At 36.5% G+C, this 72089-nt stretch overlaps 3 protein-coding genes across 5 annotated transcripts; 2 read left to right on the top strand and 1 right to left on the bottom strand.

Annotated features, from left to right (window-relative positions):
- The first annotated feature begins 26704 nt into the window (after nt 1–26704).
- LOC105229768 (bile salt-activated lipase) lies at nt 26705–28960 on the top strand. The gene is made up of 5 exons (XM_011210208.3): nt 26705–27568; nt 27716–27926; nt 27989–28306; nt 28379–28511; nt 28704–28960. The coding sequence occupies exons 1-5, from the start codon at nt 26756–26758 to the stop codon at nt 28876–28878; spliced, it is 1650 nt and encodes a 549-aa protein (XP_011208510.2). The 5' UTR covers nt 26705–26755; the 3' UTR covers nt 28879–28960.
- A 12357-nt stretch (nt 28961–41317) lies between these two features.
- On the bottom strand, nt 41318–65418 carry LOC105229777 (phosphatidylinositide phosphatase SAC2). 3 transcript variants are annotated; one of them, XM_049447232.1, is made up of 15 exons: nt 65140–65416; nt 63326–63554; nt 62841–63264; nt 62652–62773; nt 62410–62582; nt 62160–62352; nt 61769–62096; nt 61630–61700; nt 61130–61345; nt 60585–60821; nt 60203–60519; nt 60013–60143; nt 59051–59715; nt 42724–42901; nt 41318–42659 (listed from the first exon to the last, which is right to left on the bottom strand). In XM_049447232.1, the coding sequence occupies exons 1-15, from the start codon at nt 65234–65236 to the stop codon at nt 42537–42539; spliced, it is 3504 nt and encodes a 1167-aa protein (XP_049303189.1). In that variant the 5' UTR covers nt 65237–65416; the 3' UTR covers nt 41318–42536. The 3 variants fall into 3 exon arrangements, with proteins under 3 accessions (XP_049303189.1, XP_011208523.2, XP_011208532.2); XM_011210221.4 differs by lacking the exon at nt 61130–61345 and having other exon boundaries at nt 65140–65415; XM_011210230.4 differs by lacking the exons at nt 41318–42659; nt 42724–42901; nt 59051–59715; nt 60013–60143; nt 60203–60519 and having other exon boundaries at nt 60665–60821; nt 61027–61345; nt 65140–65418.
- A 2850-nt stretch (nt 65419–68268) lies between these two features.
- On the top strand, nt 68269–69839 carry LOC105229787 (serine protease HTRA2, mitochondrial). Its single transcript, XM_011210242.4, has 2 exons — nt 68269–69408; nt 69465–69839. The coding sequence occupies exons 1-2, from the start codon at nt 68327–68329 to the stop codon at nt 69628–69630; spliced, it is 1248 nt and encodes a 415-aa protein (XP_011208544.2). The 5' UTR covers nt 68269–68326; the 3' UTR covers nt 69631–69839.
- The last annotated feature ends 2250 nt before the right edge of the window (nt 69840–72089 follow it).

Raw genomic sequence — 72089 nt, 5'->3', positions numbered from 1 at the left:
TCCTAATGCATCACCACCTGGACACCTGGATGTCAATCTACTGGTTGGCCTTGCTTTCTGCGTAATTATTCGACGATGTATTCCATGTACAATATCAAGGTATTTTCGAATAGAGCAATGTTATCACAAACACATCACTGACGAAAGTTAAGAAAAAAGTCGTCAATGTTAATTTTGTTGCTGGCGATGTTTCCACTGGCTATACTGTATTCTCTGGGATGAAATACTCGTACACTCTTTGGTCATTCTCCAAATTAACTGCGAGACGCACAACAGTCGGAAAACGTTCATGAATTGCAAAACTAAATATCCTACAAAGCGCTTTATTACGGTACACGTATCGGCCATTTGATACTTGCTGATCTTATCTCGTTCAAGACCAATAACGCCATGTTGCTTTGGTGATGTAATTACGTATTTTATCGATTACACCAAACTGCAATACTCAACATTGGCATGACTTTTGAATGTGAATTAGACAACAGTGGCGAACATGGTACGATCCTTGTGTTGTCGACTTCAATATTCACCCCTTTAACTTGAATGCTAAATGTTCTGCCATTGTCGTCTGGTGAGCGACGCCGATAGAGTGGATATCCATCATTTCTAGTTTGTGTTTCCGAAAGAAAAGCACGTGGATAGTGTTTCGTGCATTTATTGACAGACATACAAACCGAAGTGGGATTGTGGTGTCCACAAAGTCCATGAACCTTATTGGTTTTCATCACTTCGTATAATACTGGATCTTTCTTTGCATCATCAATTTGATCTGGTGTAACCACCTTCCACCACCCAAAGAAGAACCTCTCTTTTGCCACTCAACAGAGTACATCTAGCATCTAACAGCACCATATATGCGTTACTTCAAGATAATGTTCATCGAAGCTGTTGAAAAGTCTTGCTATGACATCGTGACGATCGCTTTCTGATTGATCGCGACCCATAATACCGCACGTATATCATCGCATCCTGGGAGTACTCGTTCATGTGTCTTGGGCTGCTAATGTATGTTGATGCCAAAAAGAACGCCCACCGAAATAAGCGCGACCTCTTCATGGCATCGTGACAAATTTCAAGCTGTAATTGATCACTTTGTGTGAAAAACATATAACATTTTCACGGAATAATTTTCAAAAATTTTTGAGGCAAACGCCAAGTTTGAAAGATTTAAATAATTGAAAAACAAAACAAAAAAATTGAATAAAAAAATTTGTATGGAAAAAATTAACTTTTTGGAATTGTTCAATTTTCCGAAAGTCATACAGGTTTTTTATTTCTAAACCTTTCCCGATCCACAACGAACAACCTCTTAAAATTTCATCAATATTGGTTCAGCCGTTCTCTTAGGGTTACTAACGAACAAACATTCATTCGTTTGTATGAGAAAAAGAAAAGGGCTGTTTTTAGGGGTTTTCCGGCAATTATTCGATACATTTTGGCGATTCATTTTTATTTATATAGATATGTACATATATGTAGATTTAAAACAGCATCAATCTTGTTTTCATTTCAATCTTTTACTTTACTTTATTTTAAAAGCGATTCGCTAACATAGACGTTTCATGTTAAAACCAACGGCCGTATGCCCCGGCACAGCCCCACCCGATTTTTTTTTTAGTACAAAAAATCTCGAGTTTCTTCATTTAAATTATGTACATAGAAAATAATCGTAGTGATTAATTGAAAAATATCAGTTGTTGATTCTGTTTCTCCGGCATCTTCTGATGAAAGCCAATGTGACAGCGTTACGTTCAAATCTGTAACTTGCAATAAAAAAGGTTATCATTTCGTTTTCATCAATAGAGTCATAACGCAAATAACTCGATTTATAAGTTTAGTGTGCGCAATTTCATATTCATAAAGTGTAAAAATTGCATTGTGATGCGCAAAAAAAAACTAAACTCGAGATAAGAATGTGACGTTGTTCGACTCTTATGTCACATTATCTTTGAACCACAATAACGACACATCTCTATTGTGGGTACTCTTTATGACTTTTTTACTAATGTAACGACACATTTATATAGGCAAAATGGCTTTTTATTTCTCACAAATAACCATAGTTCAAAATGCAAAAGATTATGGCCTAGAAAAAACTTGGGTACACTTTTAATCCACGTATGCTCAGCATTTTGTTTAATACATATATTACATTCCACTAATTTATTCAACAAACTTATTGTGTTTTTCTTTATTTTCTAAATAAGAAACAATTGAAAACCTTAAACCGCTCTCCTTAAAAATCGAATTTTTAGAATAATAACACTGTTCAAGTAAATAAGCGCTATGATTGGATTTCTTCGGTATCTTGTCCTGAAGAATTGTCCAATACCGGCTAGAAAAAATTATTAACTTTCAATAATTTGTTCTTAATTAAAACTTAAACATAATACTCAAAGAGAAAATTACGGTAGATGTTCCTGATGCCTGTGAAACGTTATCATTAGTGATCAATTTGTCATAAAATTTGGTATTTTTAGGATTTTTATACTCTTGCAATCTGTTGCTGCAGAGTATAATAGTTTTGTTCCGTCTGTGCATGTTGTAACTTCAGTAAAAATTAAGATTTCTTGACACATGTTCCTTGGTAAAAAAATAAAAGTGAAGCTCGCAGTTGGGCGGATTCGATCCATTGCCAAGCTCACAAAACACCGTTAATAAAAAATGGAGGTCATAACTAAGCACTGCATTAAGATATAAAACTCTAATTTGGCACAGAGGATCGAAGAAGCAAAGGACACTTGTGGGCTAAAAATTTTGGCGTGGCAAGGTCCTCTATTTGGTTTAATATACATATCTCCTAAACCACTTAAGCTACAGTAACCCATGTGATAAATCCCTTTAGAACTCCTATCGACAGTGTGAAAATGGGTAAAATCGGATGATATCCCCGCCCACTCTCCATATCACGGTAACTCATTGTTAAGAGAAAAACAAGTAAGGAAGGGCTAAGTTCGGGTGTCACCGAACATTTTATACTCTCGCATGATAAAGTGATAATCGAGATTTCATTATCCGTCATTTACATATTTTTTATTTTGCTGTAAAATTAACTAGAATTAAATGAGAGATTTACCGATATTTTCGGTGAAAAATTAGGTTAGGTTAGGTTAGGCACTGAGTTCTTCCTGTTCGATATCAGGGACCTCGAAGTCCGATCACCATAACTTTTCCACAAGGGATACCTCAGCTCAAATACCGTATTTGTGTAAAGTTTTATTCCGCTATCATCAGATCGAATTCAAAATAGCGTTATATTGGAAGAAGGTGAACCGATTTCACCCATATTTCGTGCATGTCATCAGGGTGTTAAGAAAATATTATATACCGAATTTCATTGAAATCGGTCTAGTAGTTCCTGAGATATGGTTTTTGGTCCATAAGTGGGCGACGCCACGCCCATTTTAAAAAAAGCCTGGGTGCAGCTTCCTTCTGCCATTAACCCTAACCCTATATCTGACTCTTTTAGTTTTAGGACTATAATACTCTCCTTAGCAACTTTAATATTAGACCCTCGACAAATTATTGCAAAAAATATGTACTTCAAAATAATAATAAACTTTTTCTTTAAAAATTTTTAGGTCCTGAAAATTTTGTCGCCCTAGGCCGGGGCTCACGGATTTCGGCACTAAATTTCGGTTGTTGTTCGATTTCGCGATTTGCAGTTGGTACTCATGATTCCGTAAAAAATGTGTACAAAATTTCTTCAATACATCTTAATTTTCCAACAAGTTTGTGCGTCTGTCTGTGCAACAGACTCTTCTTCTTCTCGTCCCGTGAACATTTATAAATACATATGTATACATACATATATGTACGTAACTTTATATCTATCTCGATTAGTTTAACTGCCGTCCCTAAATAAATGCGACGGCGGCAAATTACTACCGAAAATTCTCAAGTCCATAGATTTTGTATGACGTACCCAAAAAAAAGGCGACAGTAACGCTGAGCATTGAAAAATTCGATTTTTATACCGCGTTAAGTTAGCTGCGTTCCATTGCCCGACTATGAAGAAATTCGAATAGCAATTACTCATCTGAAGAACAACAAAGCAGCGGGGGCCGATGGATTGCAGACGATTGGAATTTGAGTGTGCTCTGCCTAAACCACAAAAAAGGGAGACCCCACAATCTGCGCCAACTACCGTGTGATATGCCTACTCGACATCGCATATAAGGTTCTATCGTGAAAGATTAAAGCCCACCGTCAGCAAACTAATTGGACCTTATCAGTGTGGCTTTAGACCTGGAAAATCAACAAATCTTGGAAAAGACCCGTGAGAAAAGGATCGACACACAGCGTCGTTTTCGTCGATTTCAAAGCTGCTTTCGACAGCACGAAAAGGAGCTGCCTTTATGCCGCGATGTCTGATGCTCAGCAACACCAGAAGCTCCATCAGGATGAGGAAGGACATCTCCGAGCCGTTCGATACCAAACGGGGTTTCAGACAAGGCGACTCTCTTTCGTGTAACTTCCTCAACCTACTTCTGGAGAAAATAATTCGAGTTGCAGAACTAAACCGAGAAGGTACAATCTTCTATAAGAGTGTACAGCAGCTAGCTTATGCTGATATTATTGATGTCATTGGCTATATGGTGAAGAGGCATGGAGAAAAAGGTTCTGCGAAAGATTTATTGTCCCTTGGGCGTTGGCCACGGCGAATATCGCATTCGATGGAACGATGAGATATACATACGACGACATTAACATAGTCCAGTGAATCAAGAGACAGCGGCTGCGCTGACTAGGTCATGTCGTACGATTGCACGAAAACACTCCAGCTCTGAAAGTTATCGACGCAATACCCGCCGGAAGAAGCAGAGGAAGAGGAAGACCTCCACTCCGATGAAAAGACCAGGTGGAGAAGGGTCTGGCTTCGCTTGGTATTTTCAATTAACGACACGTTGCGAAAAGAAGAAACGACTGGCGCGCAGTTGTTAACTCGGCTATAATCGCGTAAGCGGAGTCTACGCCATTAAAAAAGAAGAAGTTAGCTGCAAAAACTTAGAAATTGTAATTTTTTTGAAAAAATATGATGATGTTTAATATTTTTAAAATGAATATTTGAATTATTAAAAAATAAAATTTGTATCATTACTTTTGTACTAGTTTTAGAATTTATCTGAGAATTTGACGTGAAGTCGCCACTTTATTTAGGACAGTTAGGTGATACAGATAACAGATAGGTGAGAAAAACTTTGCAGGTGCTTTCCAAAGTAAATAGGACTTTTGGAATCTAGCGTCCCCTGGTGGCGCCATCTATATGTCGACTGGTGCGTTAGAATCTACTATCTTTATCGATGTTCCAGTGAGTTTAATGACATTTCATTAATTGGAAGTGAAGTTATTCCGTTTTAAGTGTCAGTATGTTTGTGTTATCGGTGCGAAAATGAGCTTCGAACAAAGAGTTGGCATTAAATTTTGTTTTAAAATTTGTAAAACTTTTACCGAAACGTTTCAATTGATGAAGTTTATGGCGATGATTGCCTATCCCGTAGCAAAGTGCACGAGTGGTTTCAACGTTTTCAAAGTGATCGTGAGGACATAAATGACGATCAACATGTGGACCAATCAAAATCCGTGATCACCGGAAATTCAATCGAGACATCAAAAATCAGCCGAAATCATCATTGAAATTCATGGAAATAGAATTGAACATCTCCAAAACATCGATTTATCGCAGTTTGACCGAACATTTGCATTTTTCCGAAAAGGAAGAAGTCGCACGGTGCCATATCAGTGGTTAATGGTTAAAACGTGATTTTTGGTCAAATAATCAGTCTCAAGCGTCGATTCGAATGTTGGATTGTGAGCAATTTTTGGTCGTCAGTCAATTTGTGCGGAACAAACCGTTCACACACCTTTCGTAATGCCGCTTCATGGAGCCTGGATCAGAATTTTAAATTTTTCTCGGTATGTCGTGATTACCAACCAGTAACGAACTAAATGATGACCATCATCCACCCTTTCAGTTTGTTAGGGTTTGTTAAGATGTTATTATTAGCTTGAGACGAACCTGTACACGATATAGAACGCTCGGCATGGTGCTTCAATGCCTTCAAGACACTAGTTCCTCCGTTAAAGCCGCTGTCGGTGTCGAGGCTTGAACTGATGGCAGCCATTTTAGGACTTCGGCTAGCTAAGTTTTGAGGAATGGAACTCTCCATACAAATTAATCGTCGGATCTTCTGGTACGATTTGAAGAACGTACTTTATTGGATTAGGTCCGACGCCAGAAAATTCAACCAGTGCTTAGCATTGACGAAAATCTAGAAGAACGTAGATGACGACGGTATGAAATATCACAACAATATCGAATGTAACAGCTCTGGGAAATGGTTTACGAGAACTGAATTCCTACGTCTATCAGAAACTTTATAACCAACATTCGAACCCACCACTCCAAAAGATATTGTAATAATTGTTGATGAAAACACGAAGAGGAAGACCTGGACGAAGGGAATGGTTTTGGATGTCATAAAGGACAGCGATGGACAAATAAGAAGAGTTGTATTCAAAACTTCTAACGACTTAATTACCGGGCCAGGAAAACTTGCGCGCCTAGATCTGAAAGTGAATTCCACTTCAAAGCATGGAGTTTACGGAGAGGTGTATGTTAGTGCGCAAAAACACGAATTTACAATAAAATAGCACACTACTGATTTATTAAATTATTATTAAAATGTAACCATATCCCCCTATTTGTCTGTGCTAGCTCACCTTCGGCTTAGACTTTGAATTGGCTCTTTCTCTTTTGATTCGCTGGCGGAGTGGTAAATACACTTACAAGGAACACAATTATTTTAGTGAACGATCGAACGTATTGTCTAGTAAACTACTGAAGTGAAATAAAGTTCGAATCGGCTAAAATAAGTGTTTTACATTACCACCCGCCAACACCATCCAACCGCACACCATTTCTATTATATTGATGTCAGATGAATAGCCGTGTCGTGCAAATTTTCTAATAAATTTTTTAAGTGGAAAAAAATAGTTTTCAGTTTATTCAAAACCGCTCCCCCCAAACCGTCAAACCGCAAACACGACTATGTAGTAGTTCCAACTGACGTTAATTTATTGTATTAGTCAGGTCTTTCTAAATTATAATTGCTTAGCGTCATTCAGCATACCAGGTCATGTATTCCGGAGCAAAAGTGTTTTTTTAACGGAACCGTACGTGCTGGTTTTTTGTTTAGGGTTTAGGACCGACTTATTACGAAAGAAATTATATAAGTTTTCGAGTTTTGAGGACATAATTAAATGATAACTGTTGAAATAATAAGCTCAATGCGTAAGAAAGCGATGAAGACCACACGTACACAAGAGTTTCGATTAGTATTGTCATAGAAACTTTAACAGAAATCTGGGATAGCGCTGTTAGGTAATTAATCGATGATACCTTAAAGGGATGGTAGTCTCAAAATCATCTTCTTGACTTGACTTATTTGCGCATATGTGGTATCAAATTCGTAAGTACATACAGTTTTAAAATAATATACCAATTTAACTATGTTTTTCACTTTAATAAGGTGTGGAATGCATTAGAAGGAATGTTTTTAATCAAAAACTCGTCCATTTAATTTCATTAAAATATTAAATTTTGACCTGAGCGGTTTAAAGTCAGGTGGAAAGACGGAAATCATAATATTACTATATATATACATATCTCATTGTTATGTACATACTCTGTTGTAAAGTCATCCGGAAGCTTGAAAAACTTTATATGAAGTACATATATGAGAGCTATAGGAAGTATTGACCTCATTCAACTCATTTGTTACAAACATATATACTATTATCAAGAAAGGATTCACACATTGATCTTTATTTTCGATAAAAAAAAAGTCCACTATAGGCACTGTGGTGAACAGTTTTGGTTCGATTTGGATTCGATTTTGAATTTTTGGTCGTAAGATGGCACACTTTAAAGCGAGGTTTGACAATTAAGTAATGAGACTGATTTTATTGCCGCGCTTGAAATGTCCTTTCTCTCTTTCCGGCATCCCTCCACTCTGCATTGATATATGTACCATCGCTCTAGCTTGTTTAGGTCGCCTGCTGCGTCAAGACGTGTGTGCGTAGACGTGTGTTTGTGTTGCTCGTCACGAAAATGGAAAAACGAAATCAAGAGCAAGGCGCCGCGATAAATTTTGCGCCAGATTGGGCGAGTGGGAAAACACATCACGCTGCTTGATCGAGAGATGAGAGCTGGTTTTTCCAATACGACCCGGAAAAAAAACACCAAAGCCCACAATGGTTGTCTCCGCGCGCCCCCCGCCCGAAAAAAGCTCGCATGAGCGAAAACGAAGGTGAAAACGTTGATTATTGCCTTTTTTGATAGCCGTGGAATCGTCCACAAAGAATTCGTTCCACCGGGGAAAACTGTAAATCAAGTCTACTATTGCCAAATACTCGAAAGATTGTCAACAGGGTGCGCCCAGACACCGCTCGTGATTGGATCTTTCATCACTACAATGCGCCGTGCCACACCGCCCTCAGCGTGTCCCAGTATTTGGCCTCTAAAAAGATCGCCGTGTTGCAACAGCCGCCTTATTCGCCCGACATGTCACCCTGTGACTTTTTTTTGTTTCCATAAACAAAATCGGTGGTCAAAGGAACCCATTTTAAGTCGATTACGGACATCCAGGCGGCCGTGACGAGGGTACTCGCGGACATCCCAGTCGAAGCGTTCCAGAAGTGTTACGAAGCATGGAAAACGCGCTGGAATCGCTGTATAGCTGCCCAAGGGGACTACTTTGAAGAGGATGGCAGAGTTGTAGAATAATTTTCAAATATGCTTTCATACCTCGTATTTGTGAAAAGTTTCAGCCCGCCATATTTAAATTCGTCTTATCACCCTGATCATTTCTATATATATATGTACATATACATTCTATATCTGTCCTTAGTAAATGTGTATTTTTATAACTAGACAACTCCCAAAGCAGTTTATACTACTGTGAAGGTGAATTTTTAATTTATACTTTGCGTGTTTTTCGAATAGGTAAATTTCTTTTCTGTAACTTAGTAGTACTGTTAGTGACATCTATTTCGCGTCGTTTTGTGAGGGTCTACAAGTGAATATTCGATTTTTACTATGCCTGAATTTAGTGAACAAAGAAGTGCGATAATGAGCCATCTCATACTGCATTGATTATTCGTAATCATTTCGCCACATTTTCAACTAATATCGTACCGCATTCGCTTGATTTACCTTCATCTAACTTCTGGCTATTCAGCAAATTCAGATGGGGACACCGTATTGACTCAATTGAGGATATAAAAGCTGAATCGAAGAAGGCTCTGATGGCCATCACGACAGAGGACTTTTCCAAGTGCTATTATGACTGGAAAATTCGTTGGCATACGTGCATTGCAAAGGGAGGGGATTACTTTAAAGGAGATGAAATGGACAAAATTCACCTTTCAATTTGATAACAGTAGTACAGTCACATGAAAAATTGTATATGTAAATTTTTATTTTATTTAAAATCTTACAACCAAATATTTCTATCAGATGTTCTCTTTACAAGTAACCGTCTATACAAAGATGAGGTAATCAAAAAACAATAACAAAGTTGCGTATCTTTTAACAAAAACATCGGAAGCAAATACATTGTACCGGTGAAGGTATTCCAGCCTGATTAGTTTTATGTGATACAATTAACCATTATTATACTCCAAAAATTCTAAAAGTTGTCGCTTTTGTTTACTATATCTAGCTTTATCAGACATTAACATGTAAGATCAATCGTATATAACACTCATTCGATTATATTCAATTGCTTCTGCAATCACGTTTTGTATTATATGGTATTCAGGTCATGTACTTGTCAAAACACATTAAAAAAGTGTTGATAAAACAGATTGAGAGAATTTATAACAATGCTGAGATTACTGCAAAACACATTCTTGCGGAATCAATTACAAACCAATTAGATATTGGTCACATTGAGTTGCAATCGCACACGTATATTGATATCAACAATGTCCACTCGCAATACAAGAATATAAAAGATCACACATTCACATGTATGCATAATTGCATAATTGTGCATTGGTGTAAAATGTGGCATCTGTTGTGATGACCTTTGAGCGTGTTAAACTGATTGTGAAGTGACTGTGATAATTGGTAATTACAATATACACAAACACCTTTAAACATATAAATTTCCGCATATTGTGAGTTCATATGTGTGCAGGTATGTATGTATGTGATATGAGCATGCGAAAGTAAGTATTGCACATTGAATAAATCACTTGCAAAAGCCATAAACGTAAATGACCCATAAAATGTAGTGTTTTAAATTTAAATGCGCAAGTAATGTAACGTGATAACCTTGAGGTCAAAGAATAAACCTCCACACACACACCAATATATACATCCGTGTAAGTATAGTATTTGAAACTGTTGTAATATACAATGAATGTTGTTGGCCACACGAACAAATCACTTGAATAAATTCAATAGGAAATTGTGTGTTCGAATAAATCGAATTTGAAATATTATACATAATTGAATTTTGGTCTCACGTACACACACATCCATGTGTGACATGATTCAGTGTCATCACTTACGAGCCAATGGGCGCTCGATGTCAAGTCTACAAAGCAGGCGAACTTTCGAAGAGTCCAACGGCCAAACGGCGATCGAGTGAGTCGACTGTCGCCTGTCATCTTCAATTTCAAATTCAATTATAAAACAAATTGGGAAATCAACCCAAATAAACCGCGGCATGTGGGCAAAGTGTGCAGTGTCCAAATGCAACAAGGGGATTTAAAAATGCGTAGGTTGGGTATGGCCTCCATATGAAATTGAATTCAAATGAAATGTTAACATGCAACACCGCAAGGCGAAAACAACACAAACTGACGAGCGCATTACAAATGGGAAGTCAGAACCGGTGATAACAGTGAGCCGAACAACAGGTCAAGCAAAACCACAGTAAAACGCGACCGCAGCATGTATCCCATGCCCCCAACGAGTTGCTGGCTGCCGATCACGCTGCTCGGCTTGTCACCTTCATTGGTAATCCTTGTGGTAATACGACCACTTGTAGGTAAGTTACACTGTGTATGTCAGTGTTGCCAATTGCTCTTACCTCCCACCGCCACTTAGTTTCCCCAATTGCGCCATCGAATTAGTTTAATGCGATTCATTGCGGTACTTCCTTCCTTACCAACGCTGCAATAATCGACCCTCATAGATATCTGCAAAAGAGATCATTGTATATGAGTACCATTTGTTGGCTCATGCATGGAACACATAGACGGCGACAAGCAACAAGCAGTATCTGCCAAAAATGAAAGTACACACGTTCTTATGGCTGCATTTATTTAGACGTCAGCACGACTCCACGGCAGCAGACTTACAGTTGTCGCTGTCGCTAATTTAACCCCACTTCTACTGTTACCGACGGCAATGGGCAGCTGTAGCGTTGTCAAAGTTTGAACAAGTCTAACCAGAGGGAGCATAAAGCAGCTCTGAAGTATCATTTGTAATAACAATTGATAACTTAAAGCAAACGAATCAACCTATATTTAATTACATGTATGTATATTTAAAATTTATTCAAGTGAACAGTACGGCAATAACGAAGTTGGGTACATAAGCTGCTTGATATGTCGCTGGCGTCTTCAAAATGTTCAAGAAGCTGCCTTCAAGACGACATTTGCAGACAAAAAATGTCGCTATCGTGCAGTCGTCCTTGTGTTCAAAGCATCATCAAACAGAGTTTCCGTTGCTGATTATGTATTGCGGCGGAGGGTTGTTAAAATGTATTGTATTGGCTCTACGCAGAAAAGATTGAATGTTCATCAGTTTGTGAGAAGCGGTTATTTTCCGCTCGTATACGGTAGACAGGAGTAGAATTGACAACGTTGCAAAGCATTGACTGCTAGTTCGAACGCCGTTAGAGATTACTCTTCCATAAGTCTCATTGCCACATATGGTGGTTCCTTCAACTTACCAAGAATTTTTTAAATTCAGTATTTCTCTTCATACAATCCCACCCGGCCTTACTGTATAAAAAATGGCAACTGGCATTGATTTCACAGAGTGCGAACAGTTTCGATTTATTTTCTATGAATTCACCCTCAATCGAATGTCACTAACTGACCTTAGGGGATTTGGCAGAAAATCAGCACAACGTTAAGGTGCCAATTAAGGGCTTTTTAGTATCAATTACAAAACAACATTTTGACACACCTCAGGGCACATAAACGGTATATTCATGGAGCTGATGAGGCAGCGAAGCTGGTAGAGAAATGCGGAAGGAAAATGTGACAGATTCCATTCCCAGTACACACAAGCGCGATAATGTAATATACCGTTGTGATATGTACGAGTGAGTATAGTGTGGTCAGTAAGCGAGCAAGGGATCAGAAAATCGTTATTGTTTTAGCTGTTAGCATTTAGCGGTGATTCATTAACAACGAAAAGTGTTGGTGAGATAATGTACAAGGTGTGTTCAAAAGGTATCGCGAATTTTGAATTTTCGCGGGTTACGTATATACGAATCTCGAATTTTTTGTGGCGTTATGTTGGCACTCATGTCTCTCACTTATGCCGACAAGCTCGGCCATTTTGAATGTTCATTTAATTGTTGACAGCTGCTTTGCTTGCATGTGTTTTGGATCGTCTTCGATTTTTACCTATCAAAAAAATTGCACCACGATAACGCCCCTGCTCACACATCGTTGCTTGTGCGCGACTTTTTGGCCAAAAACAACACACTAATGATGCCGCAGCCACCGTATTCCCCAGATCTGGCCCCCTGTGACTTTTTCTTGTTCCCTAAACTGAAGAGGCCCATGAAGAAATGACGTTACGCTTCTCTTGACGAGATAAAGACGGCATCGAAGGAGGACCTGAAGAAGATAAAAAAAACTATTTTTTGAAGTGCTTCGAAGATTGGAAAAACCGTTGGCACAATATCTCATGGGGATTACTTTCAAGGGGACAAAATAGATATTCATGACTAAATAAATAATTTTTGAAAAAACACAAAATTTGCGATACTTCGTATCTAAGGATATATGTAAAAACAAATGGATGGCGAATGTTCACAAAAGTATGTATGTGTATACAGTAAGTTTGGTGCTGCTATTTATAGAAAAATCGAAAGTAATTGGAAATTTTGAAAACTAATACTTTGCAGTGCAGAAATCCACAACTACTAACTTAGAAATCAATTATTTTCAGTTTCAAAATCAACCAAACACATAATATGTACATATGTATATTATAGTGTATCACCATAGCCTGTGAGTCAACAACTTCAACTTACTTGGAGCTAATTTGCCCATTAAGGCTAATATTACATAATGACAGTTTAGACAGTACACCGAGATGCTTATGTATCTATGTACATACCCTTGTGTATTTACGTAATAAGAAACACATGTGATACTTCACTTCCAAAAGTTATCATTAGCATTACAAATAGATTTCCACAGGCTGTCAAAATCACACACACACACATACGACCGCTAAGTCACATTTCTTGCCACACTCACATACGTCTGCAACTCAAACCGCGTTCACACCACACCGTAGCCAAAATGCCACCCAATTTGGTGTCCAATTACAAATTAAAATTCCCCATCACCACACAAGGACAACGGGGGAGGAGTACAATGGAAGCATGCAAGAATCAGAAGAGCGAACAGAATAAATTGTCGCTGGGCGTAGTGTTTGGTTGCAAGTATACTGTTACGCATATTATACCAATAGGTCGGGGACGCGAGTGTGTGTCTCTAAGTGCGTCTAAAAGTGGCTTCATCGATGAATCTGCGAAGGATATCAACCATTCACTTTCACTGCTACTCTAACGCAACCAGGGTGTGTGTGTGTGTGTCAATAATGGTGAGTTAGGCTACACGAAGGCATGCACCTTTTTATGGGTCACTGCTTCGCCCCTTAAGGGAGTCGGTGTTGATTGTTGACAGTTCAGGCGCAAGGTTTCCAGATAAATTTAATTTAATGCGCCCTTTGCCGATAGAGAGTGAAAGGATTTGGCAGCATCTTGCTACTGACACAGTGATGATGGATTTTTGTTTTAATTCGAGTACAAGGCGGACGACAACTAACGCCTCAGAACAAATGTGAACCATTTTCAGCGTTTTACAATTCCTGCAATTTGTAAAAATATCGACGATCTTATGATTTATTTGCCACATTAACAGGAATTTAAAATTAAGTATGTACACAGAGTTGTGCATTTGTATGTACATATGTATGTACACATAAATATACACAATACTCGCTCATGAGATCTGCTGTTTAAGGCATTTGTCTTTGAGAAGTGTCAGCATTAGTACCGTTAGGCTCTGCTTTTGTGGTGATGTTGCCGCTACCGGTGGTAGACGCGGCATTTAGTGATTAATTGCTGGTAATTATTGTGATTAATTGCCTTATTAGTGCCAAGTAGTTCCGCTGATGAGAATGCTTTATTGCCATCAAAATGTGTTTGGAATTATCGCTGGCTTTGGTTGGGATAATAAATAATGTTATGTTGTTATGAGGCGCGTGATAGGTGTATGATTTGAATCTAATTTTGAAATATGTGAAGACATTATTGATTTTTTTTTTTAAATTGGAACGAACGTGTATATACATACATACAAAGTTCTTGTATGAGCTACAGATCGAAAAACAGGTAATTTATACATCAGTGAAAGTAGCCCCCAGTGACCCGGCCATATACGCCATTTTCAGGAAATGTATTTTTAAGAATTTCTTTTTTTCTTTTAACACAATTCAAAATTCCATTTGACTATTTCACTTTCCCGTTTACAAATTAAAAAGTAATTAATATAACGAGATAAAACTCTACACAATTAGTAATTTTTTCAATACCAAACATAGCTCTTCTAATTATATGTGCATATAAAGCGGTTTGGATATGACTTCTAACCATTCACCAATATATTTAACACTAGACGAAAGTGTTGTTATTAAGGTACCACCACTTAACGTTAACAAAAGCAAATAAAAATACTGACTGGGAATAGTTTAATGAAATGCTATCCAAAGTTGATAATCACGCAAAAATAAATTGTAATTCCCAGCTAGATAACGAAATCATGAATTTGACAAACACAATTCAAAATGCAGCCTGGAGTAGTACAGCAATTAAAAGAAACGTTACATCAGTTTATATGTATACCAAAGAAATTAAAGAAATGGTTGCAGAAAAACGTCATCCCATCAGAAAAGCAGACCAGACGTAGGCCAAGAGCAATATAGAGAAAGCAAATGTTTTTTCGGAATACCTTGAAGATGTCTTTAAACCATACGACACATCCAATGCAGCAGAAATGGAACCTCATTCTTACGAGAATTACACCGAAATTCCCCGAATTGCAAACGATGAAGTATGTATGTTCAGAAATAAAAAAACTGAAGTCTAAAAATCCCCTGAACTTAACCTGATTATTAGCGAAATACTAAAACAGCTTTCTTCAAAACGTTGTAAGTAAAATTACTGCTGTAATGAACGCTACTATTAATCTAAGTACAATACGTATCTATTTATTGGAAAACTGCAGAGGTGATTATGTTCAATAAACCTGGTAAGCCATCGCATGACATTACTTCGTGTTTTGGAAAAACTGCTTGCTGTGCGTCTTAACAACATACTTGAGGAGAGGAAACTGATACCGGTGCATCAGTTTGGCTTTCGCGTAAATCACTCCACTATTGACCAAGTACATAGAATAACTCGGCCGTTTTTCTCGAAGTTTCTAGCCTTTAATAAAGTTTGCCATGAAGGGCCCCTAAACAAAATTAATAAGCTTTCACCAAAAAAAATATCACAATATTTTAAAATCATACCTTTCGGACCATTTTTTTCGAATTATACATGAAGATAAGTACTCTGATTTAAAGGAAAGAAAAGCTGGTATTACTCAGGGTAGTGTAATCTGTATCAATTGCAATGGACAGCTAAATGGCGAATAAAATTAAATGATCAGCATATATTGATTTCACATACAATAATACTAGATATATACCTCACAACTTAAACGGTGTGCAAATACCATATTGCAAAATGCGAAATACCTAGGCATGACCCAAGACACAAAGCTTAGATGGAGTGCATATGTCCAAAAGAAAAAAGAAGATTTAGAAATAAAAACTGCTCTATCCCCATATAACAAGATTATTGTCCACAAGCAGGTGTTCAGACCCGATTGGGCTTATGGGATACAACTTTGGGGCTGCTCAAATCCTATCATTGTTGTACAAATCCAGCGATGGTGCAACAAACCGTTTCACCTTATACAGTAGCCAGACTCTCTGCAATTAGTACGCAGAGCATCATTAATTATTTTGTATTATACAATAAATAAAACAAATTATTTCTTAGTTTATTTTATGTTAGCTAGTTACAAAGCCAATAGAATAAAAAAAAAACAATCGAATAGTGCCTTTTAAGTATGCCACCTTTTGACTAAAAATTCCCCAAATCGAACCAAAACTGTTCAAACCCCTGGGTACCGAATATTTAGACACAAGTACTATACTTTTAGTTGACTTTTTACCGAAAATATCGGTCAGTGTTTATTTTAAAGTAAGAGATAGTTCTTTATGTCTGTGTTTCAAAAATGACTTCCATTCGTTCATAACTTCCCTTAGCCCCATTTACCTAATACTTATAAAGATTTTCTAACTTCCGGGTGACTTTATACCGTATACATTGGTCAATATGTGAGTTATGTCAATGAAAATGAGAGGGAGTGTTCTACTCATAACAATGTATTTTTGTGGATACGAAAGTCGCCGGGATAAGAGAACAAAAAAATTTAATCATCTAATTCGCTTCATTATTTTTAAAATATTCTCTTAATGGAGATATTTGCACCAATTTTCTAAACACTTTTGCAACTCTGATTGAGGTATCTCCAAAACATGCATTCTTAATGCAGCAACCGTCTCGTCGGGTGTCGAAACGTTATCTAATTATCAAATTGCTGGTTTGAGTGCTCGATATTTGAGAGCTCGCATTAACGTGGCGAAGAGTGATCCGTTTGCGGCTATTGGCTTTCCGAATTGTTTGAAAGACAACTGGCAAACAAATGCCGGTCTCAGTAATGCCTATAAGTGTCTCTATCTCATGATACAGAATCAATAATTTCCGGAACAACAATTAATTTTTGACGACCTACGAAATCCATCTTGAGTGAGTGATCTACCACCACGATTGAATTTACGATGCCATTGATTAAGACTTTAATTAAGTTCATTAATGCATCATTCATTCATTAATGTTCAAATATGCACGTTGGTCAAAATAAGTCATATTTTAATGAAACTAAATGGACAAGTTTTCTTAAAAATTCTGTGGTTTAGCAAATGGAATTGGTCTATACATTGGTTTAAACCTCATATTCCTAATAACGGGTGATTTTTTTGAGGTTAGGATTTTCATGCATTAGTATTTGACAGATCACGTGGGATTTCAGACATGGTGTCAAAGAGAAAGATGCTCAGTATGCTTTGACATTTCATCATGAATAGACTTACTAACGAGCAACGCTTGCAAATCATTGAATTTTATTACCAAAATCAGTGTTCGGTTCGAAATGTGTTTCGCGACAAATTTTGTTCAGCGATGAGGCTCATTTCTGGTTGAATGGCTACGTAAATAAGCAAAATTGCCGCATTTGGGGTGAAGAGCAACCAGAAGCCGTTCAAGAACTGCCCATGCATCCCGAAAAATGCACTGTTTGGTGTGGTTTGTACGCTGGTGGAATCATTGGACCGTATTTTTTCAAAGATGCTGTTGGACGCAACGTTACGGTGAATGGCGATCGCTATCGTTCGATGCTAACAAACTTTTTGTTGCCAAAAATGGAAGAACTGAACTTGGTTGACATGTGGTTTCAACAAGATGGCGCTACATGCCACACAGCTCGCGATTCTATGGCCATTTTGAGGGAAAACTTCGGACAACAATTCATCTCAAGAAATGGACCCGTAAGTTGGCCACCAAGATCATGCGATTTAACGCCTTTAGACTATTTTTTGTGGGGCTACGTCAAGTCTAAAGTCTACAGAAATAAGCCAGCAACTATTCCAGCTTTGGAAGACAACATTTCCGAAGAAATTCGGGCTATTCCGGCCGAAATGCTCGAAAAAGTTGCCCAAAATTGGACTTTCCGAATGGACCACCTAAGACGCAGCCGCGGTCAACATTTAAATGAAATTATCTTCAAAAAGTAAATGTCATGAACCAATCTAACGTTTCAAATAAAGAACCGATGAGATTTTGCAAATTTTATGCGTTTTTTTTTTAAAAAAAGTTATCAAGCTCTTAAAAAATCACCCTTTATAATTAATTACGATCCTATGGTTGACTTTAGCCTCTTTGTTAGAGTTAATATCACATATAACACATTTCTCAGTTGAAGATGTCTTTAATATAATTTAAGCTGACACATACTAAAATATAAAACTAAGTCTAAGTTTTTAGCGTTCAATTTAATCAAGAATTTACATTTGATTGTAACTAATTTATTCACGATTGCAAAGCCGTGGTGGGTGGGACCGAAGGTTCGATAATTCACAGCTTCGTTGGCATTGCAAACAGCATCAATAGATGCTGGCACCAAATCCACTGACAACAACTGTGGTATCTTTAAGTTTAATCCCTTGACGACCATATTATTTGCTGCCAAAATCGGTCTCTGCCAGAGAGATTTATGCTTACGTCAGGAAATACTATGTATTATCGATGAAAGTATTTTGTAATTAGATAATTGTGCACAAACCTGGAGGTAATTTTATGCATCCAGTATTTTGATGTACTGCTACTTTTCCATTGTCAACACCGAACAATTGTTTTCTGATAGTTTAGGCAAATAAATCATGAAGCATATGAACACCCATTTCACTGTCAGTAGTTTTTCAACATTACGCCAAAATGGCGAAGATTTTACTTAGAATAACTGGAAATGTCTTCCTGAGATCACCTAAAGGAGTAACAGAGTGCTGCCAAAATTTTATGGTTGTTTTTTTATATCTTTCAAAATCCTATCCAATGTCTCAATCGAATGTTTGTGTGCATTCAACCCAAATAATAAGTTTACGCTGTTTCAGCACTGTGGCCATAGAGATAAATAGCGAAATAGGAATGTTTGCCTCTTCCAACTGCTGCATCAACAAAAAAAGAGTCCAAAGATCCTCAATAGCAATCAATGCCCCAATACTTATCATTTATTTTCCCCTATCAGCCTCGGGGGTTTTCATGTCGAGACTATTTACTTCTTTGTAAAGTGTACCACATCCGTCTTATCTGTATTTACCTCTAGGTTGGCCGAAATCGCCCATCGTTTTATGAACCTTAGAGCATTATCCTTAACGTTACTTATTACATATAGGAGCTTCCCCGTCACTAGTATAGCTATGTCGTCTGTATAGGATATCACTTTTATATTTTAAAATTCAGAAGCTCATTAGGCACAAGTGGCCATAGGAGTGATGACGGTACATCCCTTGAGGAGTTCCTGTCCCCCATGGAACATTTCTTATACTCTAGAGGTATCTCTATATTTAAGGTTCCTGGGTGAAGTGGAGCTTAAGTGCCAAGTCTTTATATTCCCTCCAGCAGGACCCTTCATGGGCCGTCTTGGTCAGTTTGAAGAGTTCCTTAACACTACGCCTAATTGATCCGAGATCTTTATTCCTTTAAGATTGTCTCAATTCTCGCTTTGTATATACTAATTATGCAGTCTAATGTGCTACATATGAATTGTGACATTAGAATTTTTGATATATTGCTGTTGCCAATCACACATTCAAAATTAATAAACTAAATCATAATGAGCTCATCAATCACTTCAAACTATAGACATTCATTGACTTTACCTTTTGGTACCCTTAAATAGTTTTAAATAATAAATTGGGGAAAAAACCTTTACGTTTTATTCAAATTATATTTTAATGTCACTTTTAAATTATTAATTATGTTTTTTATTACTTTATCGAATAACTAAAGATATAAATGCAGAAAGCGGTACGGAGGAATAAAGTTTAGTAGTTTATAATCAATAAAACAAATTTGATTTTTATCCAGTACAAAGTTAATGGCAAAGCCATACTCTCTTCAAAGACAAAACTGCCGTAGCGTACATAAAACAAGCATTATTCACATACACACACATTTAAATACATGTGTGCCTGAATCTGTTGTAATATATATACATATGTATGTACATATCCTCATACCACTTAACCCAATTTCTGCAATAAAATTAACTCCAAGCTATATTCTCGCTATCTAGTAGTTATATTGCACTGCAACTCTCCCCGGCCAAGGCGACTGTAAAACCATACCATTGCAAATCCAGTGCCAAGTGTTTCGGAAATTAATGGTTTAAGTCGAAAGTGTTTAGCAAAAGTGCTTAAAATATAAAAGTATAGACCCAGAGTGTGCAGGAAAGGGGAGGGGCATCAACGAAGCGAGCTTAATACCATGAACTGCTCAAGCACGCCCAGCACCCAACCAAGAAGAAATTTTACTTGATCTTCACTGCTGCTGACCACCCATCTTTTATACCTACTCTAAAATATGTACATAAGAGTGCAAATGTGTGCCATTGCATCGACGACCCTTCGAGAAAGTGACCGTAAATTATGCAGCTTTTATGTTGGCAATTTGTACGATTATCCAACTGCGATGCTGTGATGTCTGGCAGACGCAGGGACACCCAACACCATGGATGGCACCGTTTTGTAAATGATGGCGTACAAGTGGACCGCATATGTATTTTAGCAGCAATGTGTGTGTAGTAAAATTGTCTTTTCGTATATGTGCATGTGTGAGTGTAGGTATGGACTTGTGTGAATTCACTATAACGGCCTGTTGTCGTGTAAGCAGCCGAAATACGTATTAGCCGCTTTCGTTTACTGGTTGGCTGGCTACTCAAGCAGCAGTGACTACTACCACGCTTCTGTGCAATTTGTAAAAAGGGATATGCTGTGCTTAAGAAGGCGTGTAATTGAAACATTCAAAAGACAATTTCCAAGTCTTAGCACAGACACACTTAATGGCTGGCGTAAATGATGGCAACAGGAGGCTTAAAAAGGACGAACTTCCGAAGCTAGCATAGGCATCCACAAACTAAAAACAGAAGAGATGTGCATTTTCGAAACAGTTCCTCTCACATCAGAGGAAGTGGAAAGAATTGTCGTAAGCATTTGTACTGTTGTTGGTGTACAAATGTATTGAGAAGCAACAGAAACCAATCAACCAAAAGGACTATAAAACACGGATCACCACTTGCAACTGCACTGGATATCGGAAATTGACCATAAACTGTAGTAGACTTTTTGATTCACAACGGGGACTTGTTATATAAATACTTCAGTGTTTTATATGAAAATTATTATACTATCAATAAAAGAATGCCGTTTAAGTATATTTCGTCACCTAAAATGCAAAATAACGTAACTTAATTTTTCATAAGTTTTCAGGAGAAGAAAAAGACGGTATAAAACAAAAAGTCTTCTTATTGAAAAAAAATGTAAATTTTGTAAAGGTGAAGCCCACATTATTTTTACGAAAACTTGTCCACTTAATTTTATTAAAGTATCAAAAATGTTGCCTGACATAAACAGTTTAAAATAAAGTGGGACTCGGAAATCACTCTATCGGTTATAATGGAGGTAAGAGAAGGTCTGGACTGATTGAGTTAACTTTTAATATTACTCAGTTATACTCGAGAACATGTGTGATGCCATTTTATGAATGTAACCCATTAAAATTTCTAAGATATGTTACATATTTACCTATATGTACCGTATAAAGCCAACCGAAATAATATACATAACGGGTGATTTTTTTGAGGTTAGGATTTTCATGCATTAGTATTTGACAGATCACGTGGGATTTCAGACATGGTGTCAAAGAGAAAGATGCTCAGTATGCTTTGACATTTCATCATGAATAGACTTACTAACGAGCAACGCTTGCAAATCATTGAATTTTATTACCAAAATCAGTGTTCGGTTCGAAATGTGTTTCGCGCGCGTGTTTTGTTCAGCGATGAGGCTCATTTCTGGTTGAATGGCTACGTAAATAAGCAAAATTGCCGCATTTGGGGTGAAGAGCAACCAGAAGCCGTTCAAGAACTGCCCATGCATCCCGAAAAATGCACTGTTTGGTGTGGTTTGTACGCTGGTGGAATCATTGGACCGTATTTTTTCAAAGATGCTGTTGGACGCAACGTTACGGTGAATGGCGATCGCTATCGTTCGATGCTAACAAACTTTTTGTTGCCAAAAATGGAAGAACTGAACTTGGTTGACATGTGGTTTCAACAAGATGGCGCTACATGCCACACAGCTCGCGATTCTATGGCCATTTTGAGGGAAAACTTCGGACAACAATTCATCTCAAGAAATGGACCCGTAAGTTGGCCACCAAGATCATGCGATTTAACGCCTTTAGACTATTTTTTGTGGGGCTACGTCAAGTCTAAAGTCTACAGAAATAAGCCAGCAACTATTCCAGCTTTGGAAGACAACATTTCCGAAGAAATTCGGGCTATTCCGGCCGAAATGCTCGAAAAAGTTGCCCAAAATTGGACTTTCCGAATGGACCACCTAAGACGCAGCCGCGGTCAACATTTAAATGAAATTATCTTCAAAAAGTAAATGTCATGAACCAATCTAACGTTTCAAATAAAGAACCGATGAGATTTTGCAAATTTTATGCGTTTTTTTTTAAAAAAAAGTTATCAAGCTCTTAAAAAATCACCCTTTATATTATATATATGAGGGCTAAAGAAAGGTTTGATCCTATTTTAACAAGTTTTAATATTTCGACATGTCATTGCCATAAAACGATGACCTAAAACTTTCATTAAGATACCACACAGGTTGATTAAAATATGAAGGCTAAAGTCAACAGGATGTTTGAAAATCGTTATAAAAGTTATATGGGGGTTTACCGAAATAATGTTAATTACATCCGAACTGAGACTTTTAACAAACTTGAGAGTTTTCTTAATAAAATTACCTGAACAATTTTAAAAAGCTATACATTTTATTACGCTCGTTGTTGAGGCAAAATAGGTTTAGAAACGGTGGTAAATTGAAAACTAAATTGAACTAAATTGAAAAGAACAAAAAACTTTCCAAGATTACTTCAATTAGCCAATTTTTCTTTCGGTAACAGAATTTTTGGATGTCGTTTGTTCCTCGGCACTGACATTGTGAATATATTTATATGTGCTAGTTAGGCCCATTTGACATAGAGCAAAATGGAGGAAAAAAGTTAAAGGAGCCCAAGACATATTGTAAATGTTAATGGAATACCAAATGTGACTTTAATCCATTCGTTTCGTCGAATAATGAATATTGAATTCTTAAACGAAATTTGTATACCCTCGCAACATGCTGCTATATGTACAATAGTTTTGTTAATCTAAAGGTTGATTATTGCACCTAAAACTATGCGAGAGAGATATAGAATTATATATGTATGTATATATCAAAATTATTACGATGGCGAGACGTGTTCGTCCGTCTGTGCCCAAAAAATAAGGTGACATTGTATTTATTTTGAAAATTCTTTATTTATTCTTCCAAATCAATTTCATCCCCTTAAAAGTAATCCCCTCCCGCTGCAATGCACTTATGCCAACGGATTTTCCAATCTTCAAAACACTGGTTGTTGTCACTTTCCGGGATGGCCTTCAGTTCCGTCTTCGCTGCGCCTTGATCGTATAAAAACGGTGTCCCCGGAGCAGTCTTTTGAGCTTGATGAACAGCCAGAAGTCTCACGGCGCCAGATCAGGTGAATACGGTAGTTGCGGAACGATATGGGTTGAGTTTTTGGCGAAATGATCACGAATTACGAGGGCAGTATGGGATGGTGCAATATCGTGGTGTAAAAACCAAGAATTGTCTTTCCACAATTCCGGCCTTTTTAGGCGGGTAGCGTTACGCAAACGACTCATAACGTTTAAATAATATTCCTTGTTGACTGTTTGACCGGTTGGAAGGAATTCATAATGCACAACACCACGATAATCGAAGAAAACAGTCAACATGACTTTGATTTTTGAGCGACTTTGGCGCGATTTTTTTGGTCTCGGCTCTCTTTTGGCACGATATTCGCTCGATTGATCGGTTTCAGGGTCGTAAGCATAGATCCAAGTCTCATCGCCAGTTATAGTACATTTCATGACGCACTTTAACGCGACGCCTTTTTTCCAAAAAATTCAAGTCGAGATTTGACGGGCTTGAGGCCCAAAACATCCTTCGAAATGGTATTGGCTGAGCCTTTCGATATGCCAACTTCATCAGTAAGGACTCAAATTGTTAATCGACGGTTTTCCAACACCAAATCTTTGATTTGTTGAACGTGAGCTTCATCGGTTGAGGTTGATGGACGCTCTTCGTCTTCGACACGTTCACGGCCGGCTTGGAAACATTTTTTTTAGACATAGCCTCATCACCAAAGGCTTTCTGCACCATCCTCAACGTATCTGCAGCAGAAAATTGATTCCGTAAACAAAATTTAATGCAAATTCTTTGTTCAACAAATTTCGACATCGCAAAAAACGAAAAACTCACTTTTAGCAGCTCACAAAACGACACGTATCTCAAACACTAATGAATATTTTGAGATGAAATTTGACATGAAATTTGACATAAATGTGACTGACAGTACTACCAACCTAAAAAAAAATAATTATCCAAATCCTTCGACGCGCGCCTTTCCCTTGTTTCCAATTGCTAAACGTCAAAACCTCCTGATCTTTGACCATCAATCTAGTTCAGTATACACTTGGACAATTGCTTGGCAATTGCTGTCTCACTTCAATTAAAGATTAGTTGGGCATATCTTTATCTCTGATTTCAACCAAATTAGACATTTGACGGACCTTAATTATTACAAAATTAATATTTTATCTTTAATTTGTATAAAAATATTAAAATCTTAAGAAATCTTGAATTTAAAGCGACTGTCTAAGTCTGCGACTGCACTAAAGCCTCTAAATACTAATTTAACCATTCCATTTATAAGAGCAAAACCATAGATAGTACTGAAGAGTACCGTCGGACGACCATGGATTAAAGTCGTGTTATATGGGAAGTAGACCTGGTTTTTGTCCGATTTCGCCCATTTTGTACACAGTTTATCATAAAAATAGCTAGTGCTTAGTTATGGAACGATATAAGTTTTCATGCCAGTGGTCCGATTACGCCACGGAATATGCATATACTCACATTATCTTCTGCTTGCGCAGACAGAAGTTTCGAATATACATACATACAGTTGGAGCTGATAAAAGCGTTATAATAAGACGAAGTCAATTAACTAATTCGGTTCAGTTGAATCCGAACATTGAATTTGCATTTTGAATTCTATCGCGGCTGCGACTGTTTACTTACATACAGGGTTTGTCTGGAAAGTAATATGACTGAGTCGGTTTAAAAATATTTATGGAACCAATCGTTACAATACGTTTATAGGGTGTCTGCGGAAGGTTTGGTTTTAATGCCGGCCTTGGTTAGGTAGCTGTTCAGAAGAAAGGCGGTGTGAGCCGGGGTGTTGTGTGGTACAACTTCCAATCAACTGCGATGTCCCGATAGACCATTCGTTTGAGTCTCTTGAGGACTTCCACGTAAAACTTGGCGATGATGGTTTGTTTAGGAAGAACAAATTCATGGTAGACGATGTCTTTGATGTCAAAAAAGACAATGAGTTTCGTTTTATCTTTGGATTTGCTCTTTCATCAGCGACCTTTTAGCGGTCCTCCAAAAAGGCCTGGTGTCACCGAAACACACCACTTCTTGCTAAAGCAACATCTGGGTAAGCCAGGTTGATCGTATCAAACGTCGCAGATTTACCAAGCTTCACACAGAATATAATCACGTACCTCTGCACTAACGAACGCTGAATTTTCGAAGTACAGTCGCGGCGGAAGAAAATCAGTCCTATTACTTTTTGGACAAACCCTGTACATACATATATGCAATCGTGCCTACTCGAAATATATGGATGTAGAATGTAGTACGTTGTATGCTTACCCTGCAGGAAATCTGGTTAGTTCAAAGCTAAAACAGAACTGTCTCATTAGCAAGTAGTACTGGCCTACCCATTCTGTATATTTTTAACTAACACTGTTTTCGAAAGCATATATTATTGATTTGATCTTCATCAGCGTGCATCATTTCCATTTGCATTAAATTAAAAATCAACATGTTTTATGAGTTAGACACTAAACATTTTCTCGCTGGTCTCGTATTTTGTTTTTCTAAACACTTTCAAACGAGAAATAAATTTTAGAAACAGTTATATGGAAAATGTAAAAATACCGAGTATAAGTATATATGTCACTAGCTCGAAAATACTCAGATAATTACATAAGAGCAAGAGCTAATAATAATCTCAATTCACAATCCGCTAAATAAAATAAAAGTTGTTTAATTAAATTCAGTAGAAAAATGCAATAATTATGTTATGCACCTTTTAAATGGAAAATACAATAAGTATACATATGTACATACATGTCTACATATGTACATACTACTTACCTTATAATGTAAGTATCAAGAGGGGGTTTTCTTACATCGCTTCCCACAAAACATGATGTATGCGTGAATAGGTGTGTACAGTTCCCGCAATCGCAGTCGCAGTCACTCGTAATGTCACATACTGGGAAATAAATACGACAAATCGCGCTCTACTTTGTTCAGTTGAAAGTCGTGGTTACACATTAAGTGATCGAAATGAAAATACAGATCTGCCATATAATTGGCATTGCCTTCGTTGCAGCATCCTTAAATTGCGCTTTTGCAATTCAAGTGAACACTTCATTGGGCAAAATACTGGGTACAACGCTTAAATCCCGTTTGGGAGCAGACTTCTATGCCTTCCGAGGTATACGCTATGCGCAATCGCCTGTAGGAGAATTACGCTTTCAGAACCCTAAACCATACCCGGCTTGGAAGCCAACAGTTCTCGATGCGACTGAGGATGGTCCCATGTGTCCACAAGTAACGAAAAATATAACCGATTTGTCAGAGGATTGTCTACGCTTGAATATTTATACTAAAGATTTATACGCCAAGAAACCGGTTGTGGTATATTTGCACCCAGGAGGATTTTATAGTGGATCAGGACAGAGTAAAAACTTTGCTGGTCCAGAGAATTTCATGGATCGCGATATTGTCTTGGTAACTCTAAACTATCGCTTAGGGACATTAGGATTCTTGGCTTTGGGCAGTGCTGAAGCCCCCGGCAATGCTGGTTTGAAAGATCAAGTTGAAGCACTACGTTGGATTCAGAGTCATATTAGTAACTTCGGCGGGGATCCAAATTCAGTAACACTTTTCGGCTACAGCGCCGGTAGTTTTAGTATTGGTTTACACTTGATGTCCCCCATGTCAAAAGGATTATTCCACCGCGGCATTATGATGAGTGCATCGCCATTGGGACAATTCGACTACGAAACACGACAGAAAAGATTGAGTGATAGACAAGCGGAATTGTTGAATTGCCCGAAAGAGCCTTCATCCGAACTGGTAAAATGTCTAAAGAAGGTAAACTTAAATAAATAGTCTGTAAGAGTTGAGCTAATACTGTAAATAACCTTTAATAGTTTTCACACAATTTGTACATTTGTATCTTGCTTAATGCGTTTAAAATACTTAAATTATTAATGCATTGTTTTTTGTTTACCTAATTAGAAATCAATGATGGACTTTGTGAATACCTCGGCTCAAATGTTTGATTTCAATTGGAACCCTATCTTGAACTGGTTGCCAGTGATTGAGGAAGATTTCGGACAAGAACGCTTCTTACTGGAGAACCCTTATAAAACTATACAAAGTTCTAATTTCCAGAGAGTACCAATTATAATTGGTATAACGGAAAATGAGTTTGTCGGCGGAGCCTATCGTAAGCAATATTGAAAAATATTTAAACAAAACATTCATCACTTACTATTGTGTAACACATAGATATACAAAAAAATGAAACCACGAGAAGATGGTTCAATGAGGAGTTTGAAAAGTATGCACCCATTGTACTAATGTATGAACGAGATACCTTACGTTCCAGGAGTATAAGTAAGACAATGCGGTCTAAATATTTGGCGAATGCCACCTTGGAGTTGCCGAACACTATAGACTCTTTCGGGAAACTCTACTCTGATGGCATTATTGGCTTCGAATATCACCGATTTTTGGATCTTATCTCTCGTCTGACGACCGTCTACACATACCTCTTCACCTATAAGGGTCGCTACAGTCATTCTCCTTTAAATAAAGAGGTTTATGGTAAGTTGCTTCGTCCCAATCTTTGATATAATATCCGTAGATCTCTATTTAATAAATATACATATATTAAAGGCGCCGTACACCATGATGAATTATTATACCTCTTCCATGTACCCGTTATGACACCGCTCTTCAAGAAAACAGATCCCGAAAATGTAGTTATTGAAAATTTAACTCGCATGTGGGCAGAATTTGCCAAAAACGGGTAAGATATTTTAAAAATTCACAAAAATCGGATCAGTCTCAAAACTTAAATATCACATAAGGGAAAGAATCCGATAGTTTAAATAATGAAGACGACAGTGACTGCATCTAATTCCTCTAAATTCTTAATAAAATAATCTGAAATTAATAAATAATAATAAAAATCTTGTAAATATATTGTATTTATTTTTAGAGATCCGAATAAAGCAACTGATGAGTATCTGAAGGATATCAAATGGCCCCCTTATACTGAGGATAAAAAGTCTTACTTAGTAATTGGGAAAGACTTGAATATTGGGGAGGGTGGAATTTTCACACAGCGATTTCAAATTTGGGACGAGCTATTTCCGGTGCCTAAATTCGCCTAAAGTACGCTATGGCTGATTATAATCATAATAATAATGTACATTGAGAGTGAAAATAAATAAAATTAAAATTTCTATGAGCAAATTTGGAGTGTATAATTCACATTACGACTCTTAAAATTATTCGAAATTATTCGAACATCGATTAATCGAATATCTGGTTGTTGTATAGTTGCTCTTCTGCGAGTATTTGAATAAATGAGAATTGTTTGAAATCCGTTGTGCGCATGTGTGTATATGTACAACAAAGTTTCTATAAACTTCTATATGTACGCAGAAGAAATGTGTAGACGTTGACCGCTTATTATTAGAACAAAAAACAAAGAACGATAAAAAGGTTCTCAAAATCAAAATAATCAAATACTAAAATGGTTATCTATCGGAATTGTAATCAATATTTCTGTTCTGTTCCAATTGTTTTGAGGAATGACTGGACTGTTCAGAATACGGTTTTATTACTGTATGTTATTAAAAGAATAATATCTAATTAGTATCTATTAGAAAATGTGAAATTTTGCAAAAGTCAAACAAAGTTAGAACGAACGGCCGCAAAAATAATATAATGTATTCTTCACTATCTCTTTTCCAATCTATTTCCTATATTTTTAAATATATTTTTTTAAGTTGTTTTAGAAAATTATCCAATTATGGAAAGCTCTCAATAAAAGACTGCCGAAAGTAATTTTAAAACTTTAAAATACACAAATTATTGTATTGACAAAATCTATTTATTAGGAAACTTTATGCTCTACAAGAAACCGCGATGAAAAAACAATATTCTAAACGGTTCAAAAGTGAAGGTATTTTTCTGTTCCACCGAAGCTATAATATATATACTTAACAAACAGCAATGGACTTATGCAAAATTTCAGATAGCCACCTTTTAAAAATATACTAAAAATCCTGTCTTGCAGTAATGCCTTTTCTCTGTAAATAGCCTCATTTTTAGCCATAAATTCGATAGGTTGGTTTTATTTGTATCATCCTAATATATAGATGCAAATTTGTATCCGAGGTGTCGGGTTCGCCACTCACAATACTAATCAATTGCAACGAACTCGATTTCTGGCAAATTCTGCAAATATTTGTGTGATTTAATCGAAATTAGCCTCGCAAAATGTCAGAGGGACAGGCAACCGAAAGATTGATCATCGGTTGATGGTAAAACAATTATTTGATGGCAACAGAAGTGGCTGCAAAATTGATAGGACATTAGCCTGTGGTGAGTGTCCTGCACATATGTATGAGTACACCAAATTCGAGCAAGTAACAGCCACGTGTGTTCTACCATTGCGTTATCACTAACGTGACACACTCGACCCTGATTCTTCACCCACACTGTGTATTCAACAAACTAAAAGTTCAAATTTATAAAAAAAATAAGAAATCGTCAGGATAATCGCTGTCCAACAACTTTTGCATGTAGCGAAAACATACATTCGCATGCAACGAATTATGGCCACCAGTATGGGCTAATGGATTTTTGATTTCAGCATTTTCGTCAATACAAGTCACAGTTAATGGCGGATTCTCGCACAGTCCTCCAGTTTGCGCATAAGGCGCAAATGACCGTTAAATATATGTGCATATATACATACATAAGTATATATGAAAAGTGTGTGCGAGTGGTTGCATTTTTTATCGCTTATGTAAACAAGCAATCAACAGTCGCAACATTTGACGTTGACACGTATTGCTCTCATTGGTTTTATTGTATGGTTTTTGCGATCGGTGTAGGAAAGTTATTGCCAAGCACTGCGGTCAAAAGAAGACGGCTGCTTGTTCCAATATTTGCATTTATGATAGATTTACGAGCTTGCAACATTTGGTCATTTACCCCATTTTTATTTCCAGGGCTACAATATCTATACAAATGGATTTTTAAGTGGCAATAAGAAAATGCATTCCTGAAGCTATACTTGATATGATATTTATCATCATTAGATAACAAACTTAAGAATTTGTTACTGCATATTTGGACGGTTAGACATTGTTACGCCCATAAACTCACATTTTCCGTAAAAACATAAAGTGATGGGACTCAGTGGTCAATTAAGACACGTAACAGATGTTTAGAGAGTCACTGTTGATAGGGATATATGTGATTTTAAAAAAGTAAAATATGTGGCGGTGGTCTAACCTCAAATAAATTTAATGTAAACTACAACTCATAGAGTACTAAAACTGAAACTATATATTATAAATACAATAACTATGATGAATGTGAGAAAATTCATATTAAACTCTTCAGAGAAAAATTCTACTTACATGGAGGGATTAATTTAAAAACTCAATAGCAGACTTGAACAGAACATCCTTCACATGTTGGCATTGTATCATCTTGACACAGTATAAAAATGAAAGAGATCTGGCTACAATCACATCCACTTCTCACAAGTCAGTTTTAATCATGTTAGCTTATCGCAAATATATTTACCGTTCTATAGCAATTGTGAGGATTTGAAACTTTCGATTGAAATTATATTATACCTTCTGATCAAATTTGAGCCGGACTAGTCCATTTGAACTGCACGCACAAACAGAATCAATTAAAATATATTTGTAATTTGGAAAGATAGTTTTTATTTTAGAAAGATAGTACAGAATCTCAACATCCCTTATGGAACGACTCAACACATTTTGGTTAAAGTTTTGGGTATTAAGTGCCAATGCTAGATTCGTTCCAAAATACTCGTACCTGAATCTTTTGCAAAAACTATTTCGAGGAGAGGTCGAAAAATAGATTCGAAAAACGAGGCTTGGGACCAACATAATTAAAATACTTTGAAACTTTCAGAAAACATAAATAAAAATTCCGGGCAACTTCACTTTTACGTTTTGAGTGGGCAACACTTTAAGAAAAGATCAAACGAACCCGAAAACATGTTGAGTAAAGAACATGCAAACTTGACAGCCCGAACATAGGACAGCATAAATACAACATTGTTAGAAGTTGTATGATATATATGTACTATACACCCCCCCATCTATGAACGAGTCGGCATTTTCGGCCGTTTTAATATCATAACTAAAAATTTGAAAGTTCATTTCGGCAATTCCAGTAAGAGTTGCCAAGTACCCGGAAATTTGTTGTCAAAACTTATTGAATATTTTTAAGATTTTCATCAAAATATATTATTGCACATTAATTTTTACGTCATATCCATTGCGAATTCACTAGCCGGCATTTATGAAAATTTTAACTTCAGTAAAACGCAATAAATAGCTCTATAATTGCGGAAGCAAGCTTAAAAGACACATTTTCGTAATTTCCACGAGGATTATTAAAACACTACAATGTTCGAATAACAGTGGTTGAATATATTTTTTTTTAAGTTCGAAGAATGAATTTACTATCGATCGTCATTCTTTCAAAAGTCGGTTATCTCCTAAAAATGAAAATGACTTTTCGAAACACCACAGAACACGCCGTGCTCCGAAGAAATATGACGATAATCCAGTAACTGCTTGTAATTTTGATTTCCAGACATTTTATAGAAAAGAATTCAAAATTGTCCTCGAAAATTTCATAAATTGTATTCAAGATAATTTGCAAGAAACTATGTCAACCTTGAAACCCATTCAAGAGATGTTCAGGATTCCAGCTAACAGAAGTAATATTACAATAGAATCTATACAATTTGTTGTGCAATTGGAACCTAAGTTCTTCAGTGAAGATCTAGATTGTATTTTTGCTGAAACACAAATTCTTTTTGATTCATGTAAAGAGTGTAAACCTTTCGATGACATTTCTATAGTAGCGTACAAATTGAGAAAGGTCATTCCTTCTGCGTACAAAATTGTTCATTACATAATGACTGCTCCTGTCACGTCAGCTTCATGTGAACGTTCTTTTAGTAAATTGAAATTTGTTTTCAACGATTTGCGTACAACAATGGGGATGAACGTTTGAATTCTTTGATGCTGCTTTCTTCTTCAAAGGATAAAGTAGACGAAATCGATCTGCGCGATGTTGTTGGAAAATGGTCAATGTTGAAACATCGCAGAGTGAAAATATAACTCAGAAATTTATATTTTTTGCAATTCAATTTCTTAAGAAAATCTTGTTTTTTCCCGCGTAACACGTCGCTGAACAATATATGTATTTCATATTAAGTGAAACATATTAAATGATGATTATACTAATATGTACAATACTTATTTGAGAATAAAATAATGAATTATGCTATTATGTTGTCAAACTTCTCCGTAATACCTTATCAGAAATGAAGATATCCTTATTTTATACATATATATTTATAAACATATACATTAAATCGGCAAATTCTTGAAATGAGTCGGCATTTCAAAGGGAATCACCCCCCCCCCATGATCTGGATCCTCGCGACGCCCCTGGTCATATTCATAACCTACGTCTTGTCACCACCACCAATAAGTACGGGATCTTTACATTTAAAGCAAATCAAGAAAAACTCGTTTCGGAAAAAATTCGAAAAGCAACCTTTGCTAATATTTAGAGCTTAGTACAAAATATAAAAACATTCGAAATTCCGGTTAATTTTATATCGTATCTATATGTGCGTTATTTTAATGAGATTCAGAAAGAGTCTCTTCCTAATAACATTGTGTACTTCTGCCTAAAAAGGATAAAATCAGATGAATACTTCCCCTAGCTCACATACGAGTGTACCTAATACAGTGAAATCGCGATAATTCGTACCCCGTTAATTAATTAAACATATAAGAAGGCGGGACTACACCCTCTTTTTCAAAATTTCTTATCCACAGGTGTCCTTTGCTACTGCGATTCCCTGTGCCAAATTACAGTTTAAGATCTTAATCTAGTACTTAACATTTTATATGTTTTCGGTTAATGGCGATTTGTGCGCCTGGCAGTGGTCCGATTACGCCCATCTACGAATTAAAATGTTTTCTTTGTACTAAGGAATCTGCATACCAATCTTCATCAAGATATCTTAATTTTTACTCAAGTTACAGCTTGCACGGACGAACGGACAGACATAAAGTCAATCGGAATTGAACTTTCTCGTCTTCCTGATCATTTGTATATATATAACCCTATATTTATCTCGATTAGTTTTAGGAAATACGTACTAACCGTTAGGTGAACAAAACTATAATACTTTGTTACAACTGGTGGCAAGAGTATAAAAATGTCGAAACCGATTTTGACGGTAATAAATACATATGCGCATGCGTAGTATGCACTGAGTCTTTACAACAGTTAGTTGAAAACTGATTTTCATTTGTTTATGCTTTATATCAAATAATTTGGTAAGTTTTGCATAAATAATAATAAATAAATTATTCATATTTTTTTAAGTATTATGAGTATAGTTTATTAATTCTTGTGTGAACTCATCCAATAAATGTGCAAAGAAATTTAAAAACCGTGCTGAAAGAAATGTTTATACTCTTGCAACCAGGTGCTACAGAGTATTATATGTAGTTTTGTACACCTAACGATTGTACGAAAATAATACAAAAGGTTATATATATATATATGCATATATACATATATATATAACCTTTTGTTTATTTCGATTAGTTTTAGGTGATTTGTACAACCGTTAGGTGTACAAAACTATAATATATATGTATGTATGTATATATATACTACATATCTATGTATCTTGTTATACAGGTTTTTTAGTACAAAGAAAAGTAAGAGTTCGTAGATGGGCGTAATCGGACCATTGCCACGCCCACAAATCGCCATTAACCGAAAACCTACAAAGTGCCATAACTAAGCACTAAATTATGTATAAAAGTTTAATTTTGCACAGGGAATTGCAGCAAAGGAGTCCTGCGGGCAAAAATTTTTTAAAAATTGGGCCTAGCCCCGCCCTCTACTAAGTTTAATGTATACTATACATCTCCTAAACCACTAAAGCTATAACCACCAACATTCGGCAGACTTTACTGTATATGATTAGTTTTTTAGTAAGTGACATGTTAATGCTATTGGGAAAAATAAATAAAATCTGGTCGATACTACTTCCATATTCTAACAAATCTTATATGTGTGCCAGTTTAGAAGTTATAGTATATAGTATATGTACTACTCAAATTGAAAGGTGAATTTTTAATTTATACTTCGCGTGTTTTTCGAAACGGTATATTTTTTTTTCTGTAAGTTGATAGTACTGTTAGTGACATCTATGCTAAATCTCATATCAAAATATTCATTAATATTTGAGATATGCGTCGTTTTGTGAGGCTCTCAAAGCGAATTTTTCGTTTCTTACTGAATTGTCTGAATTTATTGAAGAAAGTTCATAATCATTTCACATTTTCAACTAATATCGCGCCGCAACCATCGCATTCTCCTGATTTACTTTCGTGTAACTTTGTATTCAGCAAATTCACATGATCAGCCCGAGGACACCGTTTTGACTCAATTGAGGATATAAAAGCTGAATCGAAGAAGGCTCTGATGGCCACCACGACGAGGATTTTTCCAAGAGATATGGTGACTTTGAAGGAAATGAAATGGTCAAAATTCACCTTTCAATTTGATCACAGAAGTATATACATATTAAATTTTATTATTGTAATTTGCGACAGTATTAAATGTTTGTTTGCTCTCGAACTTAGCCCTTCCTTATTTGTTTATTTTATATTGATAGAACCCCGCAATCCTTTCAAAATTCTACAGACTATTTTTGCTACATTGTGGTGGCGGTGTGGTTTACTAATGGAATACAATAACAGATCTTACCAGCTATGTATATATTTTTTGGTTTTTCCATCGGTGAGCCGGATACAAGTTGGCTGCTCAAGAATATTAAAAAGTTAGCTATAAGGAAGTATGTCTATACCTTTTATGACACCAACGTTTTGGAATGAACCCCAGAATCATGAAATCATTGCTTTTTCGCAATCGCATCAATACGCATCAATATTGGAAAATATACAAAACTTAAAACTATCCAGAGTTGAGAGAGAGATATAATGCTTGGAACCGAAACTTTTAGAAAAAGTTGGCATCCTAATAGATAGGCATTTGGTTCACTCTGTGCGTGGAAAAAATCTTGCCCCGAAAAGTATGCCTCATTTCGAACAAGGGGACACGAATGAATGGCACTTGCCTTAAAGGGTATGTTCAATCAGACAAATTGTTAAATGTGAACTTGAAAAATGAGAAGGTTAACAGAGATGTGCTGAACACATAGAGAGCTACTGACACCAAGCGACATTCTTAAGGAAACAGTTATTTAGACAACTGCACGACTACATACATATGTAAATGTGTTTTAAGAACGTGAGTATTTTAATATTTGACAGATGTCGCTTGAAGTCTGTCCAGAGATTATTTATTCCTGGCCTGTCGCTCTCTATGTTCTCAGCACAAGAACGTTGATTCAGAAAACATAAAGGTATATCTTCATGTCTCTGATCTGATACTGTTTGTATAGCGCAATTCTTGGAGGATGGAGTCATGTTTAGAAGTTCATGCCAGTGAGGAAAGTTCTCTAATCGACATTCACTTGGGAGTGGCCAGAAACGATTCTTTTACATATGACTCAAGCAGCTCACGACTTCCGGTCTTTGACCAAGTATATCTGGGTAGCCTAAGAACATCCGTTTGAAGGCGAGCTAAAGTGAGAAGGCGAAACATCCCCTACATAGGGTTGTGCGCTGGGTTTGGGACCCGGTCGTAAAAAATTATACCAATGAAAAGAAACAACAAGCCTCGGATGAGTGACCCCCCTTTTGCTGACGACAATAGCAAACGGAATAAGGACAACGAATTGAGGGCATGCACCTGGAATGTCCGGTCCCTTAATTGGGAAGGTACCGCTGCCCAGCTGGGTGATGTCCTCGTGAAAATAAAGGCTGACATCACCGCCATCCAAGAAACGCGATGGATGGGACAAGGACAGAGACGAGTAGGTCCTTGTGGCATATACTACAGTGGCCATATAAAGCAGCGCAAGTTTGGTGTGGAATTCGTGGTGGGAGAGAGACTCCCTCGCCGAGTACTATCATTCACTCCGGTGAATGAACGTCTAGCCACAATCCGCATCAAAGCGAGGTTCTTCAAGATATCGCTGATTCGCGCCTACGCCATGACGGAAGAGAAGGACGATATGACCAAAGATGCCTTCTATGAGCGCTTGGAGCACACATATGAGAGATGCCCCCGCCACGTTGCCAAAATCGTGCTTGGCGACTTTAACGCGAGGGTGGGCAAAGAAGGTATCTTTGCCACTACGGTCCTTAAATTCAGCCTCTACGACGAAACATCCCCGAATGGATTGAGACTTATCGACTTCGCCGGGACCCGGAATATGGTTATATGTAGTACTAGATTCCAGCACAAGAGAATACATCAAGTCTCCGTATCGAAAAGCCACCAACCAGATCGATCTTGTTGTGATAGACGGAAGACACGTCTCCAGAGTTCTAGACGTGCGTACGCTCCGAGGTCCTAACATCGACTCGGACCACTACTCGGCTTGCAATCCTGCTCTCTGAGAGCACTCGTCAACAACTCGGTATAAGGGAACTGTGAGACGACATTTCAAACTCCTTACGTACAGCTGCAACCGAAACCATTGGTTTTCGGAAAATGCGAAAGAACAGCTGGTACGACGACGAGTGCCGCGTCGCAGCGGAGAGAAAACAGGCTGCCTACCTCGCAACGTTACGATCGACCATAACACGTGCGGGATGGGATAGATACCGAGAGTTGAAGAGGGAAGCGAAACGCATTTGTAGACAGAAAAAGAAAGAGGCCGAAATGCGTGAGTACGAAGAGCTTGATAAGCTGGCCGACAGGGGTAATGCTCGAAAATTCTACGAAAAGATGCGGCGGCTTACAGAAGGTTTCAAGACCGGAGCATACTCTTGTGGAAGAGCATACTTAAATTATGGAGGGAACACTTCTCCAACCTGCTGAATGGCAGTGAACAGGCGAACCAGATTCACCAATCGATGACGATGGAGCAGGTGTTCCATTGCCCCACCATGAAAAAATTCGAATAGCAATTGCCCGCCTGAAGAACAACAAAGCGGCAGGGGCCGATGGATTGCCGGCCGAGCTATTCAAACACGACGGCGAAGAACTGATAAGGAGCATGCATCAGCTTCTCTGTAAAATATGGTCGGACGAAAGCATGCCCAACGATTGGAATTTAAGTGTGCTATACCCAATCCACAAAAAGGGAGACCCTATCTATCTGCGCCAACTAAGCCTCCTCAACATCGCGTATAAGGTTCTATCGAGCGAATTGTGTGAAAGATTAAAGCCCACCGTCAACAAACTATTTGGACCTTGTCAGTGTGGCTTTAGACCTGGTAAATCAACAACCGACCAGATATTCACCATGCGCCAAATTTTGGAAAAGACCGGTGAAAAGAAAATCGACACACACCACCTCTTCGTCGATTTCAAAGCTGCTTTCGACAGTACGAAAAGTAGCTGCCTTTATGCCGCTATGTCTGAATTTGGTATCCCCGCAAAACTAATAAGGGTGTGTAAACTGACGTTGAGCAAGACCAAAAGCTCCGTCAGGATCGGGAAGGACATCTCCGAGCCGTTCGATACCAAACCAGGTTTCAGACAAGGCGACTCCCTATCGTGCGACTTCTTCAATCTGCTGCTGGAGAAAATAATTCGAGCTGCAGAACTTAATCGAGCAGGTACAATTTTTTATAAGAGTGTATAGCTGCTGGCTATACCGATGATATTGATATCATCGGCCTCAACGCGGGTGTTTTATTAGTTTGCTTTCTCTACACTAGACAAGGAAGCAAAGCCAATGAGTCTGGCAGTGAACGAGGGGAAGACGAAATATCTCCTGTCATCAAACAAACAGTCGTCGCACTCGCGACTTGGCTCTCACGTCACTGTTGACAGTCATAACTTTGAAGTCGGAGATAATTTCGTCTATCTTGGAACCAGCGTAAACACCACAAACAATGTCAGCCTGGAAATCCAACGCAGGACAACTCTTGTCAACAGGTGTTACTTCGGACTGAGTAGGCAATCGAGAAGCAAAGTCCTCTCTCGACGAACAAAAACCAAACTCTATAAGTCACTCATAATTCCCGTCCTGTTATATGATGCAGACGTTTGGACGATGACAGCAACTTATGAGTCGACGTTGCGAGCTCTGCAAAAAATGTATGGTCCTTTGCGCGTTGGCCTCGGCGAATATCGCATTCGATGGAACGATGAGCTGTATGAGATATATGACGACATTGACATGGTTCAGCGAATTAAAAGACAGCGTCTACGCTGGCTAGGTCATGTTGTGGGAAAGGACGAAAACACTCCAGCTCTGAAAGTATTCCACGCAGTACGACTGGCGCGCTGTTGTTAACTCGCATAATCGCATAAGTGGCGTCTACGCCAATTAAGAAGAAGAAGAATTCTTTATTACAAATCAAACATTTTTCCTAAATTGAAATCCTTTCACAGATATTTTATTATTTTTATAAACCTTTTTTATTAAATGGTATTTTAATCCAAATTTCAGTATCATTTCTCTCATTATTTACATTTTCTTGAAGTAAGGCAATTCATTTTCTTTTCGGTATTTTAATTATCCATAACTTATGTATACATACATATGTATGTCACAGGACAGCTATGTACGTGTACATAAACGTTCGTTGAGTTCCCAATGACGTGTACTTGGGCTTTTTCGATGTTTCATCATAATTATTTAGAATTTAAAAAAGATAACATTTGCGCATTCTCTGCTCATTAACATTCTCTGCTTTTGACTTTGGAGAAAGGGATTGAGAGAAATTGTAGCTTTCATGATTACTTACAATATTACTAAATTCAATTTTCCTATTACAAGAGAACTTGAAAATCAAAAATGAGAGTATGGGCTGAACCATTTTGTATACCAGGTATACCAGGTAAAATAATTTTATTATAAATAAAAGTCACCATTCCGAGCAGGGATATCAGCATCTCAGTTTTTTCAATGATAAAAAGGACAACATCTCAAGAATCCTTACAAGCGTTACCTTAACCTACTCTTAGATGGCTTTTTCTTTCATACTATTAATAAAAATGCATGAGTTAATAACTTTATTATCTCTATTACGAATAGATTCACATTAAACGGTGGATTATATAGGCGCTAGTTCCCAATATTTTAAGACTATTTTGCAAGTTATTTCTATAGTAAGCATTTTAAATAAATGTACATATGTATATAGCTTTAATTTATTTGTATAATATTCGTTGATTAATTTTTCATCAAATTTCACCACTTCAACAAAACCCGAGTGTTCATCCGTGTATATATGTATATAGCAATAAAATATCAGCAAAATTGTTTTAATTTTTTTTTTCGTGTAAATATCAGCAAATATATTTGTGTCGTTTCGGTTCAACTAATTGCTCTTATTGTTTAAATGTACGTATGTATGTATTGATGAAGTCAGTATGTGCGGAAGTAGTGCGTATGTATATGCAAGTCTTCCAAATCGACAGTGTAAAAGTGAGTATTAATTGCTTTTGTGATGTTTTATTTATTTTTTTTTTTTAATGATCATAAGCACAGTGTGTCCGTTTCATAATTGCTTGGCTCAAAATTAAACTACACAACTAACGACTACTTTGTTCAACATGCGAATTTCATGTATGTTATTGGTTTTATTAGCAATATCATTTCATTAATTTAATATATATTTAAATTATTATTGAAACGCTTCAATCAGTATGGGTGTGTTTGAATTTTTAAGGGCTAAATACGGTATATCTCAATTTCTACACTAAAAATTTGTGCAAAGCAACTGTTCTGAATCGTTCTGAGAAATTTGGAGAAATGTATATAATTTTTATACTACCAGAGTTAAAGAGCAATAATTACCAATTTCTATTAGAAAGGTATGAATCGTGTAAAAAAAAGAAATTTATCAATTACGAATACTTTTAAAGTCAAGCGCATTATGCCAAAGTGTTACCAAAATCTGTAAAATTAAAAAATCTACAAATATAATAAAACAATAATAATAAAGGGGAAAAAATAAATATGATACTTTAAATAAAAGAGAATACACTGTGTTTGGGAATTTTCTTTTACCTAACAAATTTTGTAAACGAAAACACATTTTTGTACAGGACAAAAATAGAAATCCAAAACTTTCTTATTTTTTGCATAAATTTTGAAAGTACAAAATTTGGTTCTTTTCTTTACTTACAACTTTGTCAAATGATTTTTTGTTTGATTAGTTTTACCGATAATCGTGAAAACCTTTTTTAAGGATTTAAAAATTCAACCACGTCCCTCCCCTTTTTCTTCCCGACCTCAGATCGCCGTGCATTATTTTTGGTTTCATTTTTGTTACTTTATGTTTCTTTTTGAATCAGATTCAGAATAATATTCTTCACTTTATACCCATTTCAAAGGCTGTACTGGCCTATTATTCAACTTTCGTTTCGAAAATGTGTTCAAGAATTTTAATAATACAGATAACAAACTAAATCAAACTGATTTAAAAATAATTTTAATTAATTTGAATTTAGCGACATGTAGATGAAAAAATCTTTGATAAAGATGTGTTGTTTAAAAGCAATATATATTAAAGGATTACCGAAATCAACGGTTGTACTATACATACATATGTATATGGATAGCAAGTGTTAACACTAATACCACCACAGTATCAAATAAAACATTGCAGAAAATCATATAAATTTAGCGTTTATGAAATAGGCTAGAAATTGCAAGAATATAATAGTACAAGGTAAATATAATAATAGTAAGTAAACCTTAATAAAGTAAAATATCGAATAAAAGCAAGTTTGATTCGAAAATTTTTTATCTAACTACCATCAAATACTCAAAGATATAATTTTAATAATTTTGTATACTCTAGAAGTCTTTCCAAATTTAACATAATACAGAGGAACCAAATTATGGACCTAAAACATAAATATAACATATTTATTACAAAGAATTTACATCATATGAGAAACAATACTCGTAATGCAATGTGTTCAAATGCCGCTAGTTTTATAAAAAAAATACTGTATTTTGTTAAGAAAAAGGAGAGCTAATACAAAATAAGTTGTTTAATCACAATAATTCTGAAATTTCATTACGCGACAAAATGTGTATTCTTCTCTAAAGTTTAATTTGATTTTTTCGCTTAAATATTTTATTACTTTAAGAAAAATATTTTGCTTTGGTTGCATTGCTGAGATATAAAAAAATAATTTAAGTGCTTTCTGAGAATTGCATAATATAAATTAACAATATTTAATAATAATAATTATTATATTTATAAACGAGTTTAATGTAGCATGCATCTATGTACGTTTTCACAAAAATTATAATAATTAAAGAACGCAATTAAATTGAAATTAAATAATTGCTTTTATATAACTCGAAACTGCAGGGTAAGAAACTTACGCAACTGACGAAGGTGCGTTATCACAAAACAAGTTACAATGCATATGAATATATTTTAAAAATATATATAAATTTATATAAGTGTGTATATAATGTACAAGTACTTTGCGGCGTCAATACTGCAAAATTCCTCAATTGTTAATTTTTAGGGCATGCTCCCATCAAAGTCATTATTGTGTTGCCCTAACGCACTTTGTCCAGTTCAAAATATGTGTATATGTATATATGGTACTATATGTATATATATATTACTTAAGAACTATAAAATATTCCCTTTTATTTAATATTTCCAATTTACAATGCAATCAGCTTGGTAGCGCATTGATGCTCCGCCCATAGCTCCTGCAATTGAGCGCGACTATTTTGTCGTTCCGATGGCGGCGTGTAGTCAGCTGATGTTGGTGACAATACACCTGTCTGTGGAGAAAAAGCGGAAAACTATTTATAAGGTTCTTTGACATTTTCGGACAAGGCCACCAACCTTTGACGCAATTTTACGAGGATCCAAATTCAAGCCAATATTTTGCATACCTTTGGCCAATTTGGACAAAGGACTAACCACTATTGTGCGCGATAACGGGCTTGCCAACTGCATTAATTTACTAGAATCGGCCGCCGGGGTACCACTCAGCGGTAGGTTGAGGTCTTTGGCTGCTCCACTGTTAATACGAAATCAAATGTGTTTGCTAGTTAGTAAACTTTATTTTGAATTTTCGTTTTTAGGTTTACAACTTTTTAATAACCGAAATATAGTACATACATACGTTTATATAATGTTTGTGTAATAATTACAACTGAAGAGAAGGCACTAAATGTCTTAACAATGCGACTTCATGCAATTGTTTACATAAATACAAGGCATGCAAAAAAATAAATAAATTATTTTAACTATTTCATTTATGTACATATGTATATGCATAAAAATTACGTGTCACGTTTTGTCCGGAATAAACTCCTAAGCGACTGGACTGATTTTAGAAAAATATAGCACTCTGTGTTCAGTGTAATACAACTCAAAACATAGGATAGTTTATGTCTCAATAATTTTAAAAGTCAAAAGAATTCATAAATAAAAATATTATACATATTTCCAAGCATAATCAGGTGTTCAAAATATTAAAAAAAAAAATTTATAATAACTATCATTTTCAGTAAAGTGCCAAATGGGGGGCTATACCGTACGGTACATAAGGTTTGCTTGTTTTATGGGGTCTAGAAGGAGTTTTCACATGATTTTTCTCATTATACCATATGCACAAAGGTGCATTGTTATTAGAAAAACACGCTTTGTCAACTTTACTAAGGTAACTCAGATATTTCCTAATATATACAGTATAAATCCACCTGAAGTTCGAAAACCTTTCTATTAGGTATGGGCTAAGTGAATTATTAATCCAATTTAACGCAAATTAATTTTTTATTTTCTTTTTTGGTTTTTTTAAAAAATAACTTATAACTATCGCTTCCCAGTTGTAACTCCTAACTGCCCTATTTATCTCTTAATTTTAGCTCTTATAGTTTTATAATGCTGATCATGCAAAAAGGATGGCTGTGGCATTTCTTGTTGCGTGATCAAGATCTTTTTGTAATTGTATATTTTATGATGACTTTGTAAATTGGCTATTGTTGATTTTAATGTTCTTTGTTTACATTAATTCTATTTGTTATGATAGGCGGTTGGCTTGATCCTATGGATGAATGTGGTGTCGACTTACATCACAAATGTGTCTACTAGAGATGAATGGGATAGGAGTTTATTTTAGTGGGTTTGTGTTGCATTAACTCGCATACCGGCATCATATGAGTATATCAGTAAGCAACTCTGTCCGAATTGCAATAATATATCTCATAGTCTGTCCGATAAAAAGTTAGTAACATGCACTAGGAGCTCCATATTCAATCTATAGGTGAATAGCTTGAACAGTTTTGATCCTATTTTTGCAATTTTTAGATTTGGGATGGCAAGTATGCCAAAGGCACTAATGTTACGTACCGAATTTGGGTAAAATTGGTCTAGTAGATCCCGGGACAAGAGGTTTTCACCAAAATAATGGCGATGCCACGCCTATCATTCAAATTTAACACCGACTCCTATAAAACTGTTTAGTCCCATTTCGGGTGTAAAATTGTATATCTCTAGCATATTTATTAGTGATTGACCACACCTTTAGTATTTTTTAACAAAACCGTTATATCGAGAGTGGTCGGGGTTAACACCCGATTTCATCCATTTTCACTCTGTAGGTTAGTTATTGTAGCTTTAGTGGTTTAAGCGATATGTACATTCGACCTACGAAGTTTGACAAATAAGTAATTAGACTGATTTTATTGGCGCGCTTGTGGTAAACCTGTGACCTTGTTTCCTTTCTCTTTTTCCGGCATCCCTCCCCTCTCCATTGATATATGTACCATCGCTTTAGCTTGTTTAGTTCGCCTGCTGCGTCAAGACGTGTGTGCGTAGACGTGTGTTTGTAGTGCTCGTCACGAAAATGGAAAAACGAAATCAAGAGCAACGCGTCGCGCGCCAGATTGGGCGAAACAGCTTCGGAAATTGAAAGAGTGTATGGTGATAGTGCTCTTAGTCGTGCCCAGGTCACAATGGTTGTCTCCGCGCGCCTCCCGCCCGAAAAAAGCTCGCATGAGCGAAAACGAAGGTGAAAACGATGATTGTTGCCTTTTTTGATAGCCGTAGAATCGTCTACAAAGAATTCGTTCGACCGCGGAAAACTGTGAATCAAGTCTACTATTGCCAAGTACTCGAAAGATTGCGAAAACAAGTCAACAGGATGCACCCAGACATCGCTCGTAACTGGAGCCTTCATCACGACAACACGCCGTGCCACACCGCCCTCAGCGTGTCCCAGTATTTGGCCTCTAAAGGGATCGCCGTGTTGCAACAGCCGCCTTATTCGACCGACATGTCACCCTGTGACTTTTTTGTTTCCTAAAACAAAATCGGTGGTCAAAGGAACCCATTTTGAGTCGATTACGGACATCCAGGCGCCGTGACGAGGGTACTCGCGGACATCCCAGTCGAAGCGTTCCAGAAATGTTACGAAGCATGGAAATCGCTGTAAAGCTGCCCAAAGGGACTACTTTGAAGGGGATGGCAGAGTTGTAGAACAATTTTTAAATACTCGTATACGGTTTTTATGGAATCAGTCTCATTACTTAATTGTCCTACCTCGTATTATAGGGCGGGACCGCGACCATTTTTACAAAAGTTTTACCCCACAGGTGTTCTTTCCAAAGAAGATATCTTAATTTTTATCCAAGTTATCGCTTGGACAGACTGTCAGTCTGTCCATGACTCTGAAACCAAATCATTCTTATCAAATATCTATCTGGATTAGTTTTAGGTGATACAAACAATCGGTGAAAAAAGCTATTATACTCAGATCAAAAAATTAATTGGCAGCAAGGAAACATGCAGAGCCGTCAACGATACTGAAGAATTCACTTCTTATATATGTACATCATATCCTTACCAAAATTGGGGATAGTCTATATAACAGTCAACAATAAAAATAATCCTTGTTCCATTTAATAACCTCCTGATGTCACAAGAAGAAAAATAATACAAGGAAACATGACTTTTTGAATCTAACGCCCCCTGGTGGCTTAGAATCTGCTATCTTTATCGATTGTCCAGTGATTATTTCATAACATTTCATTAATTTGAAGTGAAGTTATTGCGTTTTAAGTGTCAGTATGTTTGTGTTATCGGTACGAAAATGAGCTTCGAACAAAGAGCCAACATTAAAATTTGTTTTAAAATTTGTCAAACTTTTACCGAAACGTTTCAATTGATGAAACGAGTTTATGGCGATGATTGCCTATCCTGTAGCAGAGTGCACGAGTGGTTTCATCGTTTTCAAAGTGGTCGTTAGGACATAAATGACAATCAACATGTGAGGCAATCAAAATCCGTGATTACCGGAAATTCCATCGAAACTGTGGGTGTATTCATCAAAAATCAGCCGAAATCATCATTGAAATTCATGGAAATGGAATTGAACATCTCCAAAACATCGATTTATCGCATTTTTACCGAACATTTGGGCTTACGAAAGGTGTGTGAACGGTTTGTTCCGCACAAATTGACTGACGACCAAAAATTGCTCAGAGTCCAACAGTCGAAGGACATCAAGAAGAGGTTTATTTGACCAAAAATTACAGTTTAGCCATTAACTACTTACCATATTCACCTCATCTGGCACCATGAGACTTCTTACTTTTCGGAAAAATGCATTTGCCTATGAAAGCAAAGTATTATGCAGACGTAGGTTCCATTCAACAGGCAGGCCCATGAAAGGAAAGCGTTATGCAGACGTAGGTTCCATTCAACAGGCTTGCAACGGCATATTGGCGGCCATACCGACCAACGAGCTAAAACACTCGTTCGACATGCTTTTGGACCGTGCAAAAAGCTGCATTGAAGCAGAAGGACGCTATTTTGAATAAATTATTTTGATAAAAACCATTTGTTTTTTTTTTAAGTTCTGTTTACTTTGGAACGCACCTTGTACATTCAAAAAAAAGTGCAAGTATACATAACAAAATGCAAAAGAAACCAATTACAAACTTTAGATGAAAATCATTGTATTTTACAAATTCTCATGGTAACTACTGCAACATGCGGGAGTATCACGTTCAAATAATCCTATAATAGAATTACTCGCAGAAAAAATCATCTTTGTAATTAATTTTGAAGGAAACTTAACGTACAACAATGTAACAATGGTTCTTAATGGCACCTTTATTGGCATTTTTATAATGAAAGTATCACTGTAGGGAACATAAACTACAAAAATTAGCAGAATACATCCCACCAAATTTTACCTCCAATATTTGCAAGCTTCACTTCAGGCGACCTCGTACCACCCAATATAGTTAACCAATCAAAAGCTTCCAACGGAAACTGCTATGACAGCCTGTTCCCACAATAATCGATGTCATCTTAATTAGAGTATGTATACCAAATTCATGTTTATTAAACATTATTTTGAACTTTTTAGTTCTTTGCTTACCAGAAGTTGACTAAGTGACATTGCGATAGTAGCATTATTTAAAGGATACAAATCAAATATAATTGTCAGTTACTGCCAAATAAAAATAAAGTGGACATAGCGATGTAATAACACCCTTATACCAGGATAAAGTGAAATAACGAATTCAATTTAATAAAAAATAAAACATTAGAAACAAGTAAGGAAATGCTAAGTTCGGGTGCAACCGAACATGTTACACTCTTGCAACTTGCAGGAATCAAGCCACGGAAATGCTTTAAGGTGTGAAACCTCAACCAGATGATCGAAATCGAAGCAGTTATATATATACCTCCAATACTGACAGACACATCAGGTCTATTAGAAAACGAAAATTGTTATATGAATTATTTATTTTTCCCAATACCATACTACCATACTATTAATCAGTCACATACTATAAAACCAATAATCTAGAGTAAAGTCGGCCGGATGTTCGAACCTTCTAATATTTAATTTTAGGCACAAAGATACAATGCTGTCAGTGAAATACGCGCTCTCATTTTCATTGAGATAACTCACATATTGGCCGATATATGTATGCAGTATAAAGTCACCCGGAAATTTGAAATCTATATATTATATTAGGTATGTATATGGATTCTAAGGGAAGTATTAACTCGATTCAATCCATTTTTGACATACAGACATACCATTATCAGAGAAGGATTGCCCTTTTATTTAAATCATATGTCTCACACATTGACCCATGTTTTCGATCAAAAGTCAACTATAGGATTCGCGGTCCAAAGATTCGGTTTCTATGGGCTTGAACAGTTTTGTTGGATTTGAACAATTTTTGGTCATAATGTGGTACACACTAAAGGCATTATTTACGCAAAGTTTTATCTCGTATACCATATTAATTACTTCTTCATTTGTATACTGGAAAGTGAAAGAATCTAGTGCAATTTAAAATTGTGTTATATGGGCAGTAGGCGTGGTTGTAGTCCGATTACGCTCATTTACGCACTGTAATATTGGAATATGATAGAAACGAGACGTACCAAATTCTCGGACAGGTCCCGAGATATGAGGTTTCCCCAAAAAGTTAGCGATGCCACGCCCATCCTCCAATTTTCATTCGGGCTTCTATAAAACCATCTCATACCCTCTCCCAGGTAAACATTTCACAATATAAGATTCATACTCAGCAATTTTGGTTGTTGTAGCTTAAGTGGTTTAGGAGATGTATACATTAACATATTATAGGGCGGGCCGTGCCCACTTTTCTAAAAAAAATTTCCCACAAATGTTCCTTGCTACTGTCATCTTCTATACCAAATTACAATTTTATATCTTAATTTAGTGCTTAGTTATGGCACTTTATTTGTTTACGGTTAATGGCGATTTGTGGGCGTGCCAGTGGTCCGATTACGCCCATCTACGAACTCGAAATTTTTTTTCTACTAAGGAACCCACATACCAAGTATCATCGAGATATCACAATTTTTAGTCAATCGAATTTCAACTTTTCTCGTCATCCTGATCATTTATATGTATATTCTTCTTCTTCTTCTTCTTTACTGGGGTAGAAACCGCTTACGCGGTTATAGCCGAGTTAACAACAGCACCACACTCCTTTCTTCTTTTCGCAAGGTGGCGGCCATTGGACTTTCCAACGAGGTGGAGGTCCTCCTCTTCCTCTGCTTCCCCCGGCGTGTACTGCGTCGAATACTTTCAGAGCTGGAGTGTTTTCGTCCTTTCCCACAACATGACCTAGCCAGCGTAGACGCTGTCTTTTAATTCGCTGAACTGTGTCAATGTCGTCATATATCTCATACAACTCATCGTTCCATCAAACGCGATATTCACCGTGGCCAACGCGCAAAGGACCATAAATCTTTCGCAGAACTTTTCTCTCGAAAACTCGGCAAGAGTTATTCTGCGTTGGATTTCGATGCTGACGTTGTTGTTGGTATTGATGCTGGTTCCAAGATAGACGAAATTATCTACAACTTCGATCTTCAAGATCTACAACAGATGGTCCTGGATCTACAACAAGCCTTGACCTGGGCGGCACAAACGCAACCACATGTAATAAATAGTAACATTGCCAGACTTATTGGGCTCATGCAATTATGCCCAGAAAGTGGATTTAAATATATTCAGTTGTTCGGTAGACCTTTACGAACACAGGAATTATTGGAAGATGGCATACAATACATATATATATTTTTGACTGTTTTGAAGAAGATATAAAAAAAAAATTATGAAAAATAATTATAATAATGAATTATTAATATTCACAACTGCGATAGAAGCAAGGATCAGAACAGAAAGTAGTGAACCTGTATTCCTTCGTTGATCACGAATGTAGAATGGTAATAGATTTTCATAAACTGAATAAACACATAATCTCAGATAGATATCCTATCCTAGATATAGCCATGACTATTTAGAGGTTGTGTAAAGCTAATTACTTCACTACACTTGACTTAGAATCAGGATTTAACCAAATCGGAGTTAAATAGGAAGACAGAAATAACAGCATTTTCAATCAATAGAGCTAAGTATGAATTTCTTAAACTACCATTTGGACTCAAAAATGCAACTTCCATCTTCCAAAGTGTATATAACATACTCAGATCTTACATTTGTGCATATATAATATAGCTGATGTTTTTTATACATATATTCAGTTGCACAAAAAATACAATACAAAAATATGACGATTTTGGACGAAAAACCACATTTATTTTCAAGACAGTATTTCTAGGTCATATTATTATAAATGGAAAAATAAGTAAATACTAACAAATTGAAGCCATAGGTAGATATTAAGAGCCAACAAATTTGAAAAAACTCAGATCAGTTCTAGGACTAAGATCTTACTATAAGAAATTTTAAACAAATTTGCGAAAAATGGACTATATAATGGGCAGTCGAAAAAGTCTTTTCGTATTTTGTCAACAGATGTTCTTGCAGTGTGTATATCCAGTGCTACCAATCAAATTTTGTCATATGGTATTGTGGGAAAGGTAAGATTTTAAGCTTCATTTAACCAAAAAACAAATTAAATTCGGGAAGTTGAAAAAAAGTTACAGCTGTTCAAAAATTAGTGAAAATAATGAAGAAATTCGCTATATTTAGAAATGTTTGTAAGGAAGAAAGGGAAGAATGCCACACAAGTCACCTATGAAATTTGTGAAGTTTACGGAGACGATGCTGTATCAGTTCGTGTAGCACAACAATGGTTCGCTCCTTTCATTCTGAAAATTTTGATGTGAAAGATTGACACTGATGAAAGTGATGGAATAATGTCTCTAGCGGAAAAATGGCAAAAAACGGTCGACGAAAATGTTACTTTTATTGTAATGTGAAACATCATAGTATTAATTTTCAATGAAAAATTATTAAAAACATTATTTATTGAGTGCTAACGAGCTTAAATCCTTTTATTGGGTGTTAAAAGGTCAAAAGTCAGTTGTTTCAACATACCATAAAAACAGTTAAATAGTATAAAGGTTGAGTGTTTTAATTTAAATGCCCAAAAATTATTATTTTGTCGGATCTGGCTATAATGGAAAATGTTATAAAAAACGCTAATTGCTAATTTTGAGGCGCTTTCACACTGGAATATGTTGGACATCCTTTTATAAGCTCGAACTTCGATCCAAAGCTGGATTTTCTACGAACTTCTATTTCTTCTACAACCCACTCGTAGTTGGACAGTCACGCGATACAGACGTCTTAGAGCGCAGCACTACATACGTAGTCAGCAAAACATTTAAAATTCTATTTTTTTGTTTTAATTATAATAAAAGAGAAATAAGTAAAGATATGTGGTGACATAGGTCCCAAAATAGTTTGAGAAATGTGCAATAGTACTTTCGTGATTGCCATCTCGAACACAGCCTTCTATTTTTTTCATGCATACTCGTACAAGTAGATACATATTCCAAATACGCTCATATACTCGTAGATGCGCAAACTCGAAACTAAAGGAAACGTTCACGAAGTTCTCTCAGAAATACTCACACAAATATTTCCGTATTGTTCAGAAGTCATGACCGACAAGAGGGTATATTCAAGAAAATCAGCGAGAAGCCCTGTTCAATAAACTTAATATAAAGCATACATTATTCACAACCAATCACTAATAATGATCAAGTAGAACGGTTACATTCATTCTTAATCATTAACGAAATTAATATTTTATATTAATTTATATTTTATATTTAATTTGTATATCTTGAAAAATCTCTATGCGACTGCACTAAAGCTTCTAATGCAAGAATACGGGTATGCCATTTAAAGTTGACCCATCTGGCAAGCTGTAACTTTTAACAGCGCTGACAAATCGGCTAATGTCATACCGCGTTAGAAGCGTCATTCGAAGACAATTTATACCATGGAACAGTACACTCCAAAAGAACGCGCTGAAATTGTTCAGCTTTATATTCAAAATAACTTTTCAATTGTGTTAACTCAACGTGCGTCAGACGAGGCACATTTCTCGTTGAATGGAGTTGTCCGTAAACAAGCAAAATTGCCGATTTTATGCCGAGCTGTGTGGCATGTAGCGCCTCTTGTTGACCAAAAAGTAACAGTTGGTGCTTCCATTTTGGCAACAAAAGTTTGCGCGAATATGATCATCGGATCGTATTTTTTCGAAGACGATGATGGAGCGTCCAACAGTCAATGGTGAAAAAATACGAGCCATGATAACGGATTTTGTATACCACATTATTCGCGAAAATTTTTGGATAACTTCTGGTTTCAACAGGACGGGGCTACATGCCATACAGCTCGACCAACAATCAATTTATTGCGACCATTTTTCCCGTAGCCGATTGATATCGAAAAATGGTGATGTTGACTGGCCACCGAGATCACCAGATTTGACGCCACCAGACTTTTATTTGTGGGGTAATGAAATCCAAGAATCCAAGGTATACGCTAATAAGCCAAAGACCTATTCATGATGAAAGCCAACATTCGACGTGAAACAGCCGCCATATCATCCGAAAACATTGGCCAAAGTCATGGAAAATGTCAAAAAAAGAGTGCATTTAGCTGTCAAAGCTAAAGGTGCCCATTTACGCGATCTAATTTTTAAATATTAGCTGAAACAAATCCCCTTGGACCAAAATAAATTATTTTTGAATCATTAACGAAAAAGCATTGTTTTCTTTTGTTCTTTTTTTTAGAAACAAATGGGTCAACTTTAAATGACCTACCCTGTATAAAGATACAAAAAGTAACGTTATTTGATGCTTTTTATTTTATTCTTTGAAGCACCATGCTACTAAATACTAATGGACATGGCTGGGTAACCTCACATACAAAATTCAGTTAAAATTGGTCTGTTCCTAGGGTATAGAATTTCCCTTCAAAGAGGGCGGTGCCACACCCATTGTTAAATTTGCATACCTGTCCCTATAAAGCTCTTCCACAACATCGTGGGTGTGAAGTTTAATGCTTGTGAGGCATTTATTCAGCGAGTTAACACACTTTTGGTAGTTTTTAACAGTTATTTAGGGAGTGGGCATGGTTATAATTAAACTTCTATGCAGCATAGCTTCAACGATTTGGAAGATATGTATGTACATTAAACGATTTAGGGGCAGCACTTACAGCGAAACCAAAGTACAGTTCGGTATCTTAATTTACTGCTTAGTTGTGGCACGTTTTGGGTTTTCATTTAATGACTTTAATCACGCTATGTGGGCGTGCTAGCGGTTCGCTTACGCCCATCTGCAATACCGATCTCTCTTGGGTTCCAGGGAATATATGTAACAAATTTCATCCAGATTTATTCAATTTATCTTATGCTTACGCAGACAGAAGTTACGAACATATGTACATACAGTTGAAGTTGATAAAAGCGTTATAATACGACGAACTCAATAAAGTAATCAGGGTCAGTTGAATCCGCCTGCGATTGTTAACTTACGTAATCAATCGTGCTTACTCGAAATGTATGTACGTAGAATGTAGTACGTTGCATGCTTGCCCTGCAGGAAATCGAGTTAGTTCAAAGCTAAAACAGAACTGTCTCATTAGCAAGTGGTACTGGCCTACCCATTCTGTATGTTCTTAAGGGGTTACATGGGTTTCCTCGGGCAAAAAACGGCTTTTTTCAATATGTTTTTTTTACATATAAAAAATAAAATATTTTAATGAATTTTTTTTTATTTAAAAGACTCATATTTAGTAAACATTTTGTAAAATTTTCAAAAAAAAAATATCAAAATGGCAGTCATTACGACGCCATTTCCGGCAGTCCCTCGGAAAAAAGGTGCATCTGCGTTGTCAGCAGAACTTCTTTCAGGATCATCAGAAATAAAAATAAAAAATACGTGTTTTAGTAAAGACAATAAACTGGGTATTGGACGAAGGAAAAAGAAAAAAATGAAAATTGGATTTTTAGCAGACGTTTTATAAAAAAATGCAAATTTCGATGAAAATTTCTCGACATTTTTTTTTTAATAGTTGTAATTAAAAAAAAGAAAATCCTTCGTTCAAGATCTTGTAAATGATATCTCGAAGACCTGGGTAAAATTTCATCAAGATCGGTTGAGTAGTTCGCGAGAAATCTTGACAACCGACTTTGAAAACACAGTTTCGAGAAAAACGCGCTTAAAGACGGCGCACTTAGCCTAGATTGCCTCGAGCGCACAAGTTCTCACGGTTTTATCTCCGAAAGTATTGATCAGATCAACTTGAAAATTTAGGACAATATTCTAGAAATGTTATAGAATTTAATAAGATAAAAATTTTTGTTTCGATTTTTTGAAACTGTGAAACCTACCTACATTTCACTGGCCCGCTTCGCATCAGCGTGGGAAATACGTGCCACTGTTTCTATTTGTATTAAATTAAAAAATCTGGCTCTATGAGTTAGACACTATGTACTTTCTCGCTTATATCAGCTCCCTTAACCATCTTAGTTTTACATCCACCAATATCAGTTTGTGGATTATTGTTATTTTTTGGTCCGTATTATTTTGAACGGCCGTGCCTTAACTCTTTTCGTTGCAACCGTGACCTGTACAGAAAGAGCAACCCCTAACGAATGGTTGTTTCTTCTGAAACAGAGCCCGAATAACCTATTCAATCCACTTAACTTTTCTACAGGTTTGGTACTTTGGTTTTCTAAACACTTTCAAAAGAGAAATAAGTTTATGAAAATTGTAAAACAGCGAAAATGCTCAGATAATTACATAAGGGCTAATAATAATCTTAATTGACAATCCGTTTAATTAAAATAAAAGTTTCTTAATTAAATTCGGTAAAAAAATAGAAATAGTAATTATGTATGTTATGCTATTATGCACCTTTTAAATGGAAAATACAATTAGCATACACTTGAACTTGAACACTTCATTAGGCAAAATTCCGGGTACAACTCTTAAATCCGTCATCTACATGCACAATTACCTGTAGGAGAATTACGCTTTCAAAAATTTAAACCATACCCGGCTTGGAAGCCTACAGTTCTCGATACGACTGAGGATGGTCCCATGTGTCTACAAGTAACGGAAAATATAACCGATTTGTCGGAGGATTGTATACGCTTGAATATTTATACTAAGGATTTATACGCCAAGAAACCGGTTGTGGTATATTTGCACCCAGGAGATTTTTATAGTGTATCAGCACAGAGTAAACACTTTGCAGGTCCAATGAAACTATCGCTTAGGGACATTAGGATTCTTGGCAATGCTAGTTTGAAAGACCAAGTTGAAGCACAACGTTGAATTCAGAATCATATTAGTAACTTCGGTGGAGATCCATATTCAGTAACACTTTTCGGCTACAGCCGGCCGGTAGTTTTAGTATTGGTTTACATTTGATGTCCCCCATGTCAAAAGGATTATTCCACCGCGGCATTATGATGAGTGCATCGCCATTGGGACAATTCAACTACGAAACACGACAGAAAAGATTGAGTGATAGACAAGCGGAATTGTTGAATTGCCCGAAAGAGCCTTCATCCGAACTGGTAAAATGTCTAAAGAAGGTAAACTTAAATAAATATTCTGTAAGAATTGTGATAATACTGTACATTTGTATCTTGCTGGATGGAGCTAGTAAACGTTAATGCGTTTAAAATAAATTATTAATGCATTGTTTTTTATTTACGAGGAAAGACTTCGGACAAGAACGCTTCTGCAGAACCCTTATAAAACCGTACAAAGTTCTAATTTCCAGAGAGTACCAATTATAATTGGTATAACGGAACATGAGTTATACCAATCGTCGGAGCCACATCACTTAACACATAGATATCCAAAAGAGTGAAACCACGAGAATTTGAAAAGTATGAACCCATTGTATTAATGTACGAGTATAAACGAAATACCCTTCGTTATTAAAAATGGTGGAATTTTCACACAGCGATTCCAAATTTGGGACGAGCTATTTACGTTGCCTAAGTGCACCTAAAGTACACTATGGCTGATTGTATACATTTAGATTGAAAATAAATAAAATTAAATTTGGAGTGTATAATTCTATACGTATATTCACATTAAGGCTCTTCAAATTATTCGAATAACCTGAACACCGAATTCGAATATCCGGTTTGTAACCTTTAATACTCTACTGGGAGTATTTGAATAAACGAAAATTGTATGAAATCCAAGCAAACAAAACAAACAAACAAAAATTTGTAGAAGTTGAACGCTTACTATTCCAATAGTCGACAAAGGATGATTCACCTTCTTCTGTATTGGCGTAGACGACGCTTACGCGGTTATAGCGGTGTGCACAACAGCGCCCCAGTTCTTTTTGCAATATGGCGCCAATTGGAAATTCCAGATCCTTCTCCACCTGGTCTTTTGAACGGAGTGGAGGTCTTCCTATTCCTCTGCTTCTCCCGGCTTGTACTGCGTCGAATACTTTCAGAGCTGGAGTGTTTTAGTGCATTCGGACAACATCATCATCAACAGCAGCAGCGGTACACTCTTATAGAAGATTGCACCTACTTTATTAAGCTCTGCAGCTCGAACTATTTTCTCTAACAGTAGATTGAAGAAGTCGCACGAAAGGGAGTCACCTTGTCTGAAACCTGGTTTGGTATCGTACGGCTCGGAGAGGTCCTTCTCGATCCTGACGGAAGGGATACCAAACTAAAACATAGCGGCATAAAGGCAGATCCTTTTTGTGCTGTCAAAAGCTGCTTTGAAATCGACGAAGAGATTGCGTGTGTCGATCCTCTTTTCAGCGCCCAACCCTGGGGAGAGAATGTTTCGCCTTCTCACTTTTGTTCGCCTTCAAACGGATGTTTTTGGCTACCCTTGGTTTAAAACTGGAAGTCTGGAGCTGCTTGAGCCATATGTAAAAGAATCGTTTCCGGCTACTCCCAAGTGAATGGCAATCAAAGAACGGTTAACCGGATAGTCGAATATGAGTGGTTACTCGAATAGTCGAAGACTTACGACTATCCAAACACTGCAAACCTAATATTATTATTCGAATAATGGCCTATCTGGTTAGTCGAATACAAGGAACTTTAATTCACATGTAAGAAATATTGAAACTTTGTATGAAAAATTAATTTCGAAATGGTAAAATCGAGTTGCAATGAATTTTTTTTTCACCCGAAGTTTGAAACCGCTTTACACGAAGTGATAAATATTATTAAAAAGTCACTAGATCACAAATAGTATACAATGGCGGTCTTTCTTCACATAAAAAGAGCTTTCAACAATTATTGATTCTTTGTTACATGGCGGCATAGACGACAAGGTGTGCTGATGGACACGATCCAGCTAAACATAAGTAAATCAGACTATATTCAACAAAAGTTATATTTCAAAATCCACTTCCTGGTGAGGATACACTCTAGACGTGAGTAGAGAAGTGGTTTAGTAGAAGAAATCTGTCCTATCCGACTACTAAGCTCAACCAGCAATTTCCAAGCGGAAGTACTAGGTACAGAGAGGGGGCCTGTAGAGCTCTACTGAATAAATGTGGGATACAGAGTGCAACCATATACGCGAATAGCCATGCAGCACTGCTGGGGTTGTCGAACTAATTCTACTAATTCCAGCGTAGTTAGAAATTGCAAAAAAATCTTTAAGCTCACTGGGGAGTCAACTCTACCTGTCCTTAATTTGGAGTCCTGGTCATTGGAACATTTTCGGTTTCGTTGACCAAAAGGGGAGCCTCTTTAGATGAATTCGATACTCCTAACGGGGACTCCCGTCGTCGACAACGCAAATAACCCTCACCACCCTAACGGGGATTAAATAACCGTTAAAACAAAAACAAAAAACAACAGGAGTTAATACTATGTCCACTGGAAATGATCAAAAAAGAGCTTTATACTCACTTCGAACAAATAGCTCAGTGCAGATGGAAATCAATAACTAACTCTCAGATATGGCACAATACTAGAACCAAATAGCCTGTTCAGACTTGCAGCAACTATAACGGAGCACTAGTCGATTGGAGATCACGCGCTAAAAATTAGTCTAACCTATAACCAATAAGGAATCAGTCTTCTCTGTGGGGGTCCAGTTCTAGCACAAACCAGACACAGAATATTTGGTATGGATATCCACAAAAAACATAGCGAACATAGTTAGTTTCATCGAAAGCACAAAGTGGTTTGAGCACAAACCGCATCCTACCTACCTACCATGACAAGATGAATATGGAAAATGACCTTAGCATCCCTCTCAAATTTGTGCAAATTCAAACTTAGCAGTCGAGTGAGGGTTCAGAGTTGGGTTGCAATGTTTATTTTTATGATGTGCTTAAAAAGCAGTAAAATCAAGTTTTTCAAGAATTGTACTACAATAATGTTAGCACGGCGGCCATTGCTCAGCCTCTACCGCTGTTCGAAACTGAAAATGACATGCCTAAGAAACGGTCTGCATTAGCAATTGCCTTATGAAGAATTCAGACGGTGTTTGAAAAAATTTTTATGGAGTCAACTAAAACAATTAAGAGTACAAGTGGTGACGATGTTTCGACCGATCATGACGATAGGAATCGTTCGCCCGATAGTCGAATCTAAGTAACCGGAACGGACACGCATTTTTAACTGGCCAAGGACTATTAACTCGACTGTTTTCTGCCGCTGCAAGAACAACAATAGGAAGCGTACAAATGCTCAGCGTGCAATGAGTCCCTGCATGACTCTAACCACCACTTTGCATACCCAGCGAACCACATTCATCGAATACCCTTCTCGCTTTGATCCATCCACATAGAAACAGCACGATTCCTGGCCCGACCGTTAGATGACTTCAATGACAACCAACCGTAACCTTACCACCCAAGCAGAGACATAACAAAATAACCGGTACAACATTAACTACAGCAAAGTTATATGAGGAGTATAAAAAACATAAGCTTGGTAATGTATTTGTTTTATATTTATATATATATATTTTCCCGTAGTTCCTAGGTGGAACATAGGGCCTCAAACTGTTTTGAATGGCGAAAAAAACCCGAGAACAATGCCTTGTATCCTTATACAGGCAATCATGTTTTTGCCTTTATTCATAATTAATATTTTCACTATACTGAATAGTTTATTATAGTCTAGTTTATATTATATATAAATATATATATCGGTGTAACTATAATGTACAATAGCTTTTAACTAATATTAAGAATTATAAAGTTATATCAACTAAGAAATTTCGCTAATGGGATTGTCTTAATGCAAATGAAAATACACATAAACACTAATACATATGAAACCCTATACATCAAAATAAACATAAAGAAAATGTAGGTATCCAGCTAGTCACCAACAATGAAAATATTCATGCTCATCAACAATAAAATACCGACCTGGCACGTTGCACTGCTGACTGCTCCTCCACTTCAGGTTGTACACAGATTTGCGGATTTGGCGTTATTGGACGCACCGGTTGCGCATTCTCCAACAATCCCGTTGGCATAGTAACGTGATCCGTTACCGACGATATCGAAATGGCGTTGACATCTTCACTATTTTTAGCCATGCTATCCCTCTGCACCAACCGATCCAACTTCTCGCCCGATGGAGGCGACTGTTCGTCTAGTGTATTTCCCATGACAATGCCAACGGAGGGCAAAAAGTCGTTTTCATTAAAACCCGACTTTCCAGAACCAACCTTATTAGTTGCAGCGAGTGCGAAGTCTACATCCGAATCAACTTCGGGCTCATAAATACTGCTGTCGTTTTCGTCGCTGTCTGTGCTACTGTGGGAATTGCGCTGCGTACGACCCACAGAAAACGTAGCTTTCTCAGCTTCCACAGCATGTTCTATTGAAGTTTGTGACTGACGCATGACCTGTGGATTTATTTTGGCTATTTCATTTGCCTGTTTCTGATTGTTGCTACTTGTATTGGGATTTCTGTTTTTATTCGGATTAAGTGACTGTCCCAATTTGGAAAATTGACCAGCTACATTAAATATTGCTTTCGAACTGATTTGTACGAGTTGAGACTCGGAGAGATTGCGCGGCATGCCCTAAAATTAGCCGATAGTGTAACGGTAGAAAAAATATAGGTTAAGGATACTCATTTAATGAGGCATTTATATAATAGGGGCAACGTGACAAACTGTCAACTTGGGTTAAATGAGCGCTCGGTGGCAATTTTGTAATAAGTCATATGTTTTTTATTTATACGTGATCGTTTTTTTAAAATCAAAGTAAATTATATGAAAAAATTAACAGCTCTTTTAGGACATTGTCATTTTGCGGAGTTTAAAATAAGTGAAACAAGTTTGCGACATTAAATGAGTATTACCAATTTATAAAGTTACCTTTGGTACTTCTAGCATGGGATTTCTACTTTTTCGACGCTGCAAAACACCTCCAGTGATGTATTGAACATCAGACTTGCCTATATTGTCAATGGCAATGCGGAACATATCAACAATGGACATAAGAGATTCTGTAAGTTTAAAAATTATATACTATGAAGTATACTGATGTCTGATAACCAATGCTTACCCATAACTTCTTCCTGAGTTTTAATCACATAAACCATATTATTAAAGAATCGTATGTTCGCAGAACGAAACATGTGGAAATATCCATCCACTCCGTCGACAGTATAGTTGAGCCTTAAACAGAGCAAAGCTGGCGCAGAGCCTTGAAACAATTTCGTTTGCTGATACATGCCCAACTCTATTAGCGTGATATTCTGCAGCTGCACTTTTTCGAAACGCACAATCTTATCCAAGTGTGAATCATACTCGGCTACAATATAGCAATCATCGGTGAGCAACAACACAGTATCCACATCGGTTTCGTTGAGGTCACCAGTACTACAAAATAAAATAAAGTTAGTGTTGATATAACTAGGAATAACTCTCCAAAACTCTCTACATACGTTGGATCAGCATCGATGAGACCCCACGACCCCACGGGATATTGCGCGGAACCAAGCAGCAAACGACGACAATCATCTACGAGCAATTTTGCTTGCTCTGCACCCTCTAGAGCGTCGGTTTCGTCAGGTACAGTCTGACCGCCTAACGCATTCAACGACTCGGCGGAAACTTGATTTCCGAGCATGAGATCGATGGTGGCTTGACGATAGGAATCTTTAAAACGCGCGAGATAATAACTGAAATTTAACCACAAGAAAAGAAGCATGACACAAATAGTGAGGTAATAAAAAAATACACAGACATAAATCAAAATAAAAAAACTATATTAAGCCCATGCAATTAAATGGTGGTATTGTGATTAGAGAGAGAACTTATAAATAGTATAATAACTAAAGGAAGAAGAGCTTAAAACAAAATTAATGAAATTCAAAAGAATAATACCTTTTTAAATGATAGAAGTAATACAACGGAAACAATAGAAGCAACAAAGTTAACTAAATAACTAGATTTCAACTGCGTTCTTCGTTTAGCTGGTGCGGCGCACCTTGCGTTTACGATATTTTCCAGAAAATGCAATTCCGGACCAAGCACACCGGCGTGATAGTAACCGTGTGTAGGCGCCGGGGCAGACGAGCAGAGAATACATAATATTGTCTTCATAACTTCATCCTCTTTCAATTGATCAGCTTCGACCAGCTTGCCTTGCATTAAATCAATTATGCATTGCCGGAAGGAATCAGCGAAATTTTGAATGAAGAAACTACGAAGAACGAATTTTTAAAGGTGGTATTAAGAAATGTTGCTTTCAATGAAATGCAGGTTTTGCATCATAATATTAAATGCAAGTAAATTGAAATGTATAATACGATGCATATGAACTGGAAAGTAGCAAAACATTTGGAGCAACTATGTGTTGGATAAACAAAAAACAAATAGCATAAATTACAAATAAAAACACGTTTCTAATAAACGCGATTAATTAACCTTAACTATAAATGTGTATCAACTTCAATACGAATAGCTGCAAAAGTATAAACAACTAACCGATTTGCCGAATTCATGCCGTCTTTCATCATGCCACTTATTTTACGCTCGCCGGTACGCGTATAATCGCCCTGAAAGCAAAGATAATATAAAATAATGTCAAAATATATATACATACATATAAAGTTGCAATGAGCACCTTTAGCGCATTTGTGCCCGCATATTGTCGGCTTATTATATCACCATTGTTGGCCCAAAGTATCATAAAAGGTGATTTTAACTGTTCCGGTATCGGTGTATATGGTGGCGATAAGCCCAACTTAACCAGCTGAGATTCCAGCACAGCCTTGCCTATTGCCGTCTCTACAACATTTGTGCGATCCAAACAATCCATACAATTAACCCGAAATACTGATTTTTGATTACAAATAACACCACGCTGATCACGCCAATGAAAACCCATTGCACCTGCTTCGGGAGCAAGTGCTTCCACGAGCGCAGAAACATTTTCGAAACGCATGCCGCGACTGCAAAGGAATGCAAACAGCTATATCTGAATATGTTATAGCTATAAATTTCGAGATACGTACCAGTAATCGTGGAAATCAAAAGTAACATATGTCAAACGATCATTATTGTATAACACCACATGCTTTGCATACGTATCGCCAATCAATTTCTCCTTACCGCTCTGTTCAACCAAATTGACAATGCACACACCATCATACAATGAAATTTCTTTTGTAAAATGCAATTCGAATGCCTCCTGCGTTTCTTGTTCACCTTCAAAATTATGCGAAAATAAAGTTAATACTCAAATAGATTGAATTCACCACCTACCCCTGTCCAAACGTGGCGGAGGTCGATATTTGTAACCTGGCTGACTCCAAAAGATGGGCACTGAACCACGTACCTGTGTGAATGACAAATGATGGTGACGAAAAGATAATATTTGCTCCGTTTCAACATAATTGGCGCAATTACCCTCCTCGTCGACGCCACGTCGCTTATATCTATAAAGGTAAAATAAAAGCAACTCAGTAATGAGCAAGGCAAATAAACATTAATCCAGAAACACTTACCTAGTGCCAGCGCGATACCGTGACCTGCGCGATACCAGCGCCAATGTAAAGCATTCATTACCTATCACGCAAGGTTCCACCTGCACGAATCCTTGTATAACTGGCAATATCCATGTATTGTCCTGCAATATACGAGTTTACATTCATTTAAAAACAACTTCAATATTCGCATGCGGATAAAATACTTACTTTGAACTTCAGGATCTCAGAAATCATATGCATATTCCAAAAGAAACGTTCATCACTTTGTTGCCTTTGTTCACCGCCAGCACTTTGTCGCTGCAAATTATTGGTGATGTCACTGTCCAAACTGAAGTAGAAACTATCTGTATCATCAAATATCTTATGCAGCTCTTCGGTGATGCGCTTTTCAATACGCGAAGGATCACGTATACCCACAGAAGACTTCATCTGATTAGACGCCAAAGCAGCAGCTTGCTGGGTGGTATTCTTAATAGTGTTACCCGCATTCTTTACAGCGCCCCATGTTTTGTTCATCAGCTGTGCACCTTCAAACAGCTTCGTTTTCGTAGTGGAAGTGGATGTTTTGTTGGTGCTGCTTATAGTGGAAGTATTCGATGTTGGCCGGTGTGTAGGCGTGCTATTGGCACTTCTACTTGGGCAAATGTTGAAATAAATAATTTATGATTTCCAGTTTTTAATTTTGTCCTCACCTAGAATGCCTTGTGCAAGAAGTCAATACTGTGTCCGGTTCGTCAGAGCTCAAAATGCAAATCGATTTGATTTTATACACTAAACTTGGAGCATAAAGTACGCCGACGGGCGTGGCCTCCTTCACAATCACCAAGTGCGATTCGTAGACATTTGGTAAGCTGATGACACCCACAATGCCATGTGTAATGCCAATACACTCGATGTCATCTACTGAGGACAAGTCCCAACCTGAAAATACAGGAAATAAGGAATTAACTGGTAGTAAAAAAGCTTTGATTACAATAATCTCCAAGCAACCAAACCCAACAATTAGATACCATGTAACTTATATAAAAATAAATACACAATAAAATGTTTCATTAATCAACAGAAAATAGGCAACAATCAAAAGAAATAAGGCGTTTTTTATAGGCGGTAACCGCATATAATTCTACAGTAATTACCGAGGTTTATGTTTTTCAATTACCAAAAAAACTGTTGACAGAGAATAATACTTCCTTGATTTCGTATTAATTATAAAGACTATAATAATGATTGATTCAAAATAAATATATTAGGGAAATAAGATAACTAATACGATTATTAATAAATAGAAATAAATCATATTTGTATATTAAAGTACTTAAGCAATCACATAATAATTACACTTGACATTAACATGTTCAATTTCAAAGATTTCAACAAAATGGGAGTAAGTTCACCAGCAAGTACTTAGACTGTAGTCGAAAAGAAAAATTGTAACGTATTTTGTATCTTATGGTTTTTATTTAAACAAGAAGAAATATTAACTTTGGCTGCATCAAATACCCTTCACAAATAAAAAATAAAATTCTATATACAAGAATATTACAATTTATATATTTTAAAGAGACTTTGAGGTTTCCTTAATACATATATATACAAATATTCACCATACAGTATTTATTTTCATAAAACCTATTTCCTATTGCTAAATCTGTCAATATAGAAGTTATGTGCAAGTACACAAGAATCTTTAATCCAAACATCAATTCTGTAATTGTCAATGTCAGCATGCTCCGATCCAGAAACCAGACAATTCCTAGCACTATACCAAACGTGTAAACATTCGCTTTTCCAAATATAAACCAAAACTTCGATTTTATACAATTCGCTTTTTCTTACCGCATCCTTTAGAACAATCCCAGCCAAGTACATATGTATATGTACATAGCAACACAACGCAAGGTCGAGTTTAGAATATGAGTGAGCATGTGAATTGCGTGTACAAACTTCTTATTTCGTTTCAGACTCAAACTCTGTATTTGTTTGTACTTAATCATCAATTTTTGAATCGCCAAATTGAATTGTACTTTAATCTCATCAATAACATAAACTGTAATTAAACGTTTAATCTTAAGAAACAAACTTTGCCTAAGTCCAACATTACTGTCAACTCTATCCAGTATCGGCATGGGGAAAAATTACGAAAATAAAAACAATATTTTGCTATACAATAGATGTGTGGACGACATATATGTAGAACATTAAAATTTATATGTGCACTATGTACTCCAATTAACAATATTTGAAAGTAAATAAACTCGTTTCATGCCAAAGCAGAGCGTATTATAGGGGCTGCCTCAAGTATAGTATATGTAATAGAGTTTGCCTTCAACTGAATACATATGGATATTAATCGATGGAAAAAAATAATTGATGCGTAATCTAAAATATTTTCTATGAAAATTGTACACCCATGAAACTCATTTTATGCACAAAGGCAACAAAGAATAAAATTTCTTATCATGTTATCTAATTGAAATTATATAGGTATATACTTGCATATTCCTACCTGCTTTAATTGTAAACTCAGAGGTTTTACGATGCCACCACAGACTTTTTTCGCGTTTCACGAAAATGTAATAATTATCAGTTTGAAAAACTTCCATTTTCACGGGTCAAAAAATTACGCCACTCTGTATTTAACAAACTTTCTGGTTACTTTTTTTTTTATTCACCAGCTCATCTACTTGCATTCTTTAAATGTAGACCAACCAAAATGATAATTTAATCTAGCGTATGATTTCCAAGAAAAACTCGAAGCTATATGAATATGAATCAGTAAACAAATGACAGAAAACTATTTGTCAAAAGACACAGCTGATCGGTACTGCCACCCTTATTAACTAAGTTCAGCATTGCCTTTTTGTCCGCTTGTTCCAAAATTGAAACTATCAATTGATTTTGGTAATAAGCGCGGTAGGCATAAAGTTTTGGTAGGCAATAATTTTTATTAGATTTCTTTAGCATTTATTATTTCTTGATTGTTATTCATACTAGACAAAAAATTTATAGGTTAAAAGTTTTTCTTTAAAAATTGTTAAATAAAATTTATTTGACAATTGTAAAGAGTGCTTACGTTTTTATTTACAATTCCCATGCAAATCTGACAGTTTTTATACTCTTGCAACTTATTGCTACAGAATATAATAGTTTTGTTTTTCTAACGGTTGTATGTATCTCCTAAAATTAAAAGATATAGATATAGAGTTACGCATATACATATATGGGATCTGGATGACGGGATGAGTTAAAATCCGGGTAACTCTTGATGAAACTGCGTGTATACTCGTTTCTTGATAAAGACGTAAAGACGAGTTCGTAGATGGGCGTAATCGGACCGCTATCATACCCATAAACGCCAAGAACCGAAAATGTAGAAAGAGCTGTTACCAAGCTCTGAATTAAGATTTAGAACTCTAATTTGACACAGGTGATCGCAGCAGCAAAAACGTTCAAAAAAGGGGCGTGGTCCCGCACTCTAATTTAATGCTCATATCTCCTAAACCACTAAAGCTACAACAACTAGAATGAATGAATGATAACTACTAAAAGCGAAATAAATCATTAACTAAATACGTCAGAGACATTAAATTTTCCCACTAAGATGGTATGAGAGGGCTTTAAAAATGCCGGGGTCCAAATTAGACAATGGGAGTGGCACCGCCCTATTTTAGGTAAAATCACATATCTCGGGACCAGCTTAACCGATTGCAACCAAATTCGGCACATAATATTCTTCTAATATTTTTTTGTTATGGAGTGAAAATCAGAAATTTCGGCTTACAAGTGATTCCTTCAATATCAAAGAAGAATAGTGCCTTGGAAACTCGCCATCTTATAACAAAAATAGCAAAACTGTTCAAGCCCATTGGTACTGACCATAGGACCCAGGGCTTTTAGTTGACTTTATATCGGTCGATGTATGAGATATATAACTGAAATTTGGAGAGAATTCTTTTCGATATGTTGCTGAAAATGCTTCAATATTTCCCTCATATACCGAATATAAAAATTTTCGAATTGCTGTGTGATTTTTTACCGCATATATCCGCTAATACGTAATAGAGGCCATACACGGGCACACATGTGCGTTCGATCCGTGTGAATTCGTTTGCCCATACACGACACACAAATCCATTTTGCGTTCGTTCTTCACACAGTTAACATGTGCGACAGGCAAACGGAACATTTCTTCGAATTTATTTCTAATGTAGCACTTTTATCTATTTCTTTGTATTTCGTTAATAAGTTATTCCAATTTTTATTTTTCTCAATTTTATTTTTATATTTATCACTTTTCGTTTGCCAAATTGCCAATTAATTTTTTATAAAATCAATAAATTCAGATACGAAATCTATATTAAGGGGAGAGTCTGCTTTAGAAGCTTCAAACAATCGCTTAAATCTCTTTAAAAATTATCTAACAACAAACAGAGTTATAGATTGGAACTCGAAATGTTGTCGAAGCTAGAAGGGAAATAGTGTCCGAGCGTCAGACAGATACATACTCGTACAAGTATATGAGCGCTTGGGCAAAAAGCGAAAAGCGCGATTTCTCGGTTTTTTATTTCTACGATTATTCTTAATTGGCGGGCAAAGTTGGAATTGGGGCAAAATTTATTATCTTTGGCATAAAATTATCTTCTATTTAAACTAAAAAAATAAGAAAAGTCAAGTTTGAACATATTTTTAAACAAATTAAAGAAATTTTTTTTTTTTAGAATTTTCTTAGTTTAACTAGAAGATAAGTTATTAAAAAACATGAATTTCTTTGAATTTTTTGAAATGAGATTTTGTGCGCTTACAACGCCATACACGATAAACATGTTCGCGCACCGATCGTAAAAAATCAAACATTTTCGCGAACATGGATCGGTACGCGAACAAGCCCATACACGAGTAAACCGCATGTTTACACATACCGATCGAACGCACATGTGTGCCCGTATATGGCCTCTATAAGCTATCTGAATAAAATTGAGGGGGCGTATTTTCCTTGTTACGGTGCATCTTTTTGCTTATAACTAACAAACCTTACATATGTACCTGAGGGTATTTCTTTGACTTGGTTACACCCGAACGTAGCTCTTCCTTACTTGTTCTTCGTTAATCTAAATAAATAAGTGGAAGATTAAACTTGTCATGTGATCTCGCTGTTTCCATCAATAGTTCTTTTTTATTATTGGAAGCAAGTATCTACTAATAGTAGTAAAAATGTAGTAATATTTTTTGTTGACCTAAAGTAATTAATTCTATAAAATTTTAAAATATTATTTGGTTTACAAAATTGAAAATTTTTTTTTTCACTTGCAAAATAGAAAGAGTCTTTTTTGGGGTATTTTTGGACTTTCAATATCAAAGCTCGAAACTGCGCAACATTTTAATAAATTAATTTATTTTTTAATTGTTGTTCAAAACCAACGGACTCGTACTTTTCGGCTTTCTTTTTTTTTTGTCAAAGCAAAAATTTGACGTATCTTCAAATCTAATTAAAAGACTTCTTTATCGTACAACACTCAATTTAGGAAGACATGTGTATCAGATGGTAAGCCGTAAGATAAAATGTTTAGAATTCCCTATGTTAGTTCAATATTTTTTAATACTCATGGTGACTGCAAGAAGACAGTAAGAAGAAGAGCACGGGTCTATCAGCTGATTTGCACAATATTGTGCACAGGTGATTCTTGCATATAAGTATGGCGTTTAATAATTTAAAAAAAATAAATGATTTATTAAAATTTTCAAACTTTCGGTGTGTGTTGAATGCTTTCAAGCAATTACATAATGGCCAACAATATAACAAATATGAATATAAAAGCAATAAACAAACAGAAAGCAGTCGGGGCAGTATTTGGAGATCCAATTTTATACCGATAGCTGCTGTTTCAGCATTATCAGCTTACCTAGTTTATAACCAAAAGGACTATATTATACCACATGTATCTGCTTTCACATCTCCTCCGCTTTCAGGGCGACGAAAGCAATATAATTTTCTTGCTGACGTAGTGCACGCATGTGCACCATCAGTGGTATATATTGAAATTAAAGATATGCGCCAATTTGACTACTATACTGGAAAACCAGTCACTGCGTCAAACGGTTCAGGGTTTATAATCGATTCTAATGGACTTATACTAACCAATGCACATGTAGTTATCAATAAGCCGCACACTATGGTGCAAGTAAGATTAAACGATGGTCGTACTTTCCCTGGTGTTGTAGAAGATATAGATCAAACGTCTGATTTGGCTACGGTTCGTATTCAGTGTAAAGATTTACCAGTCATGTCTCTCGGGCAAAGCTCTACATTGCGTTCAGGTGAATGGGTTGTGGCTCTTGGTAGCCCTTTAGCTTTGAGTAATACAGTTACAGCCGGCGTTGTTAGTTCGACGCAAAGGCCGTCGCAAGAACTTGGACTGAAAAATCGTGATATTAACTATATACAAACCGATGCAGCCATTACTTTCGGAAATTCAGGCGGGCCACTTGTAAACCTAGATGGCGAAGCTATAGGTGTAAATTCAATGAAAGTAACAGCGGGAATAAGTTTTGCCATACCAATTGACTACGTGAAACTTTTTCTAAATCGAGCTGAAGAACGTAGAAGACAAGGTGTTAGCAAAATGGATTACCCCGCCAAACGTTATATGGGAATAACAATGCTTACGCTAACACCCGACATACTTTTTGAATTAAAGAATCGCACACAGAATGTACCAAGTGACTTAACCCATGGTGTTCTGGTGTGGAAAGTAATCATTGGATCGCCGGCACATACGTGAGTTATCGCCAAATTAAGTGCTTATTACATCTATAACCTTTTGCTCTTTTCAGTGGTGGTCTTTATCCGGGTGATATAGTTACGAAAATTAATGATAAGGAAATTAAAAATTCATCAGATGTTTATGAGGCTTTAGCATTGAAGACAAAGTCGCTTGATATAACGATTTTTCGTGGCTTGAAGAAGATGACTGTAAAAATTGTGCCAGAAGACCCTTAAAACCGCGTATATTTACGATTGTCTTCATTCATCACAATCAAATTTCCCATGGCCGTTAAAGTTCAACTGCACTGCCCCAGATAGCTGGCAGCTAAAAAATTGCCGCCATTATTTGCCTATTCATATATGTTTGTAGTAACTTTATTTTAAGCAGTAAATAGATTCATTCAAGAATGAAAGCAAACAAATATAGAAATAAATTAAAACAATGCAATTTAAAAGTTATTTGACCAAAACCACTACATACATATTTGGTATGTTCAATATCTGCTAATATCTAATCCACTTCCCATGCATAGACCGAACTGTCAAAATATCAGGAGCTCTTATGAAAGATAAGGAACCCCATTACATTAGCCGTAAATGGCTTTTGTAAACAAAATTACGTTTACTTACCAGTGATACTTATTGCTTAATAAGGATTTTAAGTTTTTCCTAAGATCACTAAAGTAATGTGTTACCGACTGCAAAAAACGCATTTAACCTTTGATTGCAAATATTAACTGTTAAACTAGATTAAGACATTTTAGGGAATAAAGAATCAAAAAAGTGTAAATAAATAAAAATCTTACCACCGATAAACTAAAAACTAAAAAACCTACATACAAAGAAAATATACATATATGTATGTACATAAGCAACGATTTTGCTTTATTTCTTATTGATTTTAAAGTCGAACAAGTAGGGAAGGGTTAAGATCAGGTGTAACCGATCATTTTATACTTTCGAAATTCCCAAGACCCAAAATAAATACATACGTTCAGGCTTTGGCAAAATTTATTTCATGTAGAAAGGGATTCTTTGTGACTTTCATTAAGATTTCCTACATAACTATGTCGTCGACGTAGTCAAGGAAAGACCTTGATGCTCCGAGGAGGCGATTCCGCTCCAGGCAGGTGGCTGCAAGGGTGACTTCTACGAAAACATCCCAACAGGAACTGCTTGGAGAGGAGTTCATTATGCTCCTTAACTGGGAGCATAAGCGTCTCACTATGTACATAGGTGTTCGATGGGAGACATCAAGGGGCATCCCGTCGTGGTCCGGAGTGCAGTATTCTGACAAGGCTGGAGTTTTCTCATCTGCGTACCGTGGTGGTGCATAATTAAAGGCCGGCCGGCCGATTGTCTTGTATGTTGCCAACGCCGTCTCTTTGTCTTTCCCTATGTGCTGACGTTCCATAAAGATTTTGTTGCGGCTCTGTACTTTGGCTATAATCGCGGTCATCGAGTTTCGAGATGTAGAAGTTAAACAGTATCGGGGAGAGGACACCACCCTGCGGAACCCTCTGTTTAATTCCTCTCAGTTTAGATGTTTCACCTCGAAATAGTACGGATGATTGACGACCGCTCAGGTAGTTCATGGTCCACCTATTCAGTCCTGGAGGACTCTCGATGTCTTGCAGTAGCGTTGTGTGGTTGACTGTGTCAAAAGCTTTTGAAAAAGTCGAACTACGAGGATCATTCTCTCACAGGGTGGTTTCTCATTCATTGTGCAGAATGTCGAATCGTCAATCTGTTCCACCAGCTCCATCCCCCTACCATCGTTTGACAGGCAGGAATGCCAAAGCGGTCGATATCTTCATCGATTAGACGATACTGCACGGTGTTTGCAATATGAAGGCTAGGCCAGAGAACTTAAAAGTATAGAGAAGGTGCAAATCGAAATCTGTATGATGGTTCGATTGCGCGGCTAACAGAGCTGATAGAATCACAATAGGGAATTCGCCGTTCTCGCTGCTATTTAGCAGAATTGAGCACGTGCAGTGGCAGAAATATGTGTAAAATGACTGAGAATAAATAAAGAGAATTGCTTTGTAGAAAAATATACAAAGTCACACAGAGAATGTAAAAAAGCATTCTCTGAGTGACATACATATGTATGCATGCTTTATTGTATTACATGAACCATTGTCACATATGCGTGATTATTTTGTATCAAATGAACCATTTTTTTCCGAAAAATGGTAAAATTTTTAATATTTTTTTACAAAATCGGGAAAAACTATTTTAATTTTATTTCTCTTTATTTTTATTTTTTAATTTTTAAATAAAGAAAAGTTTATTTCGACTCTTTCAAAGTGAAGATGTGCAAAATGAACTTCATTTCTTCAAAGAAAATGAATGACCTTCATGAAATATGCATATTCGCATTATTTCGTTATAATTTCCATATTCGTAGCAATTAGTGATGAGCGATATTTCACTACCGGTAATTTTTGCACTGTGATTGAAAAATCGCAACTGCGATCACTTTTTATAAATAGCAGTTCGCTTCTATGAACTGCGATTGCGATCGCAGTTCGAAACTGTGATCGCAGTTCGAACCAGTGATTGCGATCGCAGTTCGAACCAGTGATTGCGATCGCAGTTCGAAACTGTGATCGCAGTTCGAACCTGTGAATTACGATCACAATAGCAAATAGCAGAAAAGTAACAACTTTCTTCAGGGTATTGTATAT

The sequence above is a fragment of the Bactrocera dorsalis genome, chromosome 2 (genome assembly GCF_023373825.1).
Source record: "Bactrocera dorsalis isolate Fly_Bdor chromosome 2, ASM2337382v1, whole genome shotgun sequence".
NCBI lineage: Eukaryota > Metazoa > Arthropoda > Insecta > Diptera > Tephritidae > Bactrocera > Bactrocera dorsalis.
This window is presented reverse-complemented; position numbering and strand designations above follow the sequence as displayed.

What these genes read in the sequence shown, in the direction of transcription:
- LOC105229768 (XM_011210208.3), top strand. Translation starts at nt 26,756, where the DNA reads ATGAAAATACAGATCTGCCATATAATTGGCATTGCCTTCGTTGCAGCA. An exon ending in TTTAAATAAAGAGGTTTATG is followed by an intron (nt 28,307 to 28,378) that starts GTAAGTTGCTTC and finishes CATATATTAAAG; the next exon opens with GCGCCGTACACCATGATGAA. An exon ending in GCAGAATTTGCCAAAAACGG is followed by an intron (nt 28,512 to 28,703) that starts GTAAGATATTTT and finishes ATTTATTTTTAG; the next exon opens with AGATCCGAATAAAGCAACTG.
- LOC105229777 (XM_049447232.1), bottom strand. Translation starts at nt 65,236, where the DNA reads ATGGAAGTTTTTCAAACTGATAATTATTACATTTTCGTGAAACGCGAA. An exon ending in CGGGCACAAATGCGCTAAAG is followed by an intron (nt 61,701 to 61,768) that starts GTGCTCATTGCA and finishes CTTTGCTTTCAG; the next exon opens with GGCGATTATACGCGTACCGG. An exon ending in GGCATGAATTCGGCAAATCG is followed by an intron (nt 61,346 to 61,629) that starts GTTAGTTGTTTA and finishes CGTTCTTCGTAG; the next exon opens with TTTCTTCATTCAAAATTTCG.
- LOC105229787 (XM_011210242.4), top strand. Translation starts at nt 68,327, where the DNA reads ATGGCGTTTAATAATTTAAAAAAAATAAATGATTTATTAAAATTTTCA. An exon ending in ATTGGATCGCCGGCACATAC is followed by an intron (nt 69,409 to 69,464) that starts GTGAGTTATCGC and finishes TGCTCTTTTCAG; the next exon opens with TGGTGGTCTTTATCCGGGTG.